This window comes from Triticum urartu, chromosome 2A, assembly GCF_056163025.1.
Source record: "Triticum urartu cultivar PI428250 chromosome 2A, HENAU_Tu73, whole genome shotgun sequence".
In the NCBI taxonomy this organism is placed as follows: Eukaryota; Viridiplantae; Streptophyta; class Magnoliopsida; order Poales; family Poaceae; genus Triticum; species Triticum urartu.
Window position 1 is genome coordinate 52,824,290 of NC_141874.1, and position 72,089 is coordinate 52,896,378.

The following is a 72,089-nucleotide window of genomic DNA, read 5'->3' on the forward strand; positions in this document are numbered from 1 at the left end:
GGAGTTCATGGATCTACTTCACATTCCTGCTGACAGGCTTCACACACCCGTTGGTGTTCGCCCCCATGCCAACTCTAAGTCTGCTAACAAGAACTTGCTTCAACCATTCCTTGTTGAGAAGGTGCTCCCCAATGGCAAGTTGACTTGGGTACTGAACTCCTTTCTGGACATCATGCATCGCATCTTCCGCAACACTCTGTTCCCATGCATTGACGACAAGGACAAGGTTCATTCCTATCTAGTGGACATGTTGCTCCTGTGTGCGGAGGCACGTTCGTCTCAGACTCAGCCACTTGATGTCTCACACATCATGTGGTGTGAGCTTCGGTTTGCGGTGTTCACCCGCAAGGTACCTATCTATGGACCGTACCTTTTTCTGCTGCTCTCCACAACTTGGGAGAAGATGTACCCTGGTGATGAGTTCCTTGCTCCAGACTGGATTCGGCATGAGTCCATCAGTCTCCGCGTCAAGCCCAACTGGGCCAACACTACTACCCGTGCTGAGGCTTCTACTGCTAGGAGGGCTGGTGGTGAGGAGGAGGCTGGTGCAGAGAATGTTGCTGAGGACCATGCTTCTAGGTCTACCACACCTTCCTCTGAGCCGTCATGGGCCAAGAAGTTAAAGGACAAGATGAAGGCTCTCTTCTGCATGCAGGCAAAGGGACAGTACATGACTCACGTGGCAGACAAGGAGAGTCGCCGCCGTGACAAGAAGGTTATGAGGCTCTTTGGAGAGGATGTCTCTGGCGGTTTTGAGGATGTCATCACGCCACAGGCTGCATGGATGCCAAAGCAGGGGTACAAGTGGACTAGTTCTGAGGAGGACATTGAGGAGTCCGTCCCCGCCGCTGAGTCTGACGAGGAGCATGAGGAGCAGTGGGATGACTTCTCTGCCTGAGCCACCCCGTGTGTGTAGGTGTCCTCTCTGCCTTTTTGGCGTCTCGATGCCAAAGGGGGAGAGAGTGTAGCGATTTGCGTTGTGTCATTCTTGGTGTGTTTGCTTTGTCGTTTGAACCTCGTTTGCCTTTGTGTGGTTTGTGCCTTCGAGACTTATCCTACATATGGTGTAAGACATATGCACTCTAGTCTATTTTAGTTAACTTATGTTTGTGCTATCTTGTCTAGTGTTAGCCTTTCTATTGCAAGATATGCCTTGTCTCTATAATATAGGGGGAGCTTTGATCCTAGTATGTGTGCCGTGCAGTCCAAAGCACCCATCTAGTTGGCACACATCTAGGGGGAGCCCGTCTATATTCTAGAGAGGAGGGGTTTGTGTTTGCTTAATATTATTTCCCTTGTGCAAATCCCGTGTTGTCATCAGTCCACCAAAAAGGGGGAGATTGTAAGGGCATATTTATCCCTAAGGTGTTTTGGTGATTGATGACAATGCGTTTGCGGACTAATCGTGTGCCTTGAGTATCCCAGACGTTTCATCGCTAGGCACAAGACGGTTGGGTGCCCCTCAAAGACTGTTGAAGACGGCGTCTTTTCTACGTTTCTTTTTCGTGGATTTGAGTCGTAGGAAAGCCATACTATTAAGAGGGGGTCCGCGTCAGAAAGGTTTGGGTGGAATCATCACGTACACGTTTCTTCCTTGTCCCCTCCTTTCCCTTGCACCTTGGAGCTTCCTCCGTCCTTGTTTCTGGCTGCTGTGGTGGCTCGCGGTAGTACTGCTCCCAGGTGAGCGGTATTACCGTAGGCACCAGCAGTAGTACCATGCTGCGACGCGGTAGTACCGCAGGTGCCCACGGTAGTACCGCTCCCCTGGAGCTGCACTACCGTGGCCCACCAGGCTAGTACCGCTCCCCCGCGGTAGTAGGGGCGGATGTAATTTTTTACATCTGCGCCTACCACGGTAGTACCGCTTTCCTTCCATGGTAGTACCGTGCTCAGCTGTCAGGCGGTAGTACCGCCCCTCTGCGGTAGTACTGTGTCGGGTTTTTGCTTCTTCCGTTTTTCAGCGGAAGTAGGCATGGATGTTTCCTTATCCACACTCTTCCCAGGCTAGGGGGTTCCTGCCTTGCGGTAGTACCGCAAGGGGGAGCGGTAGTACAGCGCACGCGGAAGTACCGCCCTCAGCACTTGTGCTACAGGTCCTCCCTAACTGTTGCTGGTGCAGCGTTAGTACCGCAGGCCTGCACGGTTGTACAGCGTGACCTTGCGGTAGTACCGCTTGGCAGCAAGCGGAAGTACCGTGTGGCCCCACGGTAGTACCGCTGGCCTGGCGCAGTAGTACCGCTAGCCGCGGGCTGGTAGGTGGATAACGGTTGGATCTTTGTCCCTCACTATAAAAGGGGTCCCCTTCTTCCCCGTTGACTCATCTCTTCCAACCCTAAGCTCCATTGTTGCTCTAAGCTCCATTTTCGCCCGATCTCACTCCCTAGCCAATCAAACTTGTTGATTTGCTCGGGAGTGGTTGAGAAGGCCTCGATCCACACTTCCACCAAGAGAAATTTGATTCCCCCCACTAATCCCTTGCGGATCTTGTTACTCTTGGGTGTTTGAGCATCCTAGACGGTCGAGGTCACCGTGGAGCCATAGTCCATTGTGGTGAAGCTTCGTGGTGTCATTGGGAGCCTTCGATTGAGTTGTGGAGATTGCCCCAACCTTGTTTGTCAAGGTTCGGTCGCCGCCTCCAAGGGCACCAATAGTGGAATCGCGGCATCTCGCATTGTGTGAGGGCGTGAGGAGAATACGGTGGACCTAGTGGCTTCTTGGGGAGCATTGTGCCTCCACACCGCTCCAACGAAGACGTACTTCCCCTCAAAGGGAAGGAACTTCGGTAACACATCCTCGTCTCCACCGTCTCCACTCTTGGTTATCTCGTGCCTTTACTTGTGCAAGCTTATTTGTGTTATATCTCTTGCTTGCTTATGTTCCTATCCTTGTTGCATCATATAGGTTGCTCACCTAGTTGCATATCTAGACAACCTACTTTGATGCAAAGTTTAAATTGTTAAAGAAAAGCTAGAAATTGTTAGTTGCCTATTCACCGCCCCCCTCTAGTCAACCATATCGATGCTTTCAGTAACTTCATCATCACCGTCACCACGCCGTCGTGCTGACGAAACTCTCCCTCGGCCTTGGCTGGATCTAGCGTTTGAGGAACGTCACCGAGCTGAATGTGTGCAGATCGCGAAGGTGTCGTGCGTTCGGTAATGTTGGGGAACACAGTAATTTCAAAAAAAATTCCTACGCACACGCAATATCATGGTGATGCATAGCAACGAGAGGGAAGAGTGTTGTCTACGTACCCTCGTAGACCATAAGCAGAAGCGTTATGACAACGCAGTTGATGTAGTCGTACGTCTTCACGATCGATCGATCCTAGCACCAAAGGTACGGCACCTCCGCGATCTGCAAACGTTCGGCTCGGTGACGTCCCACGAACTCACGATCTAGTAGAGCTTCGAGGGAGAGCTTCGTCAGCACGACGGCGTGATGACGGTGATGATGATGCTACCGGAACAGGGCTTCGCCTAAGCACCGCTACGATATGACCGCGGTGGATTATGGTGGAGGGGGCACCGCACACGGCTGGAAACAATCAACTTGTGTGTCCATGGGGTGCCCCCTTCCCTGTATATAAAGGAGTGGAGGAGGGGAGGGGTCGGCCCTCTCTATGGCGCGCCCTAGGGGAGTCCTACTCCCACCGGGAGTAGGATTCCCCCCTTCCCTAGTTGGAGTAGGAGAGGAAGGGAAGGAGGAGTAGGAGAGAAGGAAAGCCCCCCCCCCCCAAACTTATTCCAATCCGGCCTCCTGCCGAAGGGGGGCGCACCAGCCCCTTGTGGGCTGGTGTGCTTCCTTCTTATGGCCCATAAGGCCCATAACTTCTCCCGGGGGGGGTCCGGTAACCTCCCGGTACTCCGGAAAAATGCCCGAGCCACTCGGAACCTTTCCAATGTCCGAATATAGCCTTCCAATATATCGATCTTTACGTCTCGACCTTTTCGAGACTCCTCGTCATGTCCCCTATCTCATCTGGGACTCTGAACAAACTTCGGTCATCAAATCACATAACTCATAATACAAATCATCACAGAACGTTAAGCGTGTGGACCCTACGGGTTTGAGAACTATGTAGACATGACCGAGACACATCTCCGGTCAATAACCAATAGCGGAACCTGGATGCTCATATTGGATCCTACATATTCTATGAAGATCTTCATCGGTCAAACCGCATAACAACATACGGTGTTCCCTTTGTCATCGGTATGTTACTTGCCTGAGATTCGATCGTCGGTATCTCAGTACCTAGTTCAATCTCATTACCGGCAAGCCTCTTTACTCATTCTGTAATGCAACATCCCGTAACTAACTCATTAGTCACATTGCTTGCAAGGCTTATAGTGATGTGCATTACCGAGAGGGCCTAGAGATACCTCTTCGACAATCGGAGTGACAAATCCTAATCTCGATCTATGCCAACTCAATAAACACCATCGGAGACACCTGTAGAGCACCTTTATAATCACCCAGTTATGTTGTGACGTTTGGTAGCACACAAAGTGTTCCTCCGACATTCGGGAGTTGCATGATCTCATAGTCATAGGAACATGTATAAGTTGTGGAGAAAGCAATAGCAACAAACTAAATGATCATCGTGCTAAGCTAATGGTTGGGTCAAGTCAATCACATCATTATCTAATGATGTGATCTCGTTAATCAAATGACAACTCATGTCTATGGTTAGGAAACATAGCCATCATTGATTCAATGAGCTAGTCAAGTAGAGGCATACTAGTGACATTATGTTTGTCTACGTATTCACACATGTACTAAGTTTCTGATTAATACAATTCTAGCATGAATAATAAACATTTATCATGATATAAGGAAATATAAATAACAACTTTATTATTGCCTCTAGGGCATATTTCCTTCAGGTGGTTGATCGGCTGGATCATGAAGACATTCGACTACATCAACCGCGTTTCATAACGCTTCTGCTTTCGGTCTACGAGGGTATGTAGACATACTCTCCCCCTCTGTTGCTATGCATCTCTTAGATAGATCTTACAAGATCATAGGATTTTTTTTTTGAAATACTGTGTTCCCCAACACAAGACATCGGAGAACAGGGGTGGGCGGAAGCGTGCATGAGCTTGAGGTGGGTATGGTGGAGCGCATGCGTGGATGTAGAGAGGGATGAGGCTGGGTCAACGCTTGGGGAAAATAATGAGTGGATGTGCTTGCTCGAAGGAAGAGATGAGGTGGGGATAGAGCGGTGCATGCTTGAGGTAGATGGCTCCTCGTGCGTGCGATGGATCGAACGCCTCGTACGTGACCGGCTTAAAGTTCCGCCGGCCTGCCGGCCACAAGCGTTTTCCTTTACATTGCCGTCAGATCCGAATCGAATGATCGTCACACATCCTTTGTAAATGCCGATTTTTCTTTGATTCCCACGACGCCGCACGTCACAAATCCGATTTTTTGGGCAGCCTCCCGTGATCACCGCATGTCCCAAATAAGTGCCTAAATCTGATTTTTTTTGTTGCCGTCTTTTAAATCTTAGAAAAAAAAAGATGCAGACTTGAGGATTCAAATTTGCAACTTGCTGGCTCTACTACTGTAGTAGTCTATCTAGCAACCACCTGACTAAACATCATGATGAGTCTAGTTACATGTTATACTATAATCTTTGTACCTTGGTGTTAAGGTAGACTTCGTGTTAACACATCCACATTGGTCACATTGTACATACACAACTTCGGTTCTTCTTTAGACAATCGCCTAGCATCATCTGGGTAATATGTCGTGGTTATTCATACTCGAACAGGTGGTGGGCGCACTCCGATAGCAACTGAACCCGCCTCTATAGTTAGGTCTTCAAAGTTTGCATGCCCGTGATACCTTCACCATTCAGGTGCTTCACCTCAGTCACTAGGAGTCCGACCCCCTCAGACAACTAGGGTATGACCCGTCAAAAGAACATTTTCCGCACCACCACCATAGACCGCGGCACACCAACTACCATGCCGCCCACATGGCCATGGTAGCGAGCCAACACCTAAGAGGGGAACCAACTCCTCAGCCGTGACTATTTTAAGGTCCTCGACCGAATCTGAGGGTAAGGCAAAGGGTTCAACCGCCAGATTCTGTCCATTGGATTTTAGATCTTAATGGTAGGTAGGGGCTCCAAAGCGCTCATGTGCTTCAGCTGATCCGAAGTCTTGGGTCTCCCACGTGGAGGCACATGTGAACGGTTTTCATCGTCAGATGAGGCTTCCATTGAACCTTGGCGATCACATGGCGGGGTCTGTATGGGCCACCAATGTCGGTGCTAAAATTGACGGATCTCGGGTAGGGAGTCCCAAGCTGGTGATCTTAGAATGATGGTAACAAAATTGATAGGTACACGGTACTTACCCAGGTTCGGGCCCTCTCAAAGAGGTAAAACCTACGTCCTGCCTTGTTTATATTGATTGTGGATGGGATACAGAGTACAATACTCCCTCCGTTCCTTGATATAAGGTGTATAGATTTTTGAGAAAAAGTCCGAAAAATAAGGTGTATTGCATTTCACCACTCATTTGAATAATTTTTGAAGGGATTTGATTACATTTCCTTATATAGGGCAAGATCCTCTATTTTTCTCATGTCAATTAGTCAGGCGCAATCTCGCGCCAAAACTTGTGAATTTTTCCTCCACGTGCATTCTTTAATTTTCGTGCCAAAAACTATACACCCTATATTTTAGGAACTGAGGGAGTATAAATCATGGCCCATCTGTGAGCTCTTCTCGTCTCCTCCCGAAGCTTCCTAGGTATCTTCTAGTCCAAGAAAAATCGTCAAAAAGTTTTGTTTCATTTGGACTTTGTTTGGTATTGATTTTTTGTAAAAGAAAAAACAAGAAAAAAAATAACGACTGGCACTGGGCACTAGGTTAATAGGTTAGTCCCAAAAATGATATTAAATAGCATATAAATACATATAAAACATCCAAGATGAATAATATAATAGCATGGAACAATAAAAAATTATAAATATGTTAGAGACGCATCACAATCATAGGAGAAATGAAGCATATGTATGATTCAAGCTAAGCCGCCGCTGGCAAAGAAAGAAAAAACTAAAAATTGGTGAGTAATAATGCAATGGAAATGGAAAAGGAGACAACATCTTTTGTTAAAAGATGTATAAAAGCTACGGACATAGGTGTCTTGTCATATTGATTGATGTTTTACTATTCACATTATGTCATCTTGATTATTGCGGCGCTCTGTTCCTTGCAAACTTAATACCCCGAAATGCATGTTGGATAGCGGTTTTGAGTGGACTATTAGTAATAGATGCAGTTGGAAGAACGGTTTTATTATCACAGACATAGTGCCTATATGAGATTATAGTATGAATGATCATAGTCATAAATATAAATATTGCAATTCAATTGCTGCTCAACTATAATTTATTTACCATACTACTTGCTTGTTTCGAGAGACATGCCATTAGTGAACCTATACTCCCCAGTCTATTCTCCATTACTAAAATCTTCATCACAATTGCTACTTATACTTTGTCGTGTCACATTGCTATCAACCGATTCAAAGGAGAAGAGAAAGGACTTGTTGAACTAGCTTCCAAGATCGACGGCCAAAGATGGAGCAGCTTGGAAGAATCGAGGAGCATCCTCGACTTGAAGACCGGTTCAGGGGCTACTGATGGTGTCTTGGATTAGGGGTGCTCACCACATCATCTCCCGGCTAGGAGGGCTGGGCCGAGGTCCCCTAAGATGATTCAGTAGTGGGCCTAACTCGTCGACCCAGGAGCGCTAGGAAGGGATGTTGAGGGAGTCCTGGATTAGGGGGTCTCCGGACAACCGGACTATATCCTTTGGCCGGACTGTTGGACTATGAAGATACGAGATTGAAGACTTTGTCCCGTGTCCGGATGGGACTCTACTTGGCATGGAAGGCAAGCTAGGCAATACGTATATGTATATCTCCTCCTTTGTAACCGACCTTGTGTAACCCTAGCCCCCTCCGGTGTCTATATAAACCGGAGGGTTTTAGTCCATATGACAACATACAATCATACTATAGGCTAGCTTCTAGGGTTTAGCCTCTTTGATCTCGTGGTAGATCAACTCTTGTAATACTCATATCATCAAGAACAATCAAGCAGGACGTAGGGTATTACCTCCATCAAGAGGGCCCGAACCTGGGTAAACATCGTGTCCCCTGCCTCCTGTTACCATCCGCCTTAGACGCATAGTTCGGGACCCCCTACCCGAGATCCGCCGGTTTTGACACCGACATTGGTGCTTTCATTGAGAGTTCCACTATGTCGTCACCATAAGGCTTGATGGCTCCTTCGATCATCGCTAGCGATGCGGTCTAGGGTGAGGCTTTCCTCCCCGGACAGATCTTCGTATTCGGCGGCTTCGCACTGCGGGCCAATTCGCTTGGCCATCTGGAGCAGATCGAGAGCTACGCCCCTGGCCATTAGGTCAGATTTGGAAACTTGAACTACACTGCCGATATCCGCGGAGACTTGATCTTCGACGGATTCGAGCCCATGTCGGACGTGCTGCACAGTCGCGACGAGCATGACGTAACTCTGCCGTCGGACAATGTTCGGGAGATCGCATCCACAACTACTCCGGCCATCAATCCGGAGCAAGTCGCGCCATCCGAGAGTGGAGGGATGGACCCCGCCATGGAGGCCGCACTCTCAGTGGTGATAGAGCCGGATACTGACTTCACCCCTTACGAGAGCCGTGTCGCCGAACAACTGCATTCATCTCCGGCCACGGACTCCGAGCCGCTCACATCTGTGCCCGTCGAGTTCGACTGGGCGCCGATCATGGAGTTCACCTCCGCGGATATCTTTCAGCACTCACCTTTCGGAGATGTGCTAAACTCATTAAGGTCTCTCTCCCTGTCGGGAGAACCTTGGCCGAACTATGTCAGGCTAGAATGGGATGCGGACGACGAAGAAATTCGCTGCCCACCCACCACCCACTTAGTAGCCATTGTCGACGACTTAACCGACATGCTCGACTTCGACTCCGAAGACTTCGACGGTATGGACGACGAAGCCGGAGACGAACAGGAACCACCGCCCTCAGGGCGTTGGACCGCCACCTCATCATATGATATATACATGGTGGACACCCCCAAAGAAGGCAATGGCGACGAGACAGCGGAGGATGACCCCTCCAAGAAGCAACCCAAGCGCCGACGTCAGCGGCGCCGCTCTAAGTCCCGCCACAGCAAGAGAAGTGATACCAGCACAGGAGATAATAACACTCCGGATAGCACCGAAGACAACAACAATCCCCTCCAGCATGGTGTAGAGGTAGAGGACGAACAAGCTAGCCCTCCAGAGCAGGCAACATATGGAGAACCGGAGGAGGAAAATTACATGCCTCTCTCCGAAGACGAGGCGAGCCTCGGCGACGACGAGTTTATCGTGCCTGAGGACCCCGTCGAGCAAGAGCGCTTCAAGCGCTGGCTTATGGCCACGGCAAATAGCCTAAAGAAAAAATAGCAATAGCTTCAAGCTGATCAAGACTTGCTAGCAGACAGGTGGACCGAAGTCCTTGCGGCCGAGGAGCATCAACTCGAGCGCCCGTCCAGGAGTTACCCAAAACGCAGGTTGCTACCTCACCTGGAGGAGGAAGCATTGAAACCTCATTCACCAGTGTACGATGCGGCTGACCGGCCACTACGCGGCCGAGCCAGAGAGGTGTTTCAGCCTAAAGTTCAGACCGCACCCCGTTGCCACTCAGTCAAAAATACTAAGGCCCGGGGCAACACAGAGGACCTGCGAGACATCTTGGACAGTAAGGCAAAAATCGCAAGGTCAATATACGGGACACGGGCACGTGCGCCCACACGGGACGATGATCGTCGCATCGGATACACCAAGAGTAAATCCGGCCGGGCCGAATACAGCAGACAAGACTCATACGAACTACGTCGGGATATAGCCCGGCACAGAGGTGCCGCACACTCCTTATGCTTCACTGATGAAGTTATGAATCATGAATTCCCGAAGGGTTTCAAACCCGTAAATATCGAATCATACGATGGCACAACAGATCCCGTTGTATGGATTGAGGATTTCCTCCTTCACATCCACATGGCTCGCGGTGATGATCTACATGCCATCAAGTACCTCCCACTAAAACTCAAAGGACCAGCTCGGCATTGGCTGAATAGCTTGCCAGCAGATTCCGTCGGCAGTTGGGAGGATCTGGAAGACGCATTTCTTGACAACTTCTAGGGCACTGATGTGCGGCCACCAGATGCTGATAACTTGAGCCACATAACCCAGCGGCCAGGGGAATCGGCTAGACAATTCTGGACACGGTTCCTGACTAAGAAAAATCAAATTGTAGACTATCCGGATGTAGAGGCCCTAGCGGCATTTAAGCATAACATCTGCGACGAGTGGCTCGCCCGCCACCTCGGCTAGGAGAAGCTGAAATCTATGGCAGCCCTCACGACACTCATGACCCGCTTTTGCGCGGGCGAGGACAGCTGGCTGGCTCGCAGCAACAACACATCGAGGAATCCGGATACCTTGGATACCAAAGATGTTAACGGTAGGCAGCATCGTAATACACCAAAGCGCCGCAATAACGGCGATAACACCGAAGATACATCAGTCAATGCTGGATTCAGAGGCTCTAGATCCAGTCAGCGGAAAAAGCCATTTAAAAGAAATACTCCGGCTCTGTCCAGTCTGGATCGCATACTGGATCGCTCGTGTCAAATCCACGGCACCCCCGACAAGCCAGCCAATCAAACCAACAGAGAATGTTGGGTGTTCAAGCAGGTCGGCAAGTTAAATGCCGAGAACAAGGACAAGGGGCTGCATAGCGATGACGAGGAGGAGCCCCGGCCGCCGAACACAGGAAGACAGAAGGGGTTTCCCCCACAAGTGAAGATGGTGAACATGATATACGCAACCCACATTCCCAAGAGGGAGCGGAAGTGTGCACTAAGGGACGTCTATGCGATGGAGCCCGTCGCCCCAAAGTTCAACCCATGGTCTGCTTGTCCGATCACCTTCGATCGCAGGGACCACCCCACTAGCATCCGTCATGGCGGATCCGCCGCACTGGTCCTAGACCCCATCATTGATGGATTTCACCTCACTCGAGTCCTTATGGACGACGGCAACATCCTGAACCTGCTTTATCAGGATACAGTGCGAAAAATGGGTATCTATCCCTCGAGGATCAAACCCAGCAAAACCACCTTTAAAGGTGTCATCCCAGGTGTAGAGGCCCATTGTACAGGCTCAACACACTGGAAGTGGTCTTTGGATCACCGGATAACTTCCGAAGCGAAGAGTTAATCTTCGACATCGTCCCGTTTCACAGTGGCTATCATGCACTGATCGGATGGACAACATTTGCAAAATTCAATGCAGTGCCGCATTACGCATACCTCAAGCTCAAGATGCCAGGACCTCGCGGGGTCATAACAGTAAATGGAAACACAGAACACTCGCTCCATACGGAAGAGCACACTGCGGTCCTTGCAGCAGAAGCACAAAGCAGCCTGTTCAGGCAGACCACTCATTCGGCGTCACGGCCCCCGGACACCTTCAAGCGAGTCCGGAACAAGCTGCAATAGGATCGCCTAGCACGATCAGAGCTCGCCTAGCAATTCGGCCCCCATCCCAGTCCCAGTGAAGCGACGAAATCCATGCCGCGCGTAGATAACTACGCATTGAAAATACCATGGACATAGGCGGGGGCACGATCAGGAAACGCCCCTCATTGTGGCTTAACCACACTAGGGGCTATATACCTTTGACATTCCTTTTCTCTTTCAGGACCTAACTCTCTGGAAGCCCTTTCCAGCAGTACAATTGTCGGACACATTCCGGAAGCAACAACCAAGGCGGCAAGAAGCTAAGATGAACACGGGAACCGCCAGGTGGTCTCTAGTAATAATTGATATACCCGCTTTTCACTATTTATGCGTAGCTTGCCGTGGGATAGGACATTTCGAATTGTCCTACTTTATGCTTATTGCACTACTTGTACCAAGTACGCTTCGACGTATCATTTAAATAACAATGCATATCATTAATCTATCGTTGCATTATTTAAGTTTTTATCTTTCTCTTATATGTCCATTTCGACAATCCGCACATGCACGTGCGGGTACGGTCAGTTAGCCAGGGGTCCTCGTTTACCCCATAATACGGCGCAAGAAGTCCGAACACTTTCAACAGTGCGGCACCCCGAACTTATAGCATTATATGCATCAGCTCCGAATCATGTCTTTGGTCAAATATTGGGTCGCCCGGCTCCCATGCTTTGGTACCTTACGTTCCGCTATATCGTCTAAGGTAGCGGTGGGAGAACTACTGCGATTGTGTCCCGGTTCTTCCGAACGAGCACCTCAGTAGAGAAAGCCAAAAACTGACTGTCATGATAAGGAGAGAGACTGGTCGTTGTTCGAGAGGTCTCAAGTCCTTAAAGATTTTTTCCGCTTCGGGCGAGGAGTCGGCCTTGTCCGGCTTAGGAGCGCCCCAAATTCGGCCCTTCGAATACCAGGGGCTTCGCCAAAAATTTAAATAGGGTAAAGAGTGTTCAGGTTTATCCCGAACAACCCATTACTAGTTACATGGGGACAGAAGCCGAGGACTGGCCAACTCTCAGATTTTATAAACGGCCGCACAGAAGGTAATATTTTAAATTAAGAAAGCATCGCATGGCGCAAACGAACTCGTTTCATATTACAGGATCACATGGGCATGTTCATTCAAAAATTACATCCTTGGCACACTCATCTGCCACTAAGCGGGAACCCTTCAGGACACTCTCATAGTAATTCTCAGGGCAGCGATGCTCCTTGCCCTCCGGCGGCCCCTCCTTCACCAGCTTCACTGTGTCCAACTTCGCCCAGTGCACCTTCGCCCGGGCAAAAGCCCTACGTGCACCCTCGATGCAAACGGACCGCTTGATGACTTCAAGCCGTGGGCAGGCTTCCACAAGCTGCCTCACCAGACCGAAGTAGCTGTCGGACAGGGGCTCGCCAGGCCACATCCAGACTATAAGGCCCCTCATGGCTTGTTCGGCCGCCTTGTGAAGTTCGACCAACTGCTTCAGCTGGTCGCTCAAGGTCACGGGGTGTTCGGTCCCAGTATACTGAGACCAGAACAACTTCTTCGTTGAGCTCCCCTCCTCAGCCCGGTAAAATTCCGCGGCATCCAGTACACTACGGGGAAGATCTGCAAACGCTCCTGGAGAGCTCCGAACTCGGGTAAGAAAAAGGAAAGTCTCCTTCACGTGCTTGCTTTGCATAATGAATGCCTTACCCGCTGCTATCTTCTTCACTGCGTCAATCTCCTGGAGGGCCTTGTGGGCTTCGGCCTTGGCGCCCCGGACGCTTTCAAGCACCTGCGCGAGCTCGGACTCTCGCGTCTTAGAGTCAAGCTCCAAGGACTCGTGCTTTTTGGCGAGAGCCTTGAGCTCTTGCTGCACCTCGCCTACTCGGGCTTCTTGTTTCTCCCGTTCAATGCATTCTTTGGCCGCTTTGTCTTCGGCCTCGGACAACGCCTTCCTCAGGGTCGCCACCTCAGTCGTGGCCCCTAACAAATCCATGTTGATCCTATTACTTTACACCTGAACTTCTTTTTAACCATATAGACAGGGGTATTTCTTACCTTTGCTCTCTTCGAGCTGCCTCTTGGTAAGGCCGAGCTCGTCCTCGGACCGCTTCAGGTCTTGCTTCAGCGCAGAGACCTCCGCAGTACACATAGACATAATCTAATTAGACTCCTGAGTCACCATTTGATCCTCTATTCGGCTTTTCTTCGCGAACGCCGAACAGAGCATCTGGGGCTACTATCTATGCGGTAATATTTTCCTATATTTTGATTGCGTACCTCAAAGCCTATTAGGAGGCTGGCACAAGCTTCGGTCAGTCCGGACTGAACCTTCTCGACCACCGTACTCATGATAGTGCGGTGCTCTTCTTCGATGGAAGCACTGTGAAGCGCTTCCAGCGGGTTGTCCAGTGCCTCTGGTTGGACAGAGGACACCGGCATGGATGGTTGGCCCCCCTGAATGGGGGACCGCCTGCCGGAGTCCGGAACCATCGAAGGTTCTGGCGCAGTGTCTGGCTGGGGCCCAAACTCGAAGCCCGTAGGAGTCTCGCTCCCTTGGTACCCAGGGTCCGGGAAGTCGCTGCGAGGCGCCCCCAGGACCACCTCCCCTTGGCTCGGTGCCTTTTGAGACAACACCTCGGCGTTGTCCGTAGGGCGAGGGGTGGAAGCGGTCGGAAGAGAACCGTTGTTCATAACCGATGAGTCCAAAGAGCCGCTCGACGAGGGTACGTCGAGATGAGCTCGGGACGGACTGCATAATCATGTTCGGCATGAGGAGGGGCAGTGCAATAAAACATACCATGAAGTACTATGGTGTCCAGACACTTACGACTTCGCCAGGGGCTTGTCCCTGGGTAGCCACTCGTCGCCGCTGTTGGCGGCCGTCGTGGCACAGTCTGGAGGGAGGGTCCTTCCCTTCTTGGACCCTTCGGCCTCCCCGGATGGGTCGGCCTTCCTTTTCTTGTCTCCCCCGGCTAGGGGGGAAGAACTTTTCTCCTCCTCCTCCTCGTTTCCATGGGAGGAGTGCGCGTCGGAGTCATCGGACGATGAGTCCAATACAACCTTGCGTCGGAGACCCTTTCGGGTCCCCGTGGCCTTCTTCTTGGCCTTCTTTGCCGGCACCTCGTAAGGTGCCGGAGTCAGCATCTTCGTTAGAAGAGCGTCTGCAAGATCTTCGGGCAGGCGGCTGGGCAATCAAGCTACTCCGCTATCCCTATCCAGTCTTGTTAATGACCTGGAAGCTTAGATCCAGCACATAACTAAACCGGGGCAAATAAATACCCTGAGAGATATAAAAGCCTACCGGATTGGCGCGGCGCTTTGCGCTGAGTCTGCGGTCCTCGGTGAGGGAGGGAGGAATCTCGGCGCTCTTGAACAACACCCTCCAGACGTCCTCGTGCGTCGTGTCGTAGAGCTCTTGCAGCGTCTGGTGCTTGGCCGAGTTGAACTCCCACAAAACAAATGCCCGTCGTTGGCACGGAAGGATCCAGCGGGAGAGCATAACCTGGACGACGTTGACAAGCTTGATTTTCTTGTTTGCCATGTTCTGGATGCAGGTCTGGAGTCCGGTCAGCTCTACCGAAGAACCCCAGGACAGGCCCTTCTTTTTCCAGGAGGTGAACCACGTGGGGATTCCAGATCGAAATTTGGGGGTCGCCACCCAGTTGGAGTCACACGGCTCGGTGATGTAGAACCACCCCGATTGCCACCCCTTTATGGTATCCACATAGGTGCCCTCGAGCCAGGTGACATTAGGCATCTTGCCCACCATGGCGCCTCCACACTCGGCTTGCTGGCCACCCACCACCTTCGGCTTGACATTGAAGGTTTTCAGCCATAGGCCGAAGTGGGGCCTGATGCGGAGGAAGGCCTCACACACGACGATAAACGCCGAGATGTTGAGGATGAAATTGGGGGCCAGATCATGAAAATCCAGCCCATAGTAGAACATGAGCCCGCGGACAAACGGGTGGAGAGGAAATCTCAGTCCGCGAATGAAATGGGTAAGAAAAACTACCCTCTCATGGGGTTCGGGCGTTGGGACGATCTGCCCCGCATTTGGCAGCTGGTGCGCGATATCCGCAGCCAGGAATTCGACTTCCCGTAACTTTTTGATGTTCTCCTCCATCCACTTGCCTCCTGCTCCAGACATGCTTGGAGTGGTTTGAGAAGAAGAACGCGAGCTTGGGCGCTAGAGCTCGAGTGTGCGGGAATGGTAAGCGAGGAGGAAGAAGGCATGGGTGAAAAAAAGTAAATCTTTGTCCCTTTATAAGGGCGGAAGAGGCGATGTGTCTCCCCACTTGCCTGGCAAAACCGCTTATTCCCCAGGCACCGTAATTGATAGCGCGGTTGGGTTACCCACGTCCGTATTGGTGAGAATCCCGTGATAAGGGGAACACGATCTCTGCTTTGACAAGACGTGTCAAGGAAACCGCCTCGCGATATCTGCGGAGCTGGTTGAGAAAAGCGGTTCGAATAATAACCGGTCCATGGCATGATGTCATGCTGTCAAAACGTGTCAATAGATTAGATTTGTAGAAATATTATTCTCTCTACGATGGTATGTGGAACTTATTTTGCAGGGTCGGACACTATCCTTGTATTCAAACTCTTCCATGGTGTATTCGGAGGAGGAACCCGCCTTGCAATGCCGAAGACAACACTGCGCGCCGGACTCATCGTCATTGAAGCCTGGTTCAGGGGCTACTGAGGGAGTCCTGGATTAGGGGGTCTCCGGATAGCCGGACTATATCCTTTGGCCGGACTATTGGACTATGAAGATACAAGATTGAAGACTTCGTCCCATGTCCGGATGGGACTCTACTTGGCGTGGAAGGCAAGTTAGGCAATACATATATGTATATCTCCTCCTTTGTAACCAACCTTGTGTAACCCTAGCCCCCTCCGGTGTCTATATAAACCGGAGGGTTTTAGTCCATAGGACAACATACAATCATACCATAGGCTAGCTTCTAGGGTTTAGCCTCTTTGATCTCGTGGTAGATCAACTCTTGTAATACTCATATCATCAAGAACAATCAAGCAGGACGTAGGGTATTACCTCCATCAAGAGGGCCCGAACCTGGGTAAACATCGTGTCCCCTGCCTCCTGTTACCATCCGCCTTAGACGCACAGTTCGGGACCCCCTACCCGAGATCCACCGGTTTTGACACCGACAGATGTTTTCAAAGACTTGGCACCTACTCCAAGATTTAGAGGTCGTCTACATCATGATTACCTTATATGTAACCAACCTATGTGTAAACCCTACACACCCCTAGTATCTATACAAGCCAAGGGGCATGATTCGTAGATAACACACAAGGATCTCGTGGTAGATCAATCTGTAATCTCTACTCCGTCAAACAATACAATCAAAGCAAGACGTAGGGTATTATCTCTTTGAGAGGGCCCGGACCTGCGTAAATCCTTATCTTCTGATAACATCGCACAGAAGCTACCTTCTCGGGATCCCCTACCCGAGATCTGTTGGATCTGACTCCATCAACCTCCTAATCCCACTCGCTGCTTCCACATCCACTGGTGCCCCACCGCCGGCATTGGTTTCGTTTCTTGCCGTCGACGATGTAAATTGTGGCCCGCACCATACCCAGGGTCATCGTCGCCCATCGGCACACTGTCTCCACCTCCACAGTCAGTGTCGAAAGACATGGGGTTCACCAGCCTTGCTACCTGGACGACCAAGGACGGTCCCTTCAACAGCCGAGACTCATCCATGCCCACCCACAAGGTGTTCGGCCATTTGCCCAGTCGAGACTCGTCCACGCCCGCTGTTGTCTAGTAAGGTACAAATTCACATCACTCAAAAGGATCATGGCGGATAACTCGGACAAGTTTTTTTTACAATAACTTCATATGTTCATCATTGTCTAAAGAATCGTCTGGTGATGATTGTGATGTTGCGGTTGCTACACCTCTCGTGGATGAGCACATTGCAAGGCCGCGACCATTGTTCAGTGGATCGATACTGGGCGATGTTCCTGGGTTGAATCATAATAGAGAAAACGTACATGTCCTACTCTTCAATGATTATTTCCATCAGACAAAACAACTATTCCCTACCAAGCTTTTTCGGCGATGCTTCTGGATGGGGAGACCATTGTACAATCGTATTTGGCAGGGAGTGATGGGTTATGATTATTACTTCAATTGCAAGTATGATTCCTTTGGAAGGGTTGGCTTGACCTCTTATCGGAAATGCACTGTAATTATCCAGATGCTTGCATATGGAGTTCCCGATGATCTGGTTGATGAGTATGTAAGCATGTGTGAGTCCACATGCCTTGAGTCATTGTACATGTTTATGATTAGAGTGTTTGGCCTAGAGTACTTGAGAGAACCAAATGTTGAGTATACAACCCAGTTGTTATTGATCAATGCTTCTAGAGGCTTTCCGGTGTGCTTGGGAGCATAAAGTGTATGCACTAGGAGAGGAAGACTATCCATTTGATTGGCAGGGGCAATATAAAGGACATGTTGATGGTTGCACTCATGTTCATACTTGAAGTTGCGGCATTACAAGATCACTGGATTCGGCACTCATTTTTTTGGCATGGCAGTTTCTTAAAATCACATGGTGTTCCCGAGGATTTCGGAAGGCAATTCCCCAGAGGTCAACTATGAGATCAATGACCATCAATATAACAAGGGATACTACCTAGCTGATGGTATCTTTCCTCCGTCGGCTCGTCCTGCTGCCAGGCGCGAGACGAGTCTGGTCCTGCTTCCGGGCGCGAGACAAGCTCGGCCCTGCTGACAGGCGCGAGACGAGCTCGGCCCTGCTGCTGGGGGCGAGACGAGCGATGGAACACAACTGTGAGAGGACCAACCCTTCGATGAAGGTAGCGCCCGAATGACGATGAGAGGAATCGAAGGTCGACAAGGGCACTCACCGACCGGCCGATGCCGAAGTCCAGCCGCCGCCATGAAATGACCCAGACCACCGTCATGAGCCACCACCACGCCGTGGCAGCCCACACATCCACACCGGGACCCCGAGGGGCAGCCCCGGGCCATCCCGGCAGCAGGAACGCCACCACCCTTGCCGCCAAAGGTCGCCGCACGCAAGGGCCGGCCGAAGCCCACACCGTCGCCACCAGCACGAACCACCACCACCCTTGCACCGCCACCCGCTGTCGCATCACCAGACGCAGGCAACCGCCGCCCAAGCCACAGCAGCCCCGCCGCCAGTGCCGCCCGCCACCACCTCGCGGGGCCTGCGCCGCCATGCCAGATCTGTGATGGATCTGCACTGCCAGTATGAGACCGCCGCCCACCTCGCAGCTAGACCGAAGGCCAAGCCGCGCGACCCCGCTGCAGCGACCCATGATGGGCTGCCACCACCTCCCCGCGCCGCCTGTAGATCCCCAACCACCAGAGCCGCCACCACACCAGATTTGCAGGGCGCGCCGCCGCCACGCAGCCTCCACAACCGCGCACCCAACCGCCGTCGACCCGGCCATGCGCGCCGTCGTCACTGAGTCCTGGCCAGGCCGCCACGTTCCATGCTGCGTGCCCCAGCAGAGGAGGAAGAAGGCCCCGCCACCAGCCACCACAAGGGACTTTGCCCCTAGCAGTGCCTGCCGGCGGCGGATCCACCCGAGCCGCCCGCGGGGGACGACGCGGGCCGAATGGCCTCTTCCAGGACATTAGCACCCACTTGACAAACAACTGTGGACGAGTTCTACTCGCCAATGATTCAACAACATATTAACAGAAAAGACACATCTATGCTGACAAGGTTTAAGATACGAGGGCGATGAAATTGCAGGACGGGACAGACTCTGGTTGGAAATTTGTATACAGCTGAAGCCTGAAACTGCAGCAACATCTATCTTGTGCGCAAAGCTTTAACCGAGGGGTGAGGGCGCAGCTTTATCTCCAAAGGTCTTTCACCTGACCGTAGGATAGCCGTCGCCCGTTGAGGATTGCAGTGGTTGAAGCTTCAGTTTCGTCGGACTTGAATTTCCACTCTGAAAATGAACCACCATACCTGCATCTCTGACTTTCTTATGGGCGCAAATGAGATTGTGAGAACGACAACCACAACTCTGCTCAAAGACAACCAGTAATGTATTTCCCAACACACCCTGAACTTGCTTTTACAGATTATTACAATTCCTCTACTAACCTGGTACTATAGACATCATTAACTCAACTAGTAGTGATGTATTTCCCAGCTCCTGCATCACTGCTATGATTACCACGCCATCCAAGTGCAGTATCAGGATCAGTCATGCAAACCATACCTGCTAGTTTACTGAAACTGAAATTGTCAGGGAACTCGTGAACCATCCCGACTTGCTTGCATACTGCAGGTCAGGCTTCCATTACCTACAATACCACAGCATTTTCTGAGGAAGCAGTTACCCACAACTTGAACTCTTTTCTTGAGAATTATGGTACATGAGGCCTTTCATTCAAAGCTTCCTATACACTCACTTCCCTCTGGGAACGTAAGTTATAACACCGACCTTGTACAGCTAGGAATCAAATTACAACTGCCCAGATTCTCTAAGGATTCATTCCAAAGCTTGCCACATTGTGTAACGATTCGGTATTCGGCTAAGACAGTCTGTGCAACTTCTACTCACTTCATTCACTACTACTCGATGTAAAATATTAGGAGACCATGACAGTTCTAATGCAAACGATACAGAGGAACTAACTGCAGTCCCCTCCACATTTTCTCATCCGGGCTTGGGACCGGCAAAGGCAGTGTTAAACTACTCCTACTTAAACACAAAAAATAGCAAACACTACAAACAATTATATTCAGCTAAGCATACAAGCCACGCAATCAACCAAAGGCAGCATTGGCACGACAAGCGATTGGCAATAAATATCCACGCAACGTTTTCACAACATCATAAGACTGACATGGGGCACAAACAAAGAATGCCATAAATTCCAGAACTATCTAGTGGGATGAGCTCATGAGCGAGATTCAAATCTTTGCACAGAGAAAGCTTTCATAGTTTATACAGGGTCAGAGGACCCTAAGATGTGTGAACAGATGCTTCCCTGTCTATAAAATCTATATATTATGTAGTATGAAACAGAATGGGTTTGTCTAAGCAATCAACAGGAATCATCAAATTAGTACTTTTGCTAGTTGCCAACTATATTAAAACTAGGAAATTTCCAGAAAACTACGAATATGTAATTAAAGAGAATATGTGGTTCAAGATTCAGAATCCAGATCAAATTAGCAGTTCGCCAGAAAAGAAGGTCAATTAGCCATTAGAGGACAGTCAGATGTGAATGCTATGAAATTATAGATTTACGTAATTGAAGATTCCATAATCCATATCAAATTAGCAGTTCGGCCGAAAAGAAGGTCAAATTAGCCATTAGAGGACTGTCAGATGTGTAAACGCTATGAAATTATTATATATTTAATAAGAATATGTAATGGTAGATTCCATAATCAAGATCAAATTAGTAGTTTGCTATAAAGAGATCAAATGAGCCATTGGAAGACCGTAGAGATGTGTCTTTAAATCCAGGACGAATGAGGTATGAAAACAAACTGCTGTATGTTGAAAGTAATCAGCGGGATTCATCATCAAATTTGCCAGAGTGTTTATGAATCGTCAAATTAGCCAGATTTTTTTGTTAGTTGTCAATTTAACGTAGGAAGTTCCCCAGCAAACCGAGAAGATGCATTGAAGAATCCAGATCTCACATGAGAAGCACCAATAAGAAGAACATCACTTCTGAAAATCAACTCCAGACCAACAAACCAGAATCATATTCAGTGGACATTGGTGGAGTGTTCAGGGCAAAATATTTGTTCAAGCTTCCAGTTCAGAACCTTCAACTCTTCATTGTTTTATACTCCTAACATCTTTAATATCCAAATATCAAAGTCATCAATATTACCAAACTACAGGAGGCCACTACTGTTAAACCAACACAAATGCGATGGTGGGATCTTTCAGTTAAAAATTATGTGCACACTAAAATTTGATTTGTGTCATAAGATGAACCTAAAGAACGTATATAAACAAACCAAGTACAATCATGGACAAGAGTATGTAGAATAGTAGACTGATAAATCCAAGTATGACCAATTCACATATATTCATATAATATGATTTAACATTTTTACTGCATTCAGAGCTCATGTACATATGATCTTTACTTCCTATTGGGTGATAAATTTGCAAGTTGAAAGATACAAGCAGCCAAATACCAAAACCAAACTTCATGAAACAGTATGGTAACCAGGTAATTAATAGCCAAGTCAAACTTCGATAATCTGCTATACAAACTGAGTAGGAACTGATATTTCCATTTTGGACCCTTGTTTGAGACTTCTAGCATTTTCTTGATTCGAGTAAAAGATAAGATCATATTCCATCCAAACCACATGCAAGTTGAATAAGAGACCGTAACCAGCAGGATGGCACAACAGAAACCAGGTAAGATGCTTTAGGACAGTTGAAAGAATCATCAGATGTGCACACTACCAACTCCAAGCTGCACCAAAGATATGAGGCCACTGAATGCAAGTTCAAACTGAAAAATATCACAAAGACCAAATCATTATGCTTCAGGATCAGTAATCAGAGGTCAAAACCATCAGGAAAGTCCATTTGCTTCACCAAGTCCCCGCGCTAACTGACTATCCAACTCTACAGTCTTGCAATAAAACCTCCAACAATGCAAATCAATGAACGGCCCAAATATAATCAGCATACTTAAAGTTTCTTCAAGGAAAGTCAGACCATAGTGAAATCTGGTAAATCAGTTGAAACAGGCATGGAGTCCAAGTGTAAGTTTTTGTGGTTGCAGAAGATTCCAAACGAAGATCCCAAACAGCCATCAGACGAACATAAATCAAAGAACTTAATGTGCCACTCAAATCTGACATCACCAAGCACAGATGAGGAATCCAGTAAACTAATGTGACGAAACATGGGAAACTGACCTGCCTCGAGTCCCCTTCACCATACGTTCACAACCCACATGGAGATTTACTTCCAGACCAGATCAAGATCCAGTCCTGCAAGCCAAATTGTAGAGGCGGCGATAACACATGAAACAAACAGACCGTCTACGAGACACTGACCTGACTGCATGTACAGAGCAAAGGTTTGGGCCCAAACTCCTAATAAAAATTATATATTGCCAACCCACACACGCAGAAGACCAATAAAACACAGGGATCAAGAGTTAGTCATCGCCCACATGGCCTGGGCTAAAGAAAAATCTGCAACCATAGGAAGGGCAGGGGCAAAAACCTATATCAGAGAGATGGCCAAGTAACTAAATGAAATTTAAAAAAAGGAAGGTAAGAGTCTTTTTCGGTTGTAGGATGAACCATTAGTTGAAAGCTCTGGATCATCCTATATATTCGTGCTGCATATGAATCTGTATTTAAAATATTGTCTAGTAAGATAATTTATAGATTATGTAAGTTGCAATGAATTGAAACGACACTGTAGACTTCGAAGATCAGTAGATGGATTCATCATCAGGCTGGACAGGAGTTTGTCAACTACAACCTGCAGCGAGCAAGAGACCGTTTCTATAAAAAAATTGTTAGGGGAAATGCTGCTTATAAATAGCTAAAGCATGGATGATTGAGTGGGAACAAGTAAAGCCTGTCTAGGGTCAGGTATGGATGATGGAGGACAACAACGCCGGTTCCAAACTGCAGTTATATCCTTTCCAAGTCAGTATCTGCAAGAGCTGATAAGTACTAAGGCAAAGAAAACCTAATGTCTAGAGAGTTCAATTATAGAGTAAAAAAGGTTGAAAAAGTTTTTAGTCATAGAAGGAACTGCCATGCCGAGGCAAAATAGGACCGCCTTCTAATCCATATTATTCCAATTTCTAGAGAGCCACCAAGAAATAGTATAAATCAGAATTGTGGGAAACCAAAACAGAACAGTGGAGACGAAAGAGTAAAACAGAGAGTGATAATTATCCAAACGTAGAGCAGCAAGATGCGTCGCTCCCGCTAAGCCATATAATTCCAATTTCTGGAGAACCACCAACATATCCAAATATATCCTGCACATAGGCCCAGACTCCCTAAATATATCCTGCAACTGATACACGCAGAAGGCCAACACGGGGATCAAGAGTACAAACAACAAATCGATCCAGAGAGAGAGAGAGAGATTGCAAACCAAACGATTTTAACAGAGATTCCAATTCACTACCAGCATGGTTTGGGCTTAATCTGCAACCAAAGGGAGGGTAGAAAGAAAAACCTAAATTAAAGGCATAAACAAGTAGCTACGTGAAACAAAATATAAGAGGTGGGTTAAAAATAGTCTTTTCATTGTAGGATGTTCCATTAGTTTGAATCTCCATTGTTGAACCTTTGCAGATCTGTATTCAAAATATTTCCTGGTAAGATAATTCTAAAGGTTGTCTAAGTTATGATGACTTGAGAAAGATTTAGAAGAACTGCAAACAGATTCAACTCAGCACCAGGTTGGACTTGAGTTCATCAACTACAACCTGCAACGAGGAAGATACCTTTCTATAAGTTAACAGGAAAACTAGGCTCAGCTAAAGCATGCATCAAATGTTAAGGTTAAGAGGTAAAGGGCAAGTAAGCATGTCTCGGCCGCGAAGGTCGGATAGACAACACTGGTTCCAATTATTTCACTTCCAGGCCAGCATCTGCAGGAGCTAAAGAATTACCAACTAAGGCAAAGAAAGTAATGTCTAGGAAATTCAATAATCAAGGGAGGACAAAAGGTCAGATATGTTTGGGCCACAGGAAGAACCGCCATGCTGAGGAAACATAGGATCACCCGCTAAGCCGTATATGTCCAATTTCTGGAGAAGCAGCAACAAATCTAAATCAGAATTGTCGGATAACTAATTGAGCTGTGGAGAAGAAATTAAGCAGAGAGTAATGATCATCCAAAGACAGGTCAGCAAGAAGATAGGTCACTCCCGCTAAGCCATAATCCCAATTTCTGGACAACACTGGTTCCAATTATTTCGCTTCCAGGCCAGCATCTGCAGGAGCTAAGAATTACCAACTAAGGCAAAGAAAGTAATGTCTAGGAAATTCAATAATCAAGGGAGGACAAAAGGTCAGATATGTTTGGGCCACAGGAAGAACCGCCATGCCGAGGAAACATAGGATCACCCGCTAAGCCGTATATGTTCAATTTCTGGAGAACCAGCAACAAATCTAAATCAGAATTGTCGGATAACTAATTGAGCTGTGGAGAAGAAATTAAGCAGAGAGTAATGATCATCCAAACACAGGTCAGCAAGAAGATAGGTCACTCCCGCTAAGCCATAATCCCAATTTCTGGACAACCATTAACAGATCCAAATCAGAATTGTCAGGGACTAAAATTGAATTGTGGATTAAATAGAGGGGTTCATAATCATCCAATTACAGATCAACAAGAAGATAGGTTGCTCCTGCTAAAGCCCAATTTTTGGAAAACCACAAACAAATAACAAATACAGATCAAAACTGCCAAGGACTAATTGTACTGTGCAAACCAAATAAATTGAATCTGGACAGAATTCATTAACCAAACGCAGATCGCAAGTACCAGGTTCCAATCCAATCAGTCAAAGTGATGAACAGAAACCAAATATCCACCAATTAACCCCATCTCTGGAAAACCACAAATATAGATCAGAACTGCCAAGGACTAAATTGTATTTTGCAAACCAAATAAATTGAACCGGGGCGGAATTTATTATCCAAACGCAGATCAGAAGTTCAGGTTGGTAAGAGATCCAAAGCTTGATAATCCAATCAATCAAAATGATGAACAGAGACCAAATCTCCACCCTATGATTCATCTATGCAGAACTACTACCCTCCTGCTGCAAGCAAAAGAGCACAAACACACACCAAACGATCAGTTGCTACAATAAGAGTCCGCCAGGACCTCAAATCCACCTCATATTAGCTGATGATGATGGAACACATGATGAGAACCACACGACCGCACGATTCAAATCTGACCTGCCTCAATCCCCTTCGACATACAACACCACAGGGATCTCCACATTCCAGATCCAGTCCTGCAACCAATGTGTGGAGGGAGGCAAACAACTAAACCAAACAAACCGTTGATACAACACTGACCTGATTCATTGTACAGAGATTTGCCCATAGGCCCAAACTTCCTACAGGATAAGAGTACAGAGAACAAATCGACCCATATAGAGATAGATTGCAAACCAAATGATTTTAACAGATTTCGAATTGCTACCAGCACGCTCTGGGCTAAAATAAATCTGCAATCACAAGGGGGGGAGAAGCAAAAAAGCCTAAATCAAAGGCATGAACAAGTAGCTACGTGATATAAAAATAAGAGGCGAAGTTAAAAATGGAGGAGTCTCTTTTTTATTGTAGGATTTGCCAAGTTTGAAGCTCCATTCTTGCACCTTCCCAGATAAATCTGAATTTAAAATATTGCCTAGTGAGAAGATCTTAAAGGTTATCTAAGTAATGATGAATTGATTAGAGATCAGAATTAGAAAAAAAACTGCAAACAGATTCAACTCAGCATCAGGTTGGACTTTGCATTCCTCAAACCTGCAACGAGCAAGATACTTTTCTGTAAATTAGGGGGAAACTAGGCTCAGCTAAAGCATGCTTCAAATGAGGAGGAGGTAGAAGTTATAAGAAAGTTCGTCTGGGAAGGTCAGGTAGATAGCACCGGTTCCAACTATATCCGTTCCAAGACGGTGTCTGCAATAGCTGACAAATGACAAACGATAAACTAAGGCATAGAGAACTTGTCTGGTGTGCTTTAATAACTATATTACTGATGAGTAAGAAAAATTGTTGAGCCACAGAAAAAGAACCGACATGCCGAGGGAAAATAGGACCACCCGTTAAGCCATATAATCCAATTTTCTGGAGTACGAGCAACAGATCCAAATCAGAATTGTATGGAGAGTAATTGAACTGTGAAGAAAAGGAAATAAACAAAGAGAGAATGATCATCCAAACACAGGTGAGGAAGAATGACAAGTCGCTCCCGGTAAGCCATATAATCCCAATTTCTGGACAACCATCAACAAACCTAAATCAGAACCGACTGAGATTGAACTGTGCAGATGAAGGAATTAAATAGAGGGGGTAATTAATCATCCAAACGCAGATGTTGCTCCCGCTATGGCGTGTAATCCAATTTATAATTTCTGGACAAGCAAAGAATTCAGATCAGAATTGCATGCCGTTGACTACTGTGCAGACCAAGAAACTAAAATTGGGAGGGATCCATTTATATTATCCAAACGCAGATCGCAGGTTCAGGCTGGTAAGAGATCACAGGCTTCATGATACGAGAAGATCTGGCCATATCAGGACAATAACCGCTGAACCGTAACCTTAAACTATCAGAAATTCAGAATAACCGCTGAACCTTAACCGACGAATCAAAATAACCATGAAAATAAATCAAACCTCCATCTCCGCAGAACTAGCGCGCCCTCTGGCTTCCTCTGCATCTAGGGTGAGAGCACAAGACATACCAAAACCGAGATCAGCCGGCACAATATAAGAGAATCTTCCACGAATTGAAGGCCTCGAATGGATACACCTTGAACTAACGGACGATAGGGAATAAATAAACCACAGCGCTCGGGCAACGACAGGATCACACGGGCCATGTATCCATTTGATTGAAATCTGGCATCACGGACGAACGCAGAGGAAGCGATCTGAACTCGCACGGGAAACTGACCTTGCCTCGGCCTCCGGCTCCATATCAGAGCTCCAATTCCAAAAACCTGGCTCGACGATCCTGCATGCAACCAACGCGCGGGGACGCGAACACGACGAGGAACACGGGATCCACAGTTGCAAGCACACAAAACAGATTCTGAGGAGGATCCGCAAACCAGATGGAGGTCCCAAACGGATGAATTCCTCGGTCGATCGATCGCTTCCCGAGCTCGCACGGAGGCGGAGGAGGCCGGGCCGGACTCGCATACCCTGCCAACACGGCAAGGCAACGGCGACGGCGAGTCAACGAACTCAAATCAGACGCGATTCGAAGCGAATCGAGATTGAGGGACGAGAGAAACGGGGAGAGGAGGAAACAGTCGCGCAATCGCGAGGAGGCGAGAGCGGGGGCGCGGCCCGTCGCGAACGAGAGAGTTCGGAAGAGAGGAAGGGACCGGAGCGCGGGGAGGAGAGGGCGCGCCTGGGGCGCCTTTTGTAGCCGGGGCAGAGGCGGTGAGGGAGGCCGGCCTGGCGCCAACCGGTTCCTTTCCTTACCGGACACGGCTTCGCCGCGCTGGCGGGCCGGTGGGCGCTGGGCAGTGGAAATCAAAAGGGAGTCGGGCTGGTGGGGTCGGGCTGGTGGGGTCGGGCTGGATCCGGACCCGGTTCGGCTCGGGTGGGTGGGCGGGCGGCAGGTAGAGATAGGAGTAGGTCGGCAAAGCCACGCCACGCGCGTCTGTCTCGGGTTGGGTTGTGTGGGTCTGGGGCGTGGGACGCACCGACGGGCCCGGGAAATTTCTAGGCTGCTCGGGAGTCGCGCCGGGCCATGTGATGCGATGCCGTGTGTGTGGCTGCCATTGATCGCTGACCGACCGTGTCCGCGAGGGACCGCGAGCCACGACGAACGCGTGGATGAGAACGTGGAACGCGCGGTGCGGGGGGCGGTAGGGCTGGTGGATCGTTGTCCCGGTCCTTTTCTTTTTCTTTGAAAGCTGATCGGTCCTAAGGCCAACTCCACCGCGCGACCGTATTCTGTCTGCACCCGTCTGTTTGAGTAAAAGGGACAAACGAGACGGTCCAGCGCGTGGGTGTAAACAGACATTTGTCCGCTTTTGACCCATCCCCGGCCTAAGTTTGCGCCGATTTTTGGGTGAAACGGACAATGCGCGGACGGACGGGACGCGCGCGCTTGTCCTCCCCTGGCCCGTCTGTCGGTGGAAGAAACCACCCCCCCCTCCCCAACGCTCATTTGGCGTCATTTCCCTCAAAAACTCTCACGTCCCTCCCGCCGCCCCCTCTCTCCCCCGTCCATGGCTGACGCCCCGCCGAGTTCCGGCGGCCTGGCCGTCGACCCGCCCGCAAAGGTGAAGAAGAAGGCGCCAAGGAAGCCGCGGTCGGAGTGCACGCCGGAAGAGATCGCCAAGTTGGAGGCAGAATCGACGAAGAGGAGGGAACGGAGAGCGGTCGTCAAGGTCAATGCCGCCGCGGCCAAGATCGCCGCCCAGCGCGATGAGCTGGAGGCCGCGCGACGCAAGGCCGCGGCCGGCGAGAAGGAGGACCTCGTCAACAAAGCGCACACCATCCTCATGCTTGCCATGGGCCGTCCGGCCGGGTTCTCTGGAGCGGCCGTCGGCCCGGCGAGCACAGGCTCATCGGTCGCCCGGCCTACGCACTGCCAGTCGCCGACCTCGCGCACCACGGCCATGTCGCCCGGCTTTCCTCCGCCAAGGCACGACGGCCAGACCCGTTTCTCGGGGTCGCCGGACGTGGGCTTGTTCGCGCCGTCGACACCGCACCCCGCGACCGTCATCGACCTCAACATCACGCCTGGATCCAGCAGCGGCGGCCAGCCGTCCGTCGAGATGCAAAGAAAGCAGGCACGGGCACCATTCACGGGCACCATGTCGGCCCCCCGCATCTTGTTTGACGGAATGTCAACCCCAACGCCAACGGTCGACGACCCCTTCTACAACCAGTACATGGAGGAAGTGATCTTCGAGGGTGGGCATGGCCATGCCTACGACCCCGAGGAGACCCAAATTCAGGATGGCCGTGCCCAGTACGTGCCCGATGAAGAGGCCGACGACCGTGCTGACTACGATCATGGTGACTCGTGACATGAAGACGATGACATTTATGTAGAAGGTGATGGTGATGAAGAAGAAGGCAATGACGTTGATATTAGTGGCGAGCCATTGTTCATCGACGAGCTCACCCAAAGAGCGGAAGCACAAAAGAAGAAGAAGAGCATTCGCACGGGTTCATACACACAAGACGAGGACAAGTTGATTTACCAATCTTGTATGAAGATTAGCCAAGATCCAAGGACCGGCGCGCAACAAAAGGGCATTGTTTTTTGGACGAGTGTCCACAAAACATTCAATGAAAGAAAGATGTTCGAGCCCTACCAAATTACAAGCAACCGTGGCATCGGCTCGATTCAAAAGAGAACGGCAACAAGTATTAAGCCGCATTTGAGAGCGTTCAAGTACGGCCTGTGAGTGGTCTTGGCGTTGGGGACACGGTATGCTCTCTTCTTCCTAGCCCTTTCCTTGCTACGGCCATGAGACTTCGGCCTTGTATATGTTTGCGTGTTCACTTCTTGTTGATCATGTGTTGCAGGCATTTCAATCTTTGGAGGCATTCAAGGCCCGGCACAATAACAAGCCATTCACTCTTACACATTGTTGGACGCTCATCAACAATTGACCTAAGTTCAAGGACCAATACCGTGAACTACAAAGGAAGAGAGGACTGAAGACGACCAAGTTCGCCGGAGGTGGAGATGGTGAGGCGTTGAAGAGACCGAGGGGCAAGACCAACTCCAAGGTTGATGACATACGTGATGCCTCATCCATGGCATTACATGACACTTTGCATGGCATGATGTCTCAAAAGGATGTGAGGGGCGAGAAGAACTGGCAAAGCAAGGACGAGCAAATGAAGCAATACCTAGACCTTCAAAGAAAGAAGCTTGAGATGGAGGAGGCGGCCAAGAAGAGGAAGATCGACATGGAGGAGGCGGCCCGACAAAGGCAGCTCGACATGGAAGAGGCCGCCCGGCAAAGGCAGCTCGACATCGAGGCCGACAACGTCAAGGCCAGGCAGAGGCAGTTCGACAATCGAGGCCACCAATGCTGCCACCAAAGCGAAGGAGGTGGCCCTTGCGATCATGAGCGTGGACTTAGCGAAGATGAGCGACAAGATGAGGGCCTGGTTCGAGGCCAAGCAGAAGGAGATGCTCGACGCCGAAGGCCTGAACTAGGTCATCCGATCGGCCGTGGCCGTTTTTTTAGGCTGGCATGGGTGCCGCCCGCCCGCTGGGCCGCTGGTTGTGTGCCGGCGAGAAAACATTCATTTTGATGGCCGGCAGCCGGCGATGGACGTGTAGGTTGCTGGCTCTGTTGCCGGCGTGATGAACCGGGGCCGCTGGCCTGAACTAGGGCTTGGCATTTGAAAGGTTGCTTCTGGTTTTTTAAATAGACGTGGACATGATGAGGCAAATGGATGCGGCCGCGCGCTGGGTGCACGGCCACCATATTCAGGACACGATCTCAAATCGCTATTCAAACGGATAGAATCCGGATAAAACGGACGTTCGTTTAGGGTAGCGAGGTGAAGATGGCCTAAACGTGGTCTGCGGAATCAGCTGCCGCGTTTACGTGTTCAGTGTGCTCACACGTTATTTTATTTTAATATTTCAGGACTCAAGATCGCATGATTGTTCCATATTGGTTCGAGATAGCTTAGCGGCCAAGATTGTATTTCAGCTTCCGTCTAAGCTGCCACAAACACAAGAGGTGCAAAACATACGGTTTTCATCGTCGTTTTATTATTTGAGCGATGCAAATATAAGTTTTTGCAGGCGCACATCTCATAATCCTTATCTTCAGACTTCACTTCACGTGCGCAAGCGTGACTTTTATATTTGTTTGCACCCACTCCATACAACTTTTCTTTTTCAGATTAGTAATGACTAACGCGGAATTCAACTTACAGAAAATTTTAGCTGACCTCTATTATTTGTCATTTCATTTATTTTTTCTTTGTTGAGGGTATAACCTGCTACAATGACACCCAAAGGTTAACTGGTTTTAATATTTCTGGGATAAGCAGCAGGAACCCTTGACTGAGCTGGCTGAAAGGTGTCAAATGATGACGGTGCTAGTGATCTCCTGGATGCCATGGGAGAATCAGACAGCAGGGGCTCATAAACTGAGCTCTTATTCTTGACCAGCTAGTGTCCTCCGTCTCACTTTTTTCATCGGCATAAGCATGAGTGGTGATTAAGAAAATAACAACTGCCTGAAACCAAGCAAAAAAAGAACCTCTCATCAGCCACGTCAAAATCGGTGCATTGGCATTACAAATTGGTGGGTTCAGTCTCCTCTCCATGACTTTCTATTTTAAGAAGACATCCCTTGCCCCCTCACCACAACCCGCACCAACCCATCCGCGTAACAGCAGCAAGAACCAAAGAATTATGAAAAATTGTAGTTCGTGAATTAACTTCAATCCACCGCAAGTATGCCCGCTATTACTAGCTTTCGGAGCACCATCCATTAGTCGCTAATAATGCGTAGATAACAGAGGACCATTCACTGAAAATACAATGTACGCACATTTTGTACGAGTGAAGGAACGCGAGTAAATAACAAGTAAATAATGTAGTTCATATAATTTCTTTTTTCAAAACAAGTTGACAGTAATCACTTACTGAGTTTAAGAACTCATAATTCTAGTGAAATGCATGAAAATTATTTCATATTTTTTGCAACTGTCATTTCCAGACTAGAAGCATCGCATGGTGCACCAAAAATGTACTCACATGATATAATGATCGACCAAACCAACCAGCAAAAGTACTTGGATTAAAAGCCTGCAAAATATGCATATATTAGTGAAGGCAACACAAATTTGATTCCAAAAAATTACAGATAATTTATTGCATATACCGAGTTACTAAAAGAACATATAGAACATATGGATGCTGTCAACAACAAATGAAAGGAGATATAATCTACTACCTCCGCCCCATAATGTAAGAGCGTTCTTGACATTACACTAGTGTAAAACACGCTCTTATATTATGGGACGGAGGAAGTACCTTCCAGCCTGGCAGTAAAGTAAAATTTCTGGGTTCTGTGCCACTGTCTTTTCAGATAAATCCTTGTCCAGGGCAGTAGTTAGAACAGGAATGCTTGACATTATAAGCCATCAAACTAACTGAATTGAATAAACTTGTTCGGTAATAGCTGAAACAAAAGAAAAACTGCATGCATACAATATGGGAATGCTGACAAGAGCAACTAGTATCCAGTATGCTTAAATGAAATATGAGAAAGATATTACATATACGATCTGAAGGTGCAATAAGGACTCGTGACTTTGTTTGTTACTTAAGAGTATCTGAATAAAGCAAATTAACAATGACTTGTAGAACGAATACTGCGAAAGGAAGGGAGTACGGTTGTGTGAGTATCATCCATGGACCTGAACTCTGAACTCTGCCAAGAAGGAAAAGCAGAAAATAAAAAACATCAGAATTTCAGTGCATTTCAGTGTTTCAACCATCATGTAATCAAATTATGAGACCAACAGTTGAGCAATTTCATAAAACACAAAAAATTATCTAGGTAACATATAATCAAACTCTTGCCCACAACTTCAGTTTTATTTTAAACATTTCAGGGGAAAAGCTACACTGTTGTTCACATCAACACAGCTTGGGATATACTTTTGGCTTGCTAAATCTTCTATGAGCTCTGTTTACATGAGAAACATCTCAAGACATTAGAAGGATGGCCCAGTGATATTTTAAGGAGAAAGCATACAAAACTCAGCAAGTGGTTAGTATTGCATAATTTACTACCACGGTTAGTATTGCATAAGATTTAATGAGACTTGGAGCAACAATGAGCTGGAAGCCTGAAATGATAGGCATCAGTGCAGCGGCTTGAAGACTTGGGAGTAGGGCGACACGACAGCCTCCTGCACCATCTTCCTTGGGTCGCCTGGATCGGGCCCCCACCTCACCTCGCTCATGTTGGGCGTCTCGACGAACATCATGGTGAACTCGCCCACCTTCTCCACTCGTCCTCGCTTGCCGGCGCGCAAGAACAGGTTGTTGCCCCTGTGGTACGAGAAGATGCCATTCGTGAGCCGCACGATGTCCCCAGGCTCGAAGGCATCGCACTCGGTGCCCCACAGAAGGAAATGCACCGCCGCCGTCTCGTCAGCCACTAGTGACGGGCATGTCTCCTCCCTGCCGTGCGCGTTTGCGTGGGCTGGGCGGGGCGCCTTGTCGACCACGATGAACGTCGTGTTCACTGTGTTAGTCGCTGCCGGGACGAGGTCCTTGAGCTTCACCTCCATCCTCCCGCCACCTATAGCTTCTTCGGCCTGCAACAGATTTATTGATAACCAGAGTAAGTGCGCATGAACTAGCTACATTTGCATCATAAAAGTACGACCTCACTGCATCTAGTCCATGCTCAGTGTTCATGACGAAACAGCGTTCAGCCTGTACCGGGCAATTGAACGAACACCTTGTGGTCATCCGAGATAAATCTCTAGACCAGCGTCCAGGCAATAGAACCAAACGCATGAGAAAGAGAAGAAAAAAAGTGTGGCGATCTTGTCCCTTTTGCGTTATCGTGATGACGCGGGCTTGCCTTTATACCGCCGCCTGAGTTAACCCTCGCTCTTCACCATTTCTCCCCACCGGGGCCTCTGCTCTGCCTTATGTTTGGGTTGGTGTGATCCAATCATGTTGATTGCGGCAGGACCGATACTCATTTTGTCCGACCTTGTTGGGTCCGTCAGACGAACCACATCACCCTCCACCCCATACTCTAGCCCGATACACGACTCCTCCCCCTGCTCCATCCCTACGCAATTTCATCCACCACTACCAACTCACCTACTTAGTTTTGTAGATCAAGTGCACAAACTAAAGGTAGCTCAGTCAACTTCTACAACAGCCGCTGGACTTGGAAAGAAAAAACGGGAACTTGAAAATCATGCTTCCAAAATTGTAAAACCAATTTTAATGATCTACCATACCCAATAGAACTATCTTGCAGCAGGCCATTAAAGCACCTTACCCAGACAATCAAATTCTATTTTTTTTCTTTTCCTGGTAGAACAATTCTAACCAGGGTAATTTTTGTGTTAACAATAAAAGTACAAATGTGTTGTAAATTTCTCCTCGAGTTTGAACAGATGAATCAATGTCATTGAAAGGAGTAGGACATGTCTGTAAGACTGTAACTCTATAAAAAAGATAACATGATGCACTGCCTAATAAATGCACCTCAAAGATTGCTAGAAACCCTGTTTGAAAATTACAGAGCAGATGAATACAATGAGTGAGAGGATAGGTATCACTATTAGCAGAACATGCTTAATTAATTATCAGAAGATAATATTCCTTAGGCATCGCAGAACAGTTTAGCAATAATAAGAATGGTGCAGCCGACATTCTGTTCTCAGCTACTCCCTCCGTTCGGAAATACTTGTCCTAGAAATGGTTGTATGTAGACTTATTTTAGTTCTAGATACAACCATTTCTAAGACAAGTATTTCCGAACGGAGGGAGTAGATGCCAAATTCAGACAGCCTAATACAAAGGTGGAAGCTCCTTCTAGTTCCTCTAGTATACAACAGAAGGAAACATTGCATTCTTGGTGGGTGCTAGTGTGTAATATCGGTACTAAGGTTCTCGTGGGAATATAGACTTGAATATTTATTTAAACTAAGCATCAAAACTTAAAAGTAAAAACGTATTCTCCAGTGAGACATGTGAAATGAAGCAGCATCTCCGAGTGCAACTCTAGCCTACAAACACTATAACAGTAACACATAATCTGAAATTCTCTCTGAAAGAACTACATATAATCTGAAGAATCATACAGCGGCAAATAATGACAGGCTGCAACCACTTATTATATCTGTATGTATGTACCACTACGCTCCAGAATAAGGCTGGCCAAATATGTTCAATATGCGATACCAAATCAAGTGCTATCCAGGATTTAGTTGCAAGCAGCTTCGACCCTGCACCTTCTATGCAAATGCAATGCATGCCTCGGTTTCTAATCAAAAGCTAATGAAGAACTGTCAGCGGCGGACCTGTAGGATACCCTATCCCACATTTGTTTCCTACTTATCATCTATGTGATGTTCTTCAGAAACAGATACTAACTGCAAGTCTGCAACGGCATTAAATCCAGTGAGGAGATGGTGGTCATCAATTTTGAAAAAGAGTTCATCAATTTTGAAAAATCGGTTTTGAAAAGAGTTCACCAATTTTGAAAAAGAGTTCATCAATTTTGAAAAAGAGTTCATCAATTTTGGAAAAAAAGTTCATCGGTATTGAGAAAGAGCTCATCAACTTTGAAAAGAGTTCGTCAATTTTGAAAAGAGTTCTTCAATTTTGCAAAAGAGTTCGTCAATTTTGAAAAGAGTTCATCGATTTTGAAAAAGAGTTTATCGATTCGGAAAAAAAGTTCATCGGTTTTGAAAAAGTGTTCATCGGTTTTGAAAAGAGTTCATTGATTTTGAAAAAAGTTCAGCGATTTGGAAATAAGTTTGTCGATTTTGAAAAAGAGTTCGTTGATTTTGAAAAAAAAGCATCAAATTTAAAAAATAGTTCATCGATTGTGATAAAAAAGTTCATTAAATTTGAAAAGGTTCATTGAATTTGGGGGAAAAAATGCACATCTACGAAGAAAAGAAAAATGAAAAATGAACAGGAAAAAGAAGAAGAAGAAAATCTCGCAACCTGGAGAAACAAGAAAAGAAGGAAAAGAGGCTGACAGACACCAAGTGGATCATTGTCTGGTGGTAACACCCTTTTTTGATCGATGCAGTTTTAACAGAAAAAGGATTAAATGGGCCGGCCCAGCGCATCGCGGGGGTATGCGCTCGTTTGCGCGCAGCGAAGAAACGGGCGCCGTTTAGGATTTGCCCGCGAGCGTAGCGATCGTGTGCGCGATACATAGCAGCGCCTCTCTGCCTGGCAAGCTCCAGAGCGAGGACAAAAACCAAAATCCATTTGCCTAAAAAAAATCCAGGCCAGGCGCAAGAAATCCCTACCGCACAACGAGGCGAAGGCGGCGGCGCGGGCGACGACTGCCGCCTTCTCTCCGGTAAGATCTGCGCCCCCTCTACCTTTTTCTCTGGTGACGGAGCCCTCAGCCTGTCCGTCGCCTTCCTCCGCCCCGACACGGGCACCTCCCTCCGCCTCTCCCCTCCTCCGCCCCGGCCCCCGTTGTCCGGAGCCTTCCTTGCAGTCTTTGGCCAGAGAGATGCTGCTCGTGCCACTGGGGTGGGGTGACCACCATCTCCTCACTGGATTTAATGTCGTTGCAGACTTGCAGTTAGTATCTGTTTCTGAAGAACATCACATAGATGATAAGTAGGAAACAAATGTGGGATAGGGTATCCTACAGGTCCGCCGCTGACAGTTCTTCATTAGCTTTTGATTAGAAACCGAGGCATGCATTGCATTTGCATAGAAGGTGCAGGGTCGAAGCTGCTTGCAACTAAATCCTGGATAGCACTTGATTTGGTATCGCATATTGAACATATTTGGCCAGCCTTATTCTGGAGCGTAGTGGTACATACATACAGATATAATAAGTGGTTGCAGCCTGTCATTATTTGCCGCTGTATGATTCTTCAGATTATATGTAGTTCTTTCAGAGAGAATTTCAGATTATGTGTTACTGTTATAGTGTTTGTAGGCTAGAGTTGCACTCGCAGATGCTGCTTCATTTCACATGTCTCACTGGAGAATACGTTTTTACTTTTAAGTTTTGATGCTTGGTTTAAATAAATATTCAAGTCTATATTCCCACGAGAACCTTAGTACCGATATTACACACTAGCACCCACCAAGAATGCAATGTTTCCTTCTGTTGTATACTAGAGGAACTAGAAGGAGCTTCCACCTTTGTATTAGGCTGTCTGAATTTGGCATCTACTCTCTCCGTTCGGAAATATTTGTCTTAGAAATGGTTGTATCTAGAACTAAAATAAGTCTACATACAACCATTTCTAGGACAAGTATTTCCGAACGGAGGGAGTAGCTGAGAACAGAATGTCGGCTGCACCATTCTTATTATTGCTAAACTGTTCTGCAATGCCTAAGGAATATTATCTTCTGATAATTAATTAAGCATGTTCTGCTAATAGTGATACCTATCCTCTCACTCATTGTATTCATCTGCTCTGTAATTTTCAAACAGGGTTTCTAGCAATCTTTGAGGTGCATTTATTAGGCAGTGCATCATGTTATCTTTTTTATAAAGTTACAGTCTTACAGACATGTCCTACTCCTTTCAATGACATTGATTCATCTGTTCAAACTCGAGGAGAAATTTACAACACATTTGTAATCATCAGGAGCTTGAGCGGTAGAGGAAGGTAACATAATGAACTCCCCATGTAGAGATAGTAGGGCGTTTAGGACAGTAGAGAAGTGTGTGCTAATGGTCCATAAAGAACGCTTGTAGGTGCCACGCAACATCCTCATCTTAATACTATGACCAACTACAAGGAAGAACATTGCAACTTTCTCATCCACTGTCACATATACACTATCACAAAGGCCACATCTCTCCCTTAACATGGTGCAAAGGTCATGAAAGTTTCGTTTAGTTAAACGCAATTGATCATAGCATGCCACTGCAGATCCATCATACATGCATTTAAGCAAATATTTCCTATTCCTAATCTTGTCCTCATCATCATTAAAAGTTCCTAGGTCCCTTGGTCCCCTATTCCTTTGTGTAGTAACAAATGCTAATGCAAGAGCACATGTTTCAACAAACAATTTAGTCAGAACAATTCTTTTCCTCTTCCGTCTTTTATTTTCTTCATTTATCCTCTCAACCAACTCCAATTGATCTGACTTTGGGCTGTACAATTCAGTTTTATTATCTAGATGTAAAACATCGCAGCAAGACATCACATGCACAAATGCATAGCAAAAATAGGGGATTTCAGCCATATACCTTCACTCGGCCTGCAGATCGACGGACAATTCACAAATCTGCACAATACATAAACAAAAACTTTGTTAATAATAGAGAACAGAAAGATCCTCACATGAACAAGTTACAGGTACAAGACAGTAGGTGGGCGCCATGGGCTGGTCCGCTGGTGTAGGAAAGGAGATGGGTACAGGGGATGGGCGCAGCGGACAGGGAGAAGGCCCGAGGCGGAGCGCCCGTGGCCAGAGGAGACCTGCGCCCCTGCCATCGCAGCCCTGCTGGTGGTCGCCGTGGTCTGCTGGACGCCGGCAAGATGCGACCTAGACCGGGGACGGAATAGGGTGAGGGGGTCGGGACGGGCAGAAGCGGACCGGGGAACCAGCGCCGACGCCGCCGCGGTCCTGCTGGTGCTCGCCGGCGAGGTCCTCGTGGTGGCTGCCGAGATGCGTGAGGACGGCGATGGGGACAGGAGAAGGGAGCGGGGAAGGAGATGGGTAGAGGAGCAGGGAGCGGGGCCGAAATCGAACCTTGGGGTGGCTGCCGAGCTCCTTGGGACTCGCCGCCGGGCTCCCTGTGGTCGCCGCCGAGCTCCCTGGTGGTGGTCGCCGCCGAGCTCCTCGTCTCCTTCTTTTCTTTTTTTCCTCGAGGACGAGGGGATAAGGCAGCGAAGGGGTACGTTTTGCGGGAAAGCTGCAATTCGGAGGAAATCGGAGCGCCAAGGCTCCGTATCGTTGGAGGGAAGTTTTGGTGGGACTGAATACGACGCTGAATTTGGTTTTGTTTCCGAGCGGCAATTCACAGTCCAACCAAACAGCTGAATTGTAATTCAGGGAATATCAAATCCATTTAGGCACCTTAATTCGGACATCCAAACGCAGGCTAAGTGTATTTTCGCGCAAACAACCTCTATGCACTGAATTTTTTTTTGCTGGGCCGGCCCCGTTCCATTGCCTTCGGGCGCCAGGACATGGAACGGGCGCTGAGAGCGCCGGTTAGGAGCTCCCTCGCACCCCTCCCGTTAGTGCGCCGGCCCAGCATTGTGGTTATTTTTTTCACACATGGTTTTTCCTAGGTCGTTTTTTTATCTATGTCTAATTAAAAAAAATTCCGTGAATTCCAATAATGTTTGTGGATTGAAAAAATTCATGAATTAAAAAAATTGTAAATTGCAAAAAAACGCATTCGATTTTTTCATGGATTTTAAAACATATTCACGAATTCAAAAATTGTATACGGATTTGAAAAAATGTTCACGAATTGAAAAAACATTCGAGAATTTAAAAAGTTTGCAAATTCGAAAACCTTCATCATCCCAAAAATTGTTGACGGATTTGAAAATAAAAATATTCGCAAATTCAAAAAATGTTCAAGGATTAAAAATAAAATCTTTTGAAAAATTGAACAATTTTTTAAATTGCACATAATGTTTTGTAAAATTTGAACAAATTTTGGAATTTATGAACATTCAATTTTTGACATTTTTTGAAATTGTGAACAAAATTTCAAAATTTGGAGCATCTTTTTAAAAACATGAAAATTCATGAACATTCAATTTTTGACATTTAGGGAGCCGCCGGCTGCGTGCGTCCCGGGGAGCGCCCGAGCAGCTAACGTTCGAGCTGACGGCTATGTGCACGCCTGAGGGAGCAGCTACCCAGTGCAGCGGCATCAACTAGCAACCTCTGAATTCAGTGATGTAGAATTCTAGAGGCAACTACATGTATATACCGTGGAAGTTCATGAAAGCTTTCATTTGAAAGCTCATATGGATAATTTTGTTCCTTTTTCATTTTTGTTATTTCATTTGAAAGCTCATATGGTCAATTTTGGAGGTAACTACATGTATATACTGTTGATGTTACATGTAAACAAATTATGGCAAGCAGCACAAGTTTCTTTGTTTGTAAATTAAGCAGTCTGGTAGATTTGGAAAGGAGGAACAGGGTACTGAACTTTTATATATCAGCATAAGGTCCATCCCATTTAAGCAGATTTGTTTTTCTATTCTAAACAAGGTACTGAACTTGATAATTTTATCTTTCTGTTCCGCATTGCAGATTTGTAAGAATATTTTGTTATGTAAAAACATGGCGGTGCAACGGAAAATATATTTTATGGTAGATCTATTTTTATTTGTATAGAACAGATCTTGTTCGCCTTGTTGCTTTCTCCTTCTCCAAGTAAACTCAATTTCCACAGCTCGGAAGCCCGTACGCCCCCGCGTCGCCAGCCTCTGGCGACACGGGGGAAACCCCAGCCGCCGCCGCCAGGGAGGCACCTCCCCGCCAGCCACCGCTGCGCCGCCGCCGGAGGGCCGGCCGGCGAAGCCGCGCCGCGCCCCGGGATGGTGGCGGCGGGGCGGATCCGTCCCGCAAGCGCATTCCCAGCCCCGCGCCCCCTCCCCCCCGAGATCCACCACCCGCCGCCGCCTGGATGCTCCCCCCTCCTGCCGCGTCGTCACCGGAGGGCCGCCACGGCGCGCCCTGGGATGTCTTCGGCGGGCTGGATCCACCGCTCCCGCGCTTCCCCAACCCCCATCCCCCCTCCACCGGCGCGTCCTCGAGCTCCCCACGTCCTTGCGCGCGTCGCGGGCGCCCATCTCCCAGCTGCCATGTGTCCCTGCCGGTGCGGCGTCCGGTGCGGCGTGCCTGCCATGGCCATGGCGCCCTCCCCTGCGGTCTCCCCTACCCTCGGCTTGGCCCAGCTCTGCTGCTGCTCGGCCACGGGTTGGGTGCGACCTGCGGCCGGTTGCGGGGGTTCCCGGCCTTCTTTCCTGCGCAGGCGGCCCCCCTCGTCCCCGGCGGCCCATCCTCCCCACCGAGCCACAGTGACGGCTCACGCGCAGCGGCGACGAGGCTACAGTGCTAGTGGCAGCCTCGGGGCTCCTCAAGGCGGGTACTTGTTGGCGTTGCTCCGGCCCCGGTGACCTTGGATCCGCGTCTCTCCGGCGTCCATGGTTGACGGCGTCCTATGCCGGGCAGCTCTGGCCTTGGCGGACCAGCAGCTGCGTCCCTTCCGGCTCGCTTGGCTCACCGACGTCCCGACGGCTATGGCCTCGGCAACATGGATCTGCGTCCCTCCAGTCCCTGTTTGCCGGCGTTGCTAATCGTCGTCGGCCCACCCGCTTGTGGTTTGCTTTGCCGCCTGTCCTACCTGTATGCCTCAAAGCCTTGCCTTTTGCTAGATCCAGCGCTCGTGTGTTCGGAGACAGTGCCATCCTCCAAGGGCAGGTGCCTTCAATCCCCTTCCGACATGGTGGCTTCGACCAGCGTCGACTTCCTCATTCGACTCCAGATTCGGCGGCTATGGGATTGCTCAGCTTGAGGCTTGGGAGAAATCCTTGCTCGGCTTGCCGGTGCTGGCAGCGACGACGTCTGCGGATGTCGTTTCTTCCTTGGAGGCGCTGTCAAGGCTCTCAGCTGCGGCCCTCTTCGAGCTCAGGGGAAACCCTAGGTCTGGTTCCTCCGGACCGGATAGCGACGACGTCTCGACGACGAATTCCTTCTTGAAGGCGCTATCTTGCTCGCTCGCGGTGTCCCCGTGTTCTGGCTTATGTTGGAAGTCTTGCTAGTTTGGCATTGCCGATCTCGGTTCGGGCTTGGTAGGTTTAGCTGTGATGTATTCTCTATTCGGGCCGAGCACCCCTTGTCTGTCTGCTCGGGACACCATGTTCACGCCTGCGTGCGTTCGTGTCATGAGTTGTACCCCTCTTTGTACTCATTCTACTCCTTCAATCAATGCAATGATACGCAAGCTTTGCGTATTCGCGAAAAAAATATTTTTATTTGTGAATTGATATCCTTCCAAACACAAACAATGTATATATGTGCTATTTACATTTTTGTTGCCTTATATTTTTTGGTGATTTTATTTGTAAGCTCGTAAAATAGTTACACTAAAAATGCCATGTAAGTTATCCTAAATGGAATATAGCTTGTGGTGATAGCTATTATTGATAGCACGTCTCCTTTCCAGTTTGTTCAAAAATAAAACTGGGCTTCCCTTATTAGCACATGAGTTCATGATTTTGACAACTTGTCCTGGAGATTTAGGGGCATAGGATTCACTACCGGAACAGGGCTCTAAGCCGACAGCCAAATATATGCCGACGGCTACCGTCGGCCTAGTCCGAGCTATGCCGACAGCTAGCTCCTGGCCGTCGGCATACAACGGCCGTCGGGCTATCCACGTCTACCCCGACAGCAGCCGTCGGCACACAACAGCCGTCGGCTTATCCAAGACTACGCCTACAGCTGCCGTCGACATACATAGGCCGTCGGCATAGATGCGGGCCCGCCGACAACGGGCATCACGGCCGGCTAACGACGTCAAATCTATGCCGACGGCCGTGACGGGCGGCCGTCGGCATAGATACGGGTGACACGTCACCCATACAAAGCGCACCGACCAGGACCTATGCCGACGGTAGCCGTCGGCATATCCGACACGTCATCGATCCGCGGCGCTGTCCATCTGCCCTTGCCGCAGCTATGCCGACGGCTTTGCCGTCGGCATAGTTTTTTTCTTTTTTTCCATATAGTATTATTATTATTATTATTAAGCATACAGTATGTAATAAGCATACATATAGATTGTGTTAATAAGCATACATATAGTATGTGTTAATAAGCATCTAGTATGTTAATAAGCATATAGTATGTGTTAATAAGCATACATATAGTTTTTTTTCTTTTTCTTCACTGTTTTGGCCACGAGCTGGGCCCACTACGAGGCTTGCAGCAACGCGGAGTACGGGACGATCGCTAAGGCCGTGATCACCAAATTTTGGGTAAGTTCTCTTCTGAATCACTTGTCTTCAGTTTCGTTCATAGTTTATCATTGAATCACTCAACTCATGCCTTGTTTGCTTCTGGTTTATGCATGATTGCAGCAACTCTATAGAGTTCTTGACGAGCACAAGGCCAGAGCCGACGTGGTCTTGCTTGCGGCTGCGAAGAAGAAAGCTCGTCAGTTGCAGTACGAGGTGCGCTGGGTTGCCGTCTCGCAGTACTACCACATCTACCTGTACCAAAAGATGACCAAAACTCAAGCGCAGAAGCTACGACTTACCTTGAGCAAGGAGCAGTTCATGATGGTAACTATTACTAACTTTTCATTGTTTCAAGCAGTCAACTCTATGTTTCGTGCTCACATGTCATGCTTCCAAAATTTGCATAGGTTGTTCCTCGTTGGTGCTATGGAAGGCATGACGGATGGGCGAGTTTGGTGGATAGGTGGCTCGGCGCCGATGCAGAGTTTGCTGCCAAGAGCATCAAGGCCCGGGCTAACCGTGGAGACGACGGGACACACGGCCAAGGAAACAGGAACCACTGGGGCTTCAAGGCCATGAAGGTATATCTATGTGCATGATGCATTTTTGTTCTTCTTTACGTCATGTTCTTATGTATGGCTGACTTCTATTTGACGTTGTAGGAGGACAAGTTGAAGAGGCCGCTCTCAGACATACAGTCGTGGAAGCTGGCCCGCGAGCGGAGTCATCGCAAGGAGGGCGAGAGCCAGTACTACGGCAAGACCGAGGAGCACCTGGGGTCTTACATTCATCACTATCAGGAGTTGCATCCGGATGTTCCTGTTGCTGAGGTCGCCCAGTCTCAGATCGACGACACGGCGGTGGTGGCCATCCAGGGGAAGAAGAATGGCCGGTATCCGTGTTTCGATGGCTTGATCACTCCTTCGATCTCGTACACACGGCTTCGGGCTAGCAACCCGAGCCAGTTAGAGAGTACGGGGCGTTCACAGACTCCCTTAGCCCGTCAGCATGTTGTAAGTACTTCCTCTTTATATTTTTCTATCTTGCATTCTCAGTTTATTTTCAGCATTGCTCACTTAGAAACAACCTAAATTATGTAGGCATATAAGGAGTTTGTCGAGCATAGGAATCTCGAGGTGCGGGAGTACTTGAAACGAGTGAAGGCAAACGATGATTACAACCGTCAGATGATGACGGTTAGTTTTGCCCTCTTAAAACCAACCTAAATTTTTGCACTTTCATTCCTTCTGATCTTCTAGTTTGCTTGTTTAACTAACATCCAGGCTATGTTGGCGTCTTGGACTAACCGCACGGATCCACCACAAATGGGACCCCCACCACCACCTGCGGGAGAACCCCCACACGTGCCCACGTTCGATGAATGGGTGGCACTAGGCAGTGATGGTCCGGTTGGTACATTTGCCTAACTACTAGCAAACTAGTTCTCGTTCGTGAAACACTATCATATCATATTTACCGTTAGAATCTTTTCTGAAACATGTAGGGGACCGGTGGCTCGACTCCTGCTCCATCGACCCCAGTCACTCCGATCTGGCAGAGTGGTGGTGGTCGCGATGGCGGTTTTGGCAGAGGTGGTGGTGGTGGTTTTGACGGAGGTGGTGCTTTTGGCGGAGGTGGTGGTGGTTTTGGCGGAGGTGCTCTTGCTTGATGATTCCGTGCATGTGGCCATCGTGCCATGCCTTTCATATTCCTACTTTTATCATGTTTCATGTCTTGCACTACTTTTATGTTCATGAACTTCCGTCGGTGATGATCTTTAGATGATGTGATGAACTTGAGTATGTTTAGATGATGATGGTGAACTTGAGTATGCTTAGATGAACTTGAGTATGTTTACATGATGAATTGTCATATTTGTGCATAATTTCATATTGTTCTATTTTGAAATGCTGTCAAATGAATCGGAAAAGAGAAAACAGGGGAAATAAAAAAAATAAAAAAAATCTATGCCTACGGCAAAGCCGTTGGCATATATACGCCCAGGAGTTACCAGGAGCTGCCACATGGCAGAGATATGCCGACGGCAAAGCCGTCGGCATAGATGGAAATCTATGCCGACGGCTTTGCTGTCGGCATATCTCTGCCGCCAGGAGAAGCCAGGGGACGACATGTGGCGCAGGTATGCCGACGGCCAAGCCGTCGGCATACCTGCGCCACATGTCGTCCCCTGAATCGCCAGCGCTGTTGACGGCGCCGTCCGTTGCCGTCAGCCGGAAAACAACGCCGACGGCTAAACTATGCCGACGGCTATCCCACGGCCGTCGGCATATGCACCTATGCCGACGGCTATACTACGCCGACGGTCTGACACATCTACGCTGACGTGATCTACGCCGACGGGGCTATGCCGACGGCAGCCGTAGGCATAGATCTATGCCGACGGCAAAGGACATATGCCGACGGCCCTTGGCCGTAGGCATAGCCCGCGAGTCCGGTAGTGATTATGCTTTTGAGGGTTCAGATCGGGGTCTTATTTTCATTTAAATTTGATGTGTTCTCATGGTTTGGTATATGGGGCCGATTTGTTTGAGGTTCACATGCCGAGATTTATGGAGGTGCAATATTTGACTAGTAGATCTCACTCTGTGCAGGTGTAGGTTGTGATTTGATTGTATGACTTGAAGTAGCAGGGAGCTGCAAGGGAAAGTCGAATATGAGTGTGGCTTGGTTTAGTTTATGCAACAAGAGCTACATTCTGGTCATGACAGCTTGGAATCGATGTGGTTCTCAGTGAGTAATCCATACGGGAGACCCCTGCCATTGTCTGCTTTGGTGGCAAGTAGTGGTTCATCGGCACTACAAGCACTACGAACACTAGCATGAACCCAAAAAAATCGAGTTTCTTTTAAGTTCTAATAGTATGTCTAGATTTCAGCTATCATGCATGTCACCAGCCACAACATCTGCACAACGCCAGAACTGCCAAGAACAAGGAGGTGTATGCCAAACAATTCATCACATCTCCTATTGTTGAAATGTCTATTATGTAAATTATGGGCATGTCTTCTTGTGGGGTTATTTTGTTGTTAGGAAGTTATCACATACGTTGTTTGTCTTGTCTTGCTTCAGCCTCGCCATCATACACCTCACCGGAGATACTCAAACGACTGAACCGTCCATCATAGTGGAGTAATACCCTCGATGCCATCTTTAGATGCCTAAGAGCTCCTTCCCCGCCTCCAACACCCACATCAGCCACAACATCCACAGCGACCCACCCGATGATGCTCCGGCCGACATGGCCTCGCCTAAGAGGTCTCACAGGGACCCACTCACTTACCCCAGTGATACGTCTCCAACGTATCTATAATTTTTGATTGCTCCATGCTATATTATCTACTGTTTTGGACATTATTGGGCTTTATTATCCACTTTTATATTATTTTTGGGACTAACCTATTAACCGGAGGCCCAGCCCAGAATTGTTGTTTTTTTGCCTGTTTTAGGGTTTCTAAGAAAAGGAATATCAAACGGAGTCCAAACGGAATGAAATCTTCGGGAACGTGATTTTCTCAATGAACAAGACCCAGGAGACTTGGACCCTACGTCAAGACCCAAAAGAGGAGGCCACGAGGTAGGGGGCGCGCCTACCCCCCCCCCCCCAGGCACGCCCTCCACCCTTGTGGGGCCCCTGTTGCTCCACCGACGTACTCCTTCCTCCTATATATACCTACGTACCCCCAAACGATCAGATACGGAGCCAAAGCCCTAATTCCACCGCCGTAACTTTCTGTATCCATGAGATCCCATCTTGGGGCCTATTCCGGAGCTCCGCCGGAGGGGGCATCGATCACGGAGAGCTTCTACATCAACACCATAGCCCTCCGATGAAGTGTGAGTAGTTCACCTCAGACCTACGGGTCCATAGTTAGTAGCTAGATGGCTTCTTCTCTCTTTTTGGATCTCAATACAATGTTCTCCCCCTCTCTTGTGGAGAACTATTCGATGTAATATTCTTTTTGCGATGTGTTTGTTGAGATCGATGAATTGTGGGTTTATGATCAAGTCTATCTATGAACAATACTTGAATCTTCTCTGAATTCTTTTATGTATGATTGGTTATCTTTTCAAGTCTCTTCGAATTATCAGTTTGGTTTGGCCTACTAGATCGATCTTTCTTGCAATGGGAGAAGTGCTTAGCTTTGGGTTCAATCTTGCGGTGTCCTTTCCCAGTGACAGTAGGGGCAGCAAGGCACGTATTGTATTGTTGCCATCGAGGATAACAAGATGGGGTTTTCATCATATTGCATGAGTTTATCCCTCTACATCATGTCATCTTGCTTAAGGCATTACTCTGTTTTCATTAACTTAATACTCTAGATGCATGCTGGATAGCGGTCGATGAGTGGAGTAATAGTAGTAGATGCAGGCAGGAGTCGGTCTACTTGTCTCGGACATGATGCCTATATACATGATCATACCTAGATATTATCATAACTATGCTCAATTCCGTCAATTGCTCAACAGTAATTTGTTCACCCATCGTAGAATACTTATGCTCTCGAGAGAAGCCACTAGTGAAACCTATGGCCCTCGGGTCTATCTTCATCATATTAATCTCCCAATACTTAGTTATTTCCTTTGCTTTTCCTTTGCTTTTATTTTACTTTGCATCTTTATCACAAAAATACCAAAAATATTATCTTATCGTATCTATCAGATATCACTCTCGTAAGTGGCCGTGTAGGGATTGACAACCCCTTATCGCATTGGTTGCGAGGATTTATTTGTTTTGTGCAGGTACGATGGACTGGCGCGTAGCCTTCTACTGGATTGATACCTTGGTTCTCAAAAACTGAGGGAAATACTTACGCTACTTTGCTGCATCATCCCTTCCTCTTCGGGGAAAACCAACGCAGTGCTCAAGAGGTAGCAAGAAGGATTTCTGGCGCCGTTGCTGGGGAAGTCTACGCAAAAGTCAATATACCAAGTACCCATCACATACCCTTATCTTCCGCATTACATTATTTGCCATTTGCCTCTCGTTTTCCTCTCCCCCACTTCACCCTTGCCGTTTTATTCGCCCTCTCTCTCTCTATCCTCCTTCTCTTTCTCTATTTGCCTCTTTTTTGCCCGCTTGCTTTTTGTTTGCTTGTGTGTTAGTTTGCTTGCTTGTCATGATGGCTCAAGATAACACTAAATTGTGTGACTTCACCAATACCAACAATAATAATTTTATTAGCACTCCGATTGCTCCTCTTACCGATGCTGAATCTTGTGAAATTAATACTGCTTTGCTGAATCTTGTCATGAAAGATCAGTTTTCCGGCCTTCCTAGTGAAGATGCCGCTACCCATCTAAATAGCTACGTTGATTTGTGTGATATGCAAAAGAAGAAGGATGTGGATAATGATATTGTTAAATTGAAGCTATTTCCTCTTTCGCTTAGAGATCGTGCTAAAGCTTGGTTTTCGTCTTTGCCTAAAAATAGTATTGATTCATGGAACAAGTGCAAAGATGCTTTTATCTCTAAGTATTTTCCTCCTGCTAAGATCATCTCTCTTAGAAACAATATTATGAATTTTAAGCAACTTGATCATGAACATGTTGCACAAGCTTGGGAGAGAATGAAACTAATGATACGTAATTGCCCTACTCATGGTTTAAATCTGTGGATGATTATACAAAACTTTTATGCAGGATTGAATTTTGCTTCTAGAAATCTTTTAGATTCGGCCGCGGGAGGCACTTTTATGGAAATCACTTTAGGAGAAGCTACTAAACTCCTAGATAATATTATGGTTAATTATTCTCAATGGCATACTGAAAGATCTACTAATAAAAAGGTGCATGCGATAGAAGAAATTAATGTTTTGAGTGGAAAGATGGATGAACTTATGAAATTATTTGCTAGTAAGAGTGTTTCTTCTGATCCTAATGATATGCCCTTGTCTACTTTGATTGAGAATAACAATGAATCTATGGATGTGAATTTTGTTGGTAGGAACAATTTTGGTAACAACGCGTATAGAGGAAATTTTAATCCTAGGCCTTATCCTAGTAATCCCTCTAATAATTATGGTAATTCCTACAACAATTCTTATGGAAATTATAATAAGATGCCCTCTGATTTTGAATCTAATATTAAAGAATTTATTACTTCGCAAAAGAATTTTAATGCTTTGATTAAAGAAAAATTGCTTAAGATTGATGAGTTGGCTAGGAACGTTGATAGAATTTCTCTTGATGTTGATTCTATGAAACTTAGATCTATTCCACCTAAGCATGATATCAATGAGTCTCTCAAAGTCATGAGAATTTCCATTGATGAGTGCAAAGAAAGAACCGCTAGGATGCGTGCTAAGAAAGATGCCTTTATAAGAGCGTGTTCTTCTAGTTCCTATGAAAATAAAGATGAAGATCTAAAAGTTATTGATGTGTCCCCTATTAAATATTTGTTTTGCAATATGAATCTTAATAATGATGGGACTGAATATGATCCACCTTTACCTAGAAGGCGTTCCAAGAATTCGGATTTTTTTACCTTGATGCCAAAATTGATAAAAGTGGGATTGAAGAAATTAAAACCATAGATGTTGCTAAACCCACTATTATGGATTTCAAGGAATTTAACAATGAAAATTTCTATTTGATTGATTTTATTTCCTTGTTGCAATCCATGTTAAATTCTCCCCACGCTTATAGTCAAAACAAAGCGTTTACTAAACATATCGTTGATGCCTTGATGCAATCTTATGAAGAAAAACTTGAATTGGAAGTTTCTATTCATAGAAAACTTTATGATTAGTGGGAACCAAATATTAAAATTAAAATTAAAGATCATGAATGCTATGCTTTATGTGATTTGGGTGCTAGTGTTTCCACGATTCCAAAGACTTTGTGTGATTTGTTAGGTTTCCGTGATTTTGATGATTGCTCTCTAAACTTGCACCTTGCGGATTCCACTATTAAGAAACCTATGGGAAGAATTAATGATGTTCTTATTGTTGCAAATAGAAATTATGTGCCCATATATTTTATTGTTCTTGACATAGATTGCAATCATTCATGTCCTATTATTCTTGATAGACCTTTCCTTAAAACGATTGGTGCAATTATTTATATGAAGGAAGGAAATATTAGATTCCAATTTACATTAAGGAAAGGCATGGAAAACTTTCCTAGAAAGAAAATTAAATTACCTTATGAATCTATTAGGAGAGCCACTTATGGATTGCCTACCAAAGATGGCAATACCTAGATCTATCCTTGTTTGTTATGCCTAGCTAGGGGCGTTAAACGATAGCGCTTGTTGGGAGGCAACCCAATTTTATTTTTATTCCTTGATTTTTGCTCCTGTTTAGTAATAAATAATTTATCTAACCTCTGTTTTGGTTGTGTTTTTTGTGTTTAATTAGTGTTTGTGCCAAGTAGAACCGTTGGGAAGACTTGGGGAAAGTCTTGTTACACTTGCTGTAAAAAAACAGAAACTTTAGCGCTCACGAGAACTGCTACCATTTTTATTTGGAAAGTTATATTTAGTTAATTATTTTTGCAGATGATTAATAGATAAATTCCTCACGTCCAGCAATTTATTTTATAATTTTTTGGGGTTCCAGATCTTGCGCTAGCTACAGATTACTGCAGTTCTGTTTTTGACAGATTCTGTTTTTCGTGTGTTGTTTGCTTATTTTGATGAATCTATGGCTAGTAAAATAGTTTTATAAACCATAGAGAAGTTGGAATACAGTAGTTTTAACACCAATATAAATAAATAATGAGTTCATTACAGTACCTTGAAGTGGTCTTTTGTTTTCTTTCGCTAACGGAGCTCACGAGATTTTCTACTTTGAGTTTTGTGTTGTGAAGCTTTCAAGTTTTGGGTAAAGATTTGATGGATTATGGAACAAGGAGTGGCAAGAGCCTAAGCTTGGGGATGACCATGGCACCCCCAAGATAATCTAACGACACCTAAAAGCCAAAGCTTGGGGATGCCCCGGAAGGCATCCCCTCTTTCGTCTACTTCTATCGGTAACTTTACTTGGAGCTATATTTTTATTCGCCACATGATATGTGTTTTGCTTGGAGCGTCCTGTATGATTTGAGTCTTTACTTTTTAGTTTACCACAATCATCCTTGCTGTACACACCTTTTGAGAGAGCCATACACGATTTGGAATTTTTTAGAATACTCTATGTGCTTCGCTTATATCTTTTGAGCTATATAGTTTTGCTCTAGTACTTCACTTATATCTTTTAGAGCACGGTGGTGGATTTGTTTTATAGAAACTATTGATCTATAATGATTCACTTAGATTATTTTGAGAGTCTTAAATAGCATGTTAATTTGCTTAAAATCCTAATATGCTAGGTATTCAAGATTAGTAAAATTTTCTTATGAGTGTTTTGTATACTAAGAGAAGTTTGATGCTTGATGATTGTTTTGAGATATGGAGGTAATAATATCAAAGTCGTGCTAGTTGAGTAGTTGTGAAATTGAGAAATTCTTGTGTTGAAGTTTGCAAGTCTCGTAGCATGCACTTACGGTAAACGTTATGTAACAAATTTGAAACATGAGGTGTTATTTGATTGTCCTCCTTATGAGTGGCGGTCGGGGACGAGCGATGGTCTTTTCCTACCAATCTATCCCCCTAGGAGCATGCGCGTAGTGCCGAGGTTTTTGATGACTTGTAAATTTTTGCAATAAGTATGTGAGTTCTTTATGACTAATGTTGAGTCCATGGATTATACACACTCTCACCCTTCCATCCTTGCTAGCCTCTTCGGTACTGTGCATTTCCCTTTCTCACATTGAGAGTTGGCGCAAACTTCGCCGGTGCATCCAAACCCCGTGATATGATACACTCTTTCACACATAAACCTCCTTATATGTTCCTCAAAACAACCACCATACCTACCTATTATGGCATTTCCATAGCCATTCCGAGATATATTGCCATGCAACTTTCCACCATTCCATTTATCATGACACATTCATTATTGTCATATTGCTTAGCATGATCATGTAGTTGATATAGTATTTGTGGCAAAGCCACCGTTCATAATTCTTTCATACATGTCACTCTTGGTCCATTGCATATCCCGGTACACCGCCAGAGGCATTCATATAGAGTCATCTTTTGTTCTAGTATCGAGTTGTAATCATTGAGTTGTAAATAAATAGAAGTGTGATGATCATCATTTTCTAGAGCATTGTCCCAAGTGAGGAATTATATATATAAAAAAGGCCATAAAAAAGAGAAGGCCCAAAAAAATGAGAGAAAAAGAGAGAAGGGACAATGTTACTATCCTTTGCCACACTTGTGCTTCAAAGTAGCACCGTAATCTTCATGATAGAGAGTCTCTTGTTTTGTCACTTTCATATACTAGTGGGAATTTTCATTATAGAAGTTGGCCTGTATATTCCAACAATGGGCCTCGTCAAGTGCCCTAGGTCTTCGTGAGCAAGCAAGCTGGATGCACACCCACTTAGTTTCTTTTGTTGAGCTTTCATATATTTATAGCTCTAGTGCATCCGTTGCATGGCAATCCCTACTCCTTGCATTAACATCAATCGGTGGGCATCTCCATAGCCCATTGATTAGCATCGTTGATGTAAGACTTTCTCCTTTTTTTCTTCTCCACATAACCCCCCTCATTATATTCTATTCCACCCATGGTGCTATGTCCATGGCCCGCGCTCATATATTGCGTGAAAGTTTATAGGTTTGAGATTACTAAAGTATGAAACAATTGCTTGGCTCGTCATCAGGGTCGTGCATGATGAGAGCATTCTTGTGTGACGAAAATGGAGCATGACTAAACTATATGATTTTGTAGGGATGAACTTTCTTTGGCCATGTTATTTTGAGAAGACATAATTGCTTTGTTAGTATGCTTGAAGTATTATTATTTTTATGTCAATATGAACTTTTCTCTTGAATCTTTTGGATCTGAATATTCATACCACAATTAAGAAGAATTACATTAAAATTATGCCAAGTAGCACTCCGCATCAAAATTTTGTTTTTATCATTTACCTACTCGAGGACGAGCTGGAATTAAGCTTGGGAATGCTTGATACGTCTCCAACGTATCTATAATTTTTGATTGCTCCATGCTATATTATCTACTGTTTTGGACATTATTGGGCTTTATTATCCAATTTTATATTATTTTTGGGACTAACCTATTAACCAGAGGCCCATCCCAAAATTGATGTTTTTTGCCTTTTTTGGGTTTCGAAGAAAAGGAATATCAAACGGAGTCCAAACGGAACGAAACCTTCGGGAACGTGATTTTCTCAACGAACAAGACCCAGGAGACTTGGACCCTACGCCAAGACACAAAAGAGGAGGCCACGAGGTAGGTGGCATGCCCTCCACCCTCGTGGCCCCCCTGTTGCTCCACCAACGTACTCCTTCCTCCTATATATACCTACGTACCCCCAAACGATCAGATACGGAGCCAAAACCCTAATTCCACCGCTGTAACTTTCTGTATCCACGAGATCCCATCTTGGGGCCTATTTCGGAGCTCCGCCGGAGGGGGCATCGATCACGGAGGGCTTCTACATCAACACCATAGCCCCTCCGATGAAGTGTTAGTAGTTCACCTCAGACCTACGGGTCCATAGTTAGTAGCTAGATGGCTTCTTCTCTCTTTTTGGATCTCAATACAATGCCCCCCCTCTCTTGTGGAGAACTATTCGACGTAATATTCTTTTTGCGGTGTGTTTGTTGAGACCGATGAATTGTGGGTTTATGATCAAGTCTATCTATGAACAATATTTGAATCTTCTCTGAATTCTTTTATGTATGATTGGTTATCTTTGCAAGTCTCTTCAAATTATCAGTTTGGTTTGGCCTACTAGATTGATCTTTCTTGCAATGGGAGAAGTGCTTACCTTTGGGTTCAATCTTGCGGTGTCCTTTCCCAATGACAGTAGGGGCAGCAAGGCACGTATTGTATTATTGCCATCGAGGATAACAAGATGGGGTTTTCATCATATTGCATGAGTTTATCCCTCTAAATCATGTCATCTTGCTTAAGGCGTTACTCTGTTTTCATTAACTTAATACTCTAGATGCATGTTGGATAGCGGTCGATGAGTGGAGTAATATTAGTAGATGCAGGCAGGAGTCGGTCTACTTGTCTCGGACGTGATGCCTATATACATGATCATACCTAGATATTCTCATAACTATGCTCAATTCTATCAATTGCTCAACAGTAATTTGTTCACCCACCGTAGAATACTTTTGCTCTCGAGAGAAGCCACTAGTGAAACCTATGGCCCCCGGGTCTATCTTCATCATATTAATCTCCCAATACTTAGTTATTTCCTTTGCTTTTACTTTGCTTTTATTTTAGTTTGCATCTTTATCACAAAAATACCAAAAATATTATCTTATCATATCTATCAGATCGCACTCTCGTAAGTGGCCGTGTAGGTATTGACAACTCCTTATCGTGTTGGTTGCGAGGATTTATTTGTTTTGTGCAGGTACGAGGGACTGGCGCGTAGCCTCCTACTGGATTGATACCTTGGTTCTCAAAAACTGAGGGAAATACTTACGCTACTTTGCTGCATCATTCCTTCCTCTTCGGGGAAAACCAACGCAGTGCTCAAGAGGTAGCACCCAGCCGCCCATTCCTTTCTTCTTCCTCCAGAAAAAATCACTAGCTTGCTCAAACCCGTGTTCTTGCTACTTTGCCTGCAAATTTCAATCACTTTGCTCGGAACTCCGTTTTCGAAACTGTTTTGGGAGATTGCTCTTCGGTATGTGACACCTCCAATGGACAAATTTGTCTTTTTCTAGTGCTTTATTTATTGCAAAATTTTGGATTTCTGACCTGACTTCTGCTGGGATGACTCCTATAGCAGGCAGTATAAGGTATATCGAGTTCAGGGACATGGGGTGGAGTGGCTATTGACCGGGAGGAGCCCTGTGACGTCCTCGACACCTACTACCGCGACCACGAGAACTGTGTCAGAAAAAGAAGGTACTAACTAAACTACAGACATATCCTAGCTTTGGAAAAAGAGGATTACTAGATCGGATAACTCAGGCCGCCCTAAACAATCATACATCATGATGTGTTGTTTGGACATGTGAATTCAATTGGTAGCGTTGATAAATAAGCTGAGCTAGTCATGAGTGTCGTGGCTAGAGAGTTTCTAAATTTTTAGGTCCCTGCTAGATCTACTCTACTCTGTCATTTGGTCATATACTTTTAGGTTACTCGCTTGCTGGATTAAAGCTGCATATTTATATGATATATAGAACTTTTGCATAGCATGTTTTGGCTTCCAAAGACTCTCTGGAGACCGCTTCTTAGTTTTGAGCCACTAACTACTATGTGCCAAATAAGCTAACTAGCCAGCTCATCATTTTTGCCTCTGATGGACTTCGGGAGTATCTTAGCATTACCGAACCACCATTTTGTAGGCAACACCTTTTGTTAGTCTTCAACAATGTTTATGTAGCCTACCTGCGTGGCCATTGAGTGATAAAAAATAGTTAAAGCTACTTGATTGTTGAGTATGTTTATTTCATTATGAATTAGTATAATTTTCATATGCATATTTATATGAGTTTGCTACTTCACTACATATTGTGCATCTCCTCTTGAAGCTTGTCCTTGCCTTTTTGCTTGTAGTCTTGTGGTGGAAGATCATCTTGGGCTTGTGTCCCCTTGAAAGAAGTATCATACTTCTCTTGTTGAGGAACAAACTTTGTCTTGGGGTATTGATCTTCTTCCCACTCAAATCCATTGGCATTGAACTTTCGTTCAAAACCAACACCTTGATTCTTCCGGTGCATCCCTTGCTTGCGCACAATTTCCTCGAATTGCTTACTTCCGGCAAGGCTTTTGTACACTCCTTTCTCTATAATTCCCTTCAATAAGCTATTTTCTTGCTCAAGTGTAACTTGGCTAAGAGAATCATTAGTGGAATCAAGAGAGCTACTAGAAGTAACAATATTGAATTTAGCATGATCATTGTTACTACTAGAGGAAGAATCTTTCTTGTTCTTGTTACTAGACTTGACTTGAGGCATGTAAGTGGATAATAGTAAACGCTTGGCAATGTAAGAAGAACTTTTCTTGCGGAGATCATCATTGATTGCTTTTAAGAACTCATGCTCTTGCTCAAGATTGAGCTTTTCAAAGCGTAATTTCTCATGAGCTCTTAAAAGTTCTCGATGATCTTCGAAGATAGTTTCATGAGCTAACTTAAGAGTGTTTAGTTCTTTAGTTAGAGCCTCAATCTTCTCCTTATCATTGTCATTCGTTTTATCTTGATTAGCATGATTAATTGATGTTTCATCATAGTACTCATCACTAGAGTTGTCAACAAGCAAATCATCATCACCTAACAAGTCATCTTCATCACTATTAAAATCAACATACTCGGGGTGTGTTACCTTAGGACCTTTGGCCATGAAGCATCTTCCAATTCCTTCATTTGGTGAGTCAAATATGTCGTAGGAGTTGGTTGACACAAGTGCTAGACCGGCAACACCTTCATCTTGAGTATCTTCGGAGTCAGAGTGATAACTTCTCTCGGAGTGGCTGTCGGAGTCGGAGCCGGATACCCATTCACCAACATGAGCTTGATGTCTTCGTTTTGTGTAGCTCCTTGATGATTTTTCCTTCCTTTCCGAATCCTTGCTTCTCCGTGAGTATCTCCGTTCATAACGATCATCTCTACTCCTTGTCTCTCTTGGTGGTGATTCTTTGCTTCTTCTTTTTGGAGAATCTTCTCTTCTCTTGTAGGGAGCCGTACACTCATTGGAATAGTGTCCGGGTCTTCCACAATTATAGCAGTTTCGCTCTCGACTAGAAGATCTTTTGTCATTATAGGACCTTGACTTGAAGCTTCTATCTTTGCTTCTACTCTTGTAGAACTTGTTGAAGTTCTTCACCATTAAGCTCAATTCTTCATTGAAGTTGTGTTTCTCACTTGATGATGTGGGGACTTCACATGAGGCTTTGTATGCACCACTTGATTTGTTGTGAAGTTCCTCTTTATCCTTGAGTGACATCTCATGAGCAACAATCCTTCCAATCACTTCCGTTGGTTTGAGATCTTTGTAATTTGGCATCATTTGAATCAATGTGCACACGGTATCATATTTCTCATCCAAGGCTCTTAGGATCTTCTTGATGATGAATCTATCGGTCATCTCTTCACTTCCTAAGCCGGCAATCTCATTTGAGCAAGCCTAGAGTACATTTCAGCGACACCTTCACCATCCTTCATCTTGAACTTGTCAAGTTGACTTTGGAGCACATCCAACTTGGGTTCCTTGACGGAGTCGGTACCTTCGTGCATATCAATCAAAGTGTCCCAAATTTCCTTTGCATTCTCAAGGTGGCTGATTTTGTTGAATTCTTCGGGGCACAATCCATTGAAGAGAATATCACAAGCTTGAGCATTGTATTGCAACATCTTCAACTCATCCGCGGTAGCTTCACGGTTCGGTTCTCTCCCATCAAAGAACTCACCTTGCAAACCAACACAAACAATAGCCCATACGGTGGGGTTATGTCCAAGAATATGCATTTTCATTTTATGTTTCCAACTAGCAAAATTAGTGCCATAAAAGTAAGGACCTCTACGGTGATAATTTCCCTCGCTAGACGCCATACTCTCCTAGGTTGTGAAACCAAGGCTATGACCACCAAAAGCTATGGAGATCAAGGCAAATGGAGACCAAAGCTCTGATACCACTTGTAGGATCGAAAGTATGTCTAGAGGGGGGGTGATTAGACTACTTGACCAAATAAAAACTTAACCTTTTCCCAATTCTAGTTCTTGGCAGATTTTAGCTATCTTAGGACAAGTCAAGCAATCATTACACAATTCAAGCAAGCATGCAAAGAGTATATTGGCAGCGGAAAGTAAAGCATGCAACTTGCAAGAATATAAAGGGAAGGGTTTGGAGAATTCAAACACTATTGGAGACACGGATGTTTTTCCCGTGGTTCGGATAGGTGGTGCTATCCTACATCCACGTTGATGGAGACTTCAACCCACGAAGGGTAACGGTTGCGCGAGTCCACGGAGGGCTCCACCCACGAAGGGTCCACGAAGAAGCAACCTTGTCTATCCCACCATGGCCATCGCCCACGAAGGACTTGCCTCACTAGTGGTAGATCTTCACGAAGTAGGCGATCTCCTTGCCCTTACAAACTCCTTGGTTCAACTCCACAATCTTGTCGGAGGCTCCCAAGTGACACCTACCCAATCTAGGAGACACCACTCTCCAAGAAGTAACAAATGGTGTGTTGATGATGAACTCCTTGCTCTTGTGCTTCAAATGATAGTCTCCCCAACACTCAACTCTCTCTCATAGGATTTGGATCTGGTGGAAAGAAGATTTGAGTGGAAAGCAACTTGGGTAAGGCTAGAGATCAAGATTCATATGGTTTGAATGGAATATCTTGGTCTCAACACATGAGTAGGTGGTTCTTTCTTAGAACATATGAGTTGGAATGGTGTATGTGTTCTGATGGCTCTCTCCACGAATGAAGAGGAGGTGGAGGGGTATATATAGCCTCCACACAAAATCCAACCGTTACACACAATCTACCAATCTCGGTGGGACCGAATCAACAAACTCGGTCGGACCGAAAAGGCAAACCTAGTGACCATTAGAGATTTCGGTGGGACTGACATGCAACTCGGTAGGACCGATTCGGTTAGGGTTTGGGCATAACGTAATCTCGGTGAGACCGATTGCACAAACTCGGTGAGACCGAGTTTGGCAATAAGCTAACCAGAGAGTTGGTCAGGTAAACTCGGTGGGACCGACTCGCTCTTTCGGTGAGACCGAAAAGTTACATGAAGGAAACATAGAGTTTACATTGCATTCTCGGTGGGACCGATTCGCTCTTTTGGTGAGACCGAAAAGTTACGAAAGGGAAACAGAGAGTTTGCAATCCCATCTCGGTGAGACCGAGATCCTTATCGGTAGGACCGAATTGCTAGGGTTTGGCAGTGGCAAATGACAAGTGAAACTCGGTGGCGCCGGATAGAAAGAATCGGTATGACCGAGTTTGGCTTAGTGTTTAGGTCATTTGTGGCTATGGAAAAGTGGTTGAGGATTTTGGAGCATATCACCAAGCACATAAAGCAAGAGGCTCATTAAGCAACACCTCATCCCTCCTTGATAGTATTGGCTTTTCCTAAAGACTCAATGTGATCTTGGATCACTAAGATATAAAATGAAGAGTCTTGAACTTTTGAGCTTGAGCCAATTCTTTGTTCTTAGCATTTTGAGGGTTCCACTTTCACACCCATGCCATGCCAATCATTGAGCTTTCCTGAAATAATCATCTTGAAATAGCATTAGCTCAATGAACTATATGTTGTTATGAATTACCAAAACCACCTAGGGATAGTTGCACTTTCAACCCTCCAGTCGGCCCGACCACAGAGCCGCCTGGGCCTCGCTCAAGGGAAAGCGGCGCCCTGTTCAGCAAGCGGAGAAAGGTCAGGAAGAATGCGCGAACAGAAGAAAACAACAAAAAGCATGCATACAAGCAATCGATGACTTACGCTGAGACCGCTTGAGGCTGCTTCACCGCTTTCCGGAAGCGGGCCGCCTTTGCGGCCGCCTCGTCTCATTTTGTCACTGCGGCGGAGGCTTTGGACTTCTTCGGTCGACTGCCGAAGAGGGTTGACGCGGCCTGGCGTTTCTGCACACCGCCGCCGGCGGCCGGCATGGCGGACGAGCCCGCGCTTTGACGGTCGGCTGCCAGCTGGCGACGCGGGACTTCTTCGGCTTCAGCATCATCCGGCCAGTCCTCGAAGCTGGCAGAGAGCCCTGTGCCTCCGGGCTCGGCGGTGTCCCCCACGACGGCGTCTTCCATGGCGGCCGCCCCCAAGTCCGGGTCGTCAATGTCGTCCACCGTGCGGTCGGGGCGTACTGACGTTCAACCCCTGCCACCCCGGTCGGCGGCGGAAGAAGGGGGTTCTGCTAAAAAGAACCGACTGATCAGAAGCCGGCCGTCATGAAGCCGGCTGACAACAGAAAGAAAATAGAGAAGAAAGCTTACCACGGGCGGAGGATTGGCGCGAGAATACGGCGCCTTGCCGTATTGCCAGTCCCCGGCGAGCTTACAATTGGCGATGTAATTGACCATGAGCGCCACCTCCGCATGAGGCATTTCCCATGTGCTCAGCCGTCTTGGGTCGAAGCGGCCGCTCATCTGACACATCATGTGGGGCCGGCTTTGGAGAGGAAGAATCCGGCGCTCCACGAAGGCGGCCACCAAGTCGGCCCCGCGCAGGCCTTCCGACTGGACCATCACCCGAAGCCGGGCGATGGCGGCGTTCCAGGCCAGAGACAGGGACCTGGACCGGAAGCTCCATGATGGCTGCCTCCCAGCCAGCGGGCCGGCTACGTAAGCCGGCAGGTTGACGTGGTCTCCTTGCGGGGCGACGTTCCTCACGTAGAAATACGACTTTTGCCAGAGCTTCACCGACTGAATTAGGGGGATGGACGAGAACGGATTGTTCTCGACTGACCTCCTCATGGCGACGTAGGCCCCGCAGGGGGCGGGCACGCCCGCGACGACGGTGCCGAGCTTGCTCTGGAAGAACTCTCCCCAGAGCTCTAGCGTGGGGAGCACCCCCAAGAAGCCTTTGCAGAGGGAGACGAAGGCCGACAACAGCATCACCGCGTTGGGCGTGAGGTGATGCGGCTGGAGGTTGTAGAACTCGAGGAAGGAGCGCAGAAATCTGCTCGCCGGAAGGCCGAAGCCGCGCACGCAGTGCGAGCGGAAGACGACCCGCTCGCCCTCCTCCGGTGCCAGCGAGATCTCCTTCTCCGGCGCCAAGCGGACCTGCACGAGGCTGGCGTCGGGCAGGCGCCGGGTCTGGCGGAGGAACTCCACATGGTCGTCGTGGACGTTGGAGCCGTCCCACGAGCTTGACAGCGCCATGGAGCAGGACGATGTGGGGGTGCTGCGATGGGAAGCTGCGACGGCAGCAAGAGGAAGAAGAAGGAAGACGAGGAGGGGTGGAGCGAGGGAGGGCGAGCGAACCTCTGCCTCCCCCCTCCCCCCTACTTGTATGCTCGCGTGGCGGAGCCGAGGAGGCACGGCGTGGGGGAACGTGGGGATCGATCGTGCCCACTACCCCACGTCCCATGTTTATTACGCCCTAAATGGCGAATTAAAGTTGCCACAGGAAGGCGAGTAGTCCCCCTGGGCCGCAGAAAATCAGCGCTCGGGCCGAGGCGAAGGAGTGGCGGGCCCGGGCCTGCGGCGGCATCCCGTCGCGCGCGTGCGTTGGCAGGTTTCCACCGCCACGTGGCCCACGGGAGGGCCCGCGGTCAGCGCTTGGGTCAACCACCATCCCGTCTATGAGACACAGGAGCTCTCTGAAATCGGCCTACACCAGCAAAGCCGGCTCCTCAGGGTAAGAATCTGACCAAGCTTCTCGTCCTTCTGTCCGCCTCGAAGCTCGATCAGCTTCGGGGACTACTGTCGGAGTAAATAGCCATGGGTAGCCTAGCCGGCTTCCCCTGGCCCTTCTGAAAAAATCACGAGCCCGTCCGGCTCTCAAGAACCCAAGACACGGGGCTGCCTTCCCCTTGCCGGCTGTCACCTAGGCCGGCTCTCGGAAGGAGGCCCAACTTTAGCCCTCATGAATAAAGCCATGGGAGGGCCGACTTCACGAAGCCGACCGCGAGGAGGCCGACTCCAAGAAGCCGGCTCCCATAAAGAGGTCAGGACCGTACCCTCAAAACTTGCATCTACCTAACGGCAATGAGACGGGGCGTGGCTACAGTGAAGCCTGCCACCCCCGAATCCCGGAGCACGACCGGCACAGCACGCCGTACAAGTGGCCATGACCCGCCCGGCGCAACACTGTTGCCATGTCGACCCTGACGCCATCCATGACGGACTACCAGCGCGGCCCACGGGCGGTGGGACCCTTCGGGCAGAGAGACACCCGAAGGCGGCCACACCTCTCCCAGTCGGCCCAAGAGAAAGCCGGCTCCCCGCAGCCGGCTTGCCATCTTCCTCGAAGGAGGCGCCCCATTAAGGAGACAAGACGAGGTGAGGCTACAGTAATCGCCCGCCAGGTGGCGGTACTGTAGCCACGCCTACCACGACAAAGCCCATGTCATCAAGATAGATCAACAGTAACCAGTCCCCAACCGGACCCTGGACAGTTGGGCCTGCCTGTCGACCAAGGAGCCGGCAGTCGGCGGGCCCCAGCGACCGGCGCGGAAGGCGGCGAGCGCAGTCACAAATGGCTGGGCCCCACGCCCAGTCGGATTACCATTGTACCCCCGGGGGGTAGGCCTATATAAACCCCCCGGGGCACCCATGAAAAGGGTTTAGCCCCAAGCTAGTTTTAGACACCATACGAGGAGAAGAAGCAAGCTAGTCGTGCCCTTCTTTCTCCTTCCACCAGAACAGCTCAAGGAGCATTGTGTAGCTACTTATTCATCTAGTGATCATGCGGAGACCCCGCAGAGCAGCAGTAGGGGTGTTATCTCCATGGAGAGCCCCGAAGCTGGGTAAGATCCGCCGGCGTGCATGTCTTCGCCTCATCCCGTTTCCAGGCACCGGCGATGTCTTACTGGCTCCCACAATGATAAGCCACCCATTGGCATATGTCGCACCTACCACCCGACACCACTTCTTCTCGCTGCACCTTGTCGACCCTTCCCAATGCTGGGCGTGCGTGAGCTTTGCTACCGAGCCTGAGACCGAGACCTCTGGGATTGACTTCAAACTCCCCCTGCCCACGGTTGGGTTCCGCGAGTGGTGGTTGTATGTGGACGCAGGGGTGCCCAGCCCCCTGGTATCGGAGCCGACCTCGCCCGCTGTCCCCAATTCGGGTTGGGGCCAGGAGACGCTCAAGAGCCCCCGGCTCGTCGCGAGGATAACATGAGGCTCCAAGAAGAGGACCTGGCTCCCGCGGTGCTGAAGTCGACGCTCTTGACCTTGGCCGGGGACCCCAATCCCGGTAACGCTCGGCAGGGAGGGGCCTTGCTGTATCTCTGCTAGAGCAGGGCCGACTTCGTGAAGCAGATGCCCGTCTTTGATGAGTGGGGGCTGCGCCCCGCCGGCCTCCAGGGACCTCGCGAGAATCCAATGGTGGTGACTGCCCTTCCAATCGGCCAAGGCGACTCCTCCTCAAGTGGCGGAGCAGGGAGGCAAGAGGCGCCGGAGGCCGAGGGGGCTCCTGATGAGGTGGCAGCGCCGGGTGATGCTCACGAGGGGACAGCTCTTGGGACCCGTGCCGCTGCGGCTGAAGGTGGCAAGCAGCCGCTCCCAGCGCCCGGGGCTGATGCCTTGGAGGCCCCAGCCGCGTCTTCTGGCGAGGTGATGGACGGCACGCGCCAGGCAGGCGCCCCTGACACGGATCGCTCTGATGCTCCGTCCTCGCCGCAGGTTGATCCTTGCGCTCTTCTCTTGGGCCGCTTCCGCGTGGACTTTGAGGCCCTCCGGAGGAAAAGGGAGGCCCTGGGTGACGACTTCCCTTGTCGCGTGCTGAAGCGCAGGAAGTACTTCGCCACTGACGAGTAAGTCTTCTTCCTCTCTGGCTCCTGACCCTCTTGTTGCTTTCACTGATCCTTGCTCCGCAGGCCCCTTCCGGCCGAGCTCGCGGAAGTAGCAGAGGTGCCGCCTCCTTTGGCTTCGCCCCCTCTACCGTCCTCAAATGCTCCGAGCAGCTCTGCCCTTGTGGTGAGGGCCTCTAAAGGGGTGGACCATCCCGAGGTGCACCGTGGCTCTTCATTCCCCGCGATTTTCCTTCCACTGGTAGAAAAAGGGCCTATAGTCCCGGTTCGTAAGGGCCTTTAGTCCCGGTTCCTGAACCGGGACTAAAGTGTCGGTACTAATACCTCCCCCCTTTAGTCCCGGTTCAATCCAGAACCGGGACTAAAGCCCCTCCACGTGGGCAGTGCGCAGAGCCCAGTCAGTAGACCCTTTGGTCCCGGTTGGTGGCACCAACCGGGACCAATAGGCATCCACGCGTCAGCTTTTCTGTGGCTAGGGTTTTTGTTTTTTTTGAAAGGGGGGGGGGGTTGGGGGTTTTGGGGGGTTAATTTAGGTGTTTCATATATTATGTTAGCTAGCTATAATTAATATAGAGAAGTGTCCTCTCTTATGTCCATGCTTGGTCGACGCTACGTACTATACATACGTATAGAGAGGACTAGACACGCTGGCTAGCTAGTAAAGCAAACGAAGGAAACAGAAGATCGTCATGAACATATATGCATACAGAGAGAAGTGATATCGACCACCTCTCCTTCTCCGAGAGATTGGTCGAACAACAAGTTCTCGTATATCTATCTGACACTACCGGCTACATATATACAATAATTATCTCTTACAAATATAATCATACGGACTCAGGGTTCACATAGAATTCTCCGTCTTCAGGGATCACGTGGTCAAGAAAGAATGCCGCCAATTCCTCTTGAATTGCTCGCATGCGAGCTGGTGCTAGGAGTTCATCCCGCTTCCGAAACATCTAATTTGAAGAAGGGGGTCAATACATACATATATATATATATATATATATATGAATGAATGAAACTCAACACAAATGATGGTAATAAAATAAAATTGTGAATATTGTTATTTACGTACTTCATATTGTTCGTTAGAGTACCCGCCCCGCTCACACGTCGTGTGGCGGATGGACTCGCAGATGTAGTATCCACAGAAATCATTCCCTTGTTCCTGCCACAACCACTTTACAAGAAATAGAGGTCAATCAAACTGATAAGCAAGAATGCTAAATGGTATTGATGAAACTAGCGCTTGAATCACTAGGAGATGCGCGGAACATGCTACTATAGTACTTACTTTCGGGTGTCTAAATTCCAGCTCCTTCGGCAGTCCCGGAACTTTTTTGGTGAATTTTCTCCAAACCCTGCCGGACAAAGAAAACAATTACTTGATATCAGCAAATGAACAAAGTTGCTGATATGGTGGATAATGATCGATTTAACTTACTTCTTGAGGATTTCAGTCATGTCTGCATAGTCCTGGGGATCTTTTCGTTTTGAGTCTAAGATGGTTACTAGTCCCTGCTCAAGCTTAATCTCTAGGAGAATATAGTGGAAACTGCACACGCATGCATAACTCATGAATTACATTACTATAACCTTGAGTAATATATAAGGGAAACCGAATACGCACAAGACAGTAACACTCACTTGAAGTTGTAAGGAAAGAGTATTATATCTTTGTTTTGATTTATTACGAACGATTGTAGCAAGTTGGCCTCGGTAGCTGCGGCATGAAGTTTAACCTGAATTGCATCTATGAGATATGTGTTAATGAACCCAATATCACCGACTTGTCTTTTCTTCAATTCGACGATCTTCAATCTGCATAATATAGTGAGGATGATTATAAATACATGCAATGAAAGAGCTAAGCTATATAGAGAAACTTAATGACAGAAGTAGTACTACTTACAGACAGTAGCAGGCGACCGTTGTTTTATCGAGGGCCAATTGATTGAAAAACTGATAGAACTCCTCAAATGGAACAGGCAACAGATCAATTCCAATGAGGTCATGCTCCTTTTTAACTTTCACATACAAAGTACTACTCCCCCTAGAGTCTCTGCAGATTTTCAAGTACCAATCATGCAATCTTCGCGTCATCGTTGATAGAGATCTTTCATCTTTGACGAGAGGCTTCCCGTACTCGTATCTTTGCATCTGCATCTCCATGGGTTCATAATGTACTTCGTCGGGCAGGTAATCTGCAAGATTGATATAACCGGGCACCATCCTCGGATCATTAGCGACGTTGTGGCTAGGCACCTTGAGCGGGGGGCATGATTGCTTCGCTTGTTTGCCGAGCTGGGCAATTTGTTTCCCAGCTCATCGTTTTTTCAGCCTTTCATCACTGACAGTACTTCCCGACCGCTCCGCTTCGGCAAATTCCTTTCCAATAATGCGCTCATAGTTTCCTTTCGGCAGATCAGACTTTGGTGGTTTTGTCAGGGCAGCCAGAGTGCGCTTCACTTTCACCCGATCTACCTTCTCCTCCGGAGGTGGATGTTTCTTTGCTTTCACCCCTTCAAAGAATTTCCTCACTTCTTCTCGCGCGATCTCGGCGTTCTCCTCCTGGGTCCTCTCGTATGGTAACTTCTCTGGAGCCTTCAGACAAGGACCGAATCTGTATGTCCTCCCGCCTCTGGTTGTACTGCTAGACGCCGACCGAGCAGACGAAGCGGTTGTCTTCTTTACTTGCTTAAGAGGCGGAGTAGAAGGACTACGACCCGCCGGAGCAGCTGGAGCGGCGGCAGGTCTCTTCTGCCCTTGCTGACGAGGCGGAGAAGGAGGAGGTTGGCTGCTCGGGCGCGTCGGTGCAGGCGGAGACGGAGGCGGAGTGCCGCCACGCGCCGGAGAAGGAGCCGGCCGAGGGCCCTTATCGTCACTTGCCGGAGGAGGAGGCGGTGGAGGAGGCGGAGTGCCCTGACTCGCCGGAGGAGGAGGAGGAGGCGGAGGCGTCCAGTTCGGAAGGTTGATGAGGTCCTTCCGCCATAGGCATGGAGTCTTCAGAGCAGACCCCAGCCGAGTCTCCCCTTCACCGATAGGGTGGTCAAGCTGGAGGTCCTCAAATCCCTCCGTTATCTCATCCACCATCAGCCTAGCATATCCTTCTGGAATCGGCCGGCAGTGAAAAGTTGCGCCGGGTTCAGTAGGATAAACAGAGCCAACAGCCGCCTTGACCTTCAAATTCATCCATTGCGTCATAAGGTGGCAATTTTGAGACTCCGTTATAGCATCCACAGGATAGCTGGCAGGAGCCGTCAAGGCATGCTCCGGCTGAAGCATCTCGGTGGAAGTCACGCTGCTTCTACGCTGAGATGGCGGGGTAGCTTCGGGGGAGGCTTCGGCAGTACATTTGCTGCGATTTGCTTCTCGTTCCTCTATCGCTTGTACCCTTGCGTGCAGCGCCTGCAGTTCGGTCTGCTGCACTTTTTTCCTCCTCTCATGGGATTTGTAACCGCCTCCGTCCGGAAACCCAACCTTCCACGGAACGGAGCCTGGCGTGCCTCGTGTCCGTCCAGGGTGCTCAGGATTCCCGAGGGCCATTGTGAGCTCGTCGTGCTCTCTGTCTGGAAAGAACGTCCCTTCCTGCGCTGCTTCGATATACTGCTTAAGCTTACTGACCGGTATGTCCATTTGTTCGTTCGTCCAAATGCACTTCCCTGTTTCAGGGTCCAAGGTTCCGCCAGCCCCGAAGAACCAAGTCCGGCAACGGTCTGGCCAGTTATTTGTCTCTGGTTCGATCCCTTTATGAACCAGATCATTCTCAACCTTGGACCACTTAGGCCGGGCTACGAGGTAGCCACCTGACCCCGTGTGATGGTGAAGCTTCTTCTTCGCGGCATTTTGCTTGTTTGTCGCCGACATCTTCTGACTCTTTTCCGATGTCTTGTAGGCCACGAATGCGGGCCAGTGATCTCTGATCTTCTCATATCTGCCCTTGAATTCTGGTGTCTCATTATTTTTGACAAACTTATTATTCAGCTCTTTCTTCCACCTCCTGAATAGTTCTGCCATCCTCTTCAGAGCAAAAGACTTGATTAATTTCTCTTTAACTGGGTTCTCTGGATTATCCTCAGGCGGTAGGGTGAAATTTGACTTCAGCTCAGTCCAAAGATCATTTTTCTGCATATCATTAACATAAGACACCTCAGGGTCTTCTGTAGCCGGCTTAAACCATTGCTGGATGCTTATCGGGATCTTGTCCCTAACCAGAACCCCGCACTGAGCAACAAATGCGCTCTTTGTCCGGAGGGGTTCAATAGGTTGGCCATCGGGCGCGATTGCTGTGATCTCAAGCTTTTCATCCGAGCTCAACTTTTTCTTCGGGCCTCGTCTCTTTACCAATGTTGTGCTCGATCCGGAGGGCTAGAAAAAAGAACAAAGACTTAATTAATATGTGTACATACCAAAACAATGAATGCATCAATCAGCTAGTTAGCATAGGCTTAACTAATATATATACCTGGCCGGACTCGGTTCGGTCACCGGAGCCGTCATCACGGTCTCCTTCTTGCACCGGCATTGGGTCACCGGAGCCGTCCTCATGTTCTTCTTCTTGCACCGGCATTAGGTCACCGTAGCCAGCTTGTTCACCCTCTCCTTGCAGACCATCGGTTTCGTTGAGGTAGTACGAGACGGCATCACTTCCTTCTGCGATTGTCTCCCTCAACAACGCTTCTTTTGTTGCTTCGTCTAGGGCGGTGTCCATAGTTTCTACAAATATTACAACATGGCAATTATTTTTCAAACATGACAGATGGATATATTAGTGCCAAACGTAGAACTAGCTACCTAATCATGGTAAGCTATCGGGAGGGGGTATATATCGACAACGACGACACTACATCTATGTCCCTCGACGACCCTCGTTCCCGATAAAAAAAAGAGGAAGAAGAAGAAAAAAAAGAGGAGTAGAAAGAATAGAGGAGAAGAACTCCTCTATTCTTTCTTCTCCTCTTTTTTCTTCTTCTTCCTCTTCTTTTTTTATCCTCTTCTTCCTCTCATGTTCGAGAGGATCGCCTTGGGGTCGGGAGGTTGCCTAGTGTCAAAGGATTCAACAAAACCATGTCTTCATCATTAGGCGAAAGTAACATGTGCATGATGGTAGGAAGCTCTTCAAAGTTGTTCTGGAACGGAGTCCCAGATAGGAGTACCAGAAGGCGGATTATTCTATCTGGGACTCCATTCCAGAACAACTTTGCAGAACTTTGTACCAACATGCCCTGGTTACTTCCGGCTAATGATGAAGGCATGGATTTCTTCAATACTTTGACACTAGGAAACCTCTCTCGACCCCTCGGCGATTCTTGACCCCTCAAACCCTCAACGACCCTGAAACCCTCGACCCTTGACCCCTTAACGACCCTCGACCCTCTACCCTAGTTCCCGACCCTCGACCAATAGAGGAGAAGAAGAAAGGAATAGCTAGAGGAGAAGATCGAAGAAAAAAAAGAAGAAACAAAAGAGGAGAAGAAGAAAGGAATAGTGGAGAAGAAGAGAAAATAGAATATTCTATTTTCTCTTCTTCTCCACTATTCCTTTCTTCTTCTCCTCTTCTTTTTCTTCTTTTTTCTTCTTCTTCTTATTTATTTCTCCTCTTCTTTTCGGTAGAGGAAACCCTAAATAGCTAGCAAGTATCGTGGGTGTGAGATACATGTGGCCTTCGGTGTCGGACACCACATCCACGTCCCACAAGTGACGTGGGGGTCGAAGCCCGCGCCACTTGTGGGATGTGGATGTAGTGTCCGACACCGACGGTACATGTATCTCACACCAACGATACTTTCTATTTAGGGTTTCTCCTCTACCGCTCGGCGACCCTCTCGACGACCCTCGTTCCCGATAAAATAAAGAGGAAGAAGAAGACGAAAAAAGAAGAGAAGAAAGAATAGAGGAGAAGACTTCCTCTTCTTCCTCTCCTCTTCTTCCCCTTCTTCCTCGCCTCTCTCATGAATGTCCGGCGTTCTCGACCCCCCCCACGTGTCGAAGAAAAAAAAGAAGAAAAAAAAGAGGAGAAGAAGAAAGGAATAGAGGAGAAAAGAGAAAATAGAATATATATTCTATTTTTCTCTTCTTCTCCTCTATTCCTTTCTTCTTCTCCTCTTCTTTTTCTTCTTTTTTCTTCTTCTTATTTATTTCTCCTCTTCTTTTCGGTAGAGGAAACCCTAAATAGCTAGCAAGTATCGTGGGTATGAGATACATGTGGCCTTCGGTGTCGGACACTACATCCACGTCACACAAGTGACGTGGGGGTCGAAGCCCGTGCCACTTGTGGGATGTGGATGTAGTGTCCGACACTGACGGTACATGTATCTCACACCGACGATACTTTCTATTTAGGGTTTCTCCTCTACCGCTCGGCGACCCTCTCGACGACCCTCGTTCCCGATAAAATAAAGAGGAAGAAGAAGAAGAAAAAAGAAGAGAAGAAAGAATAGAGGAGATCCTAGACCCCCTCTCGACCCTCGACCCCTAGGCGACCGTCGACCCCTCTTTTTTTTTCTTCCTCTTCTATTTTATCCTCTTCTTCCTCTACCGCTCGGCGACCGTCGACGACCCTTGTTCCCGATAAAAAAAGAGGAAGAAGAAGAAAAAAAAGAGGTTCTCCTCTATTCTTTCTTCTCCTCTTTTTTCTTTTCTTATTCCTCTTCTTTTTTATCCTCTTCCTCCTCTCATGTTCGACGACCCTCGACCCCTCGGCGACCCTAGACCCCCTCTCGACCCCCTCTTCTTCTCCCTCTTCTAATTCATTTGTTCATATGAATATACAAACATTTTCATATTTACAATAATTAATATCACCAAAAAAATCTATGAACAGAAAAAAATCCTAATTTTTCTAAAGAACTATTTTTTGCATATATACATGAACATAGATATATACACAGAGAACATATATATACATATATATAAAAAACAAGCATATATATGAAAAAAAATCTATGAACAGAAAAAAAATCCTAATTTTTCTAAAAAACTACTTTTTTGCATATATACATGAAAAAAAGCATATAACAGAAAAAAAGCATATAACAGAAAAAAAGCATATAACAAAAAAAATCATATAGCTAGGGCGCCGCGGCCGGACCAGAGGAGGACCGCGGAGTCGGGCGACGGCGACGGCGATGCGGGCGACGGCGACGATGGGGGCGGGCGGGCGACGGCGACGGCGACGGCGACGGCGGGGCGGCACGCGGCGCGGGCGACGGCGACGATGGGGGCGGGCGGCGTCGGGGCAGGGACGAGGGCGGTGCGCGTCGGGGCAGGGACGAGGGCGATGGCGACGGGGGCGGGCCGGGGCGGCGCGCGGCGCGGGCGACGGCGACAATGGGCGCGGGCGACGGCGACGATGGGGGCGGGCGGCGTCGGGGCAACTGCAAGATGAGAATGAAAAATTCCAAAGTGTGCCTTATATAGCAGAGGCTTTAGTCTCCGTTCGTGGCAGCAACCAGGACTAAAGGTTGGCATTAGTCCCGGTTGGTGCCACGAACCGAGACCAAAGGCCAATTTTCGGCAGGCCAAAGGGCGGGAAGCGGCGGCCTTTGGTCCCGGTTGGTGGCACCAACCGGGACTAAAGGGGGGAATTGGTCACGGTTGGACCAATTCCCCCCTTTAGTCCCGGTTGGTGCCACCAACCGGGACCAAAGGCCTGTGCTGCCCCGCGCCCAAAAGTTTAGTCCCACATCGGTAGCTGAAGGGCGTCGATACTGGTTTATAAGTGCTGCTCTGCCTCCCCGTTCGAGCTCCTCTCTAATGCAGGCTTTCGGGCCTAAACATGCTACTGCCTGTGGGCCTATTGGGCCTCTGCGGGCCTGAATCCTGGCCCATGTAGGGTTTCTAGTCGTATTCAGGCCGTGGAGGCCCAGTAGGTGGCATTTTTTTTGGTTTTTTCTTTTTTATTTCTACATTTTTTTGGTTTTTTATTTTTTTATTTCTACTTAAAACTAAATACTTCCAGTTTTTTAGTGATTTCTTTTTGCTTTTAGGTCACAAAAATTATAAACTTTCTGTTAGTGCCATTAGTTTTAAATTTTAAATAGTTTAAATTTGAATTTTTAAAAATTTGTGTGAATCACTAGTTTATGAATAACTTTACTATAAAATTAGAATTTTTTTTCTATTTATTTTTTATTTCTACTTACAACTAAATACTTACAGTTTTTTAGTGATTTCTTTTTGCTTTTAGGGCACAAAAATTATAAACTTTCTGTTAGTGCCATTAGTTTTAAATTTTAAATAGTTTAAATTTGAATTTTGAAAAATTTGTGTGAATCACTAGTTTATGAATAACTTTACTATAAAATTAGAATTTTTTTTCTATTTATTTTTTATTTCTACTTACAACTAAATACTTACAGTTTTTTCTTCGTTGCTATTTATTTTTTATTTATACTTACAATTAAATACTTATAGTTTGATTTTAGGTCACACAAATTATATTCTTTTTGCTATTGAAGAATATTATAGTTTTATTTTAGTTGATCATAAAATAATATTTTAATTGATTGTTTTTATTG

The 72,089-nt window shown here is 47.4% G+C and overlaps 2 protein-coding genes across 2 annotated transcripts; both read right to left on the reverse strand.

Moving 5' to 3' along the window:
* Positions 1-31,155: 31,155 nt before the first annotated feature.
* On the reverse strand, positions 31,156-32,790 carry LOC147983641 (phospholipid-transporting ATPase 2-like). Its single transcript, XM_087543048.1, has 3 exons — positions 32,397-32,790; positions 32,110-32,160; positions 31,156-31,586 (listed from the first exon to the last, which is right to left on the reverse strand). Exons 1-3 carry the CDS (start codon positions 32,487-32,489, stop codon positions 31,446-31,448), a joined length of 285 nt encoding a protein of 94 aa, XP_087399174.1. The 5' UTR covers positions 32,490-32,790; the 3' UTR covers positions 31,156-31,445.
* Positions 32,791-32,936: 146 nt separating this feature from the next.
* LOC125530368 (uncharacterized) lies at positions 32,937-38,992 on the reverse strand. The gene is made up of 3 exons (XM_048694773.2): positions 38,809-38,992; positions 38,303-38,340; positions 32,937-33,683 (listed from the first exon to the last, which is right to left on the reverse strand). The coding sequence occupies exon 3, from the start codon at positions 33,654-33,656 to the stop codon at positions 33,225-33,227; it is 432 nt and encodes a 143-aa protein (XP_048550730.1). The 5' UTR covers positions 33,657-33,683; positions 38,303-38,340; positions 38,809-38,992; the 3' UTR covers positions 32,937-33,224.
* Between the last annotated feature and the right edge of the window lie 33,097 nt (positions 38,993-72,089).

Excerpts from the sequence above, each read along its gene's own strand:
- LOC125530368 (XM_048694773.2), bottom strand. The coding sequence starts at position 33,656 with ATGGAGGTGAAGCTCAAGGACCTCGTCCCGGCAGCGACTAACACAGTG.
- LOC147983641 (XM_087543048.1), bottom strand. The coding sequence starts at position 32,489 with ATGTCAAGCATTCCTGTTCTAACTACTGCCCTGGACAAGGATTTATCT. Across the intron at positions 32,161-32,396 it reads AAATTTTACTTTACTGCCAG|GCTTTTAATCCAAGTACTTT; the intron begins GCTGGAAGGTAC and ends CATATTTTGCAG. Across the intron at positions 31,587-32,109 it reads TTGGTCGATCATTATATCAT|GCAGTTGTTATTTTCTTAAT; the intron begins GTGAGTACATTT and ends GCTTGGTTTCAG.